At 41.9% G+C, this 67421-nt stretch overlaps 4 protein-coding genes across 4 annotated transcripts; 2 read left to right on the forward strand and 2 right to left on the reverse strand.

The window, feature by feature from the left end:
* Window positions 1–104: 104 nt before the first annotated feature.
* rdh5 (retinol dehydrogenase 5 (11-cis/9-cis)) lies at window positions 105–2134 on the reverse strand. Its single transcript, XM_036531774.1, has 4 exons — window positions 1819–2134; window positions 1269–1527; window positions 754–917; window positions 105–328 (listed from the first exon to the last, which is right to left on the reverse strand). The coding sequence occupies exons 1-4, from the start codon at window positions 2132–2134 to the stop codon at window positions 105–107; spliced, it is 963 nt and encodes a 320-aa protein (XP_036387667.1).
* Window positions 2135–5225: 3091 nt separating this feature from the next.
* bloc1s1 (biogenesis of lysosomal organelles complex-1, subunit 1) lies at window positions 5226–13149 on the reverse strand. The gene is made up of 4 exons (XM_036531349.1): window positions 13077–13149; window positions 12149–12221; window positions 9877–10009; window positions 5226–7601 (listed from the first exon to the last, which is right to left on the reverse strand). Exons 1-4 carry the CDS (start codon window positions 13135–13137, stop codon window positions 7491–7493), a joined length of 378 nt encoding a protein of 125 aa, XP_036387242.1. The 5' UTR covers window positions 13138–13149; the 3' UTR covers window positions 5226–7490.
* Window positions 13150–19634: 6485 nt separating this feature from the next.
* Window positions 19635–51873, forward strand: itga7 (integrin, alpha 7). Its single transcript, XM_036531460.1, has 26 exons — window positions 19635–20170; window positions 36173–36300; window positions 36503–36582; window positions 36796–37051; window positions 38064–38195; window positions 38867–38974; window positions 42175–42382; window positions 42568–42761; window positions 43027–43115; window positions 43221–43348; window positions 43461–43556; window positions 43730–43791; window positions 44191–44360; window positions 44675–44824; window positions 44914–45029; window positions 45318–45501; window positions 45713–45787; window positions 46151–46230; window positions 46591–46668; window positions 46807–46909; window positions 47083–47283; window positions 47930–48046; window positions 48132–48245; window positions 48969–49067; window positions 49285–49410; window positions 51053–51873. The coding sequence occupies exons 1-26, from the start codon at window positions 19935–19937 to the stop codon at window positions 51206–51208; spliced, it is 3486 nt and encodes a 1161-aa protein (XP_036387353.1). The 5' UTR covers window positions 19635–19934; the 3' UTR covers window positions 51209–51873.
* A 6024-nt stretch (window positions 51874–57897) lies between these two features.
* On the forward strand, window positions 57898–60181 carry npffl (neuropeptide FF-amide peptide precursor like). Its single transcript, XM_036531775.1, has 3 exons — window positions 57898–58050; window positions 59238–59395; window positions 59958–60181. Exons 1-3 carry the CDS (start codon window positions 57898–57900, stop codon window positions 60076–60078), a joined length of 432 nt encoding a protein of 143 aa, XP_036387668.1. The 3' UTR covers window positions 60079–60181.
* The last annotated feature ends 7240 nt before the right edge of the window (window positions 60182–67421 follow it).

Consider the following 67421-nt stretch of genomic DNA (forward strand, 5'->3'; position numbering starts at 1 on the left):
CAAAATGTCTGGAGCAGCCAACCAAACACCATAGTCACGGGTGCGTTTTAATGCATTGTCTGATCCCGCACACACTTTTTCACAGTCCATTTTATTCCGCATCACTAAGAGACACTGTGCGCCGGGCGTGGCAGCACAAATTTGAGCATGCTGTCGATGACAAAGGCTGGGGCGTAGGAGAGGGGGATCCAGCCAATCTTGGCGTCCCAGCCAGCGCTATACCGGGTACGAGGGTGGCGGGCTGTCAAGGCGTGCTCCATGCAGTTGGTGACTTTGCTCAGGTCTGAGTCACACACAGTGTTCATTATGAACCGCTGGACCTTGATGTCTGGATTTTCACAGGAAGGAGAGGGAAACAAAATGAAAGGAGCGAGAGAGAGTAGATTTGTGGGAGGGACAGTGTGGAAGAGGTTGAAGGTGGGAGAGAGAGAAAATACTTGTGTTAAAATAACTGTTTTTTTTTTCTATAAATCAATACATTCTCTGCTGCAAAACATCAAATAAAATTATGAGTATCAAACATTTTCTGTGTATCTCTCCCTCAACTTAAGTTAACTTTGTTGCAGAGTGTAAGAAGTCAAAATATAAAAATTTTATGAGTTTCATATATTTGTTATGGTTTATTTGTTATAGCTATGGTTTCATTTTTCCTCAGTCTTTTACTTTAGGGCAGCTCAGGTGTATTATTATTTCAGTGAGGTGCTACAACCATCCAGAGTTAAACTGCAAAAAGGGGCATCAAAATATACTTACATCTATCGAAGTACTTCTCTCCGTAGCTCTCGCGCACCTCAGGGGTGAGCTGGTTCCATAAGCGGTGCAGCTCCCTCTCAATGGGCTCCAGGCTGGTCACCGCTGTCTTGAAGAACCCTGGCTCGATGATGCTCACTTTAATTCCAAAATAGTGGATGTCCCTCCTGGGAAGACACATCATTTTATACACACACACACACACACACACACACACACACACACATATATGCACATCAAAGTGTGATATAAAGTCATGTGTCATGGTTAGCCATTCACCCTAGCTGTTACTTACAGTATCTTAGCCTTAATTATGCTATCCTGTGGTTTAGCTGACAGGTTATTTGTGGTTATACTCTTGCTATTTGTGGTTATATTTTCTGATTGTGACATGCCAGAAGACTGGAGCATAGGTCTGCACTGTTGTACTGCACACATCTACCATGCTCTGGAAATCTTGTAAGACAGGGATACAGGGGACTGTGTGTTCTGTGAGAGTGGCTGGAGCGGGAGTTTACCTGAGACAGTCGGAGAAAGACTCCACCCCGAACTTGGAGATGCAGTACCCACCGCCGTTGGCAGCCACCCTGCCCAGCACGGACGCCACATTGACGACGCGTCCGCGACCCCGCTTCAACAGCGGCAGGAAGGTCAGCGTCATCTCGATCAAACCCATCATGTTGACCCGCAGTGTGCTGTGGAAGTCCTCGATTCTCATCCACTCCGTGGGACCCATGGGCAACGAACGTCCAGCATTGTTCACAAGTCCCCACAGTCCTGGGGACAGGTAGGGGACAGTCATCCTCTTCCTTTTTCACATCTGTTGCTAACATCATCAGTATTAAATGCACATAATCACTTTCCACCAAAAAACACAACTGCAGGAAACAGAGGGAGCCACCCTACATTTACATTTATTCATTTGGCAGATGCTTTTATTCAAAGCGACTTACAGTGAGGCAGAGTACAGCACAAGCAAAAAAACCACATAAGGAGTCACCCTCTCTTTAGTCAATAAATTCAGTTACCATTCCTAGTGCCTGAGGTCTCAATCCTCTGTTCTCTCACCTCTATCCCCGACCTCCTTTTTTGCCCACTCCATGGCCCGCTGGATGCTGGCGCTGTCTGTCACATCCAGCAGCGTGGTCTTCAGCTTCGGGCCCGTGGCTCGCCGTAGGTCGTCGGCACCCTTCTCGGTCAAGCACCCAGCAAGTACGTTGAGGCCACGGCGGTCCAGGCGCTTGCACAGAAGGTTGCCGAAGCCAGAGTCACAGCCGGTCACAAAAACGTACTTCTCACCGATGGCAGGGATTTCCAGGTTGTCCCTCCACAGCCACACCAGCATCCAGAGGACAACCACCGCTGCCAGTCCGTACAGCCACATGTACTCCGTTGGTGTGTTCTTGATGATTTCCATGATGTCTATGCTAAAGAAGGAAGAGCCCAGTGAGTGTGGGTGTACATGTGTGTGTGTGTGTGTGTGTTTTCACTGGGGAGGGCAGAGATTGGGCACTAAGGTAGAGGCTACCATGACAGAATTTGTTGAACAAGTCCAGTGATAATGCCTCACTGCTGTTATTTACAGTTATCAGTTCACATCTGTATGTGTGCAATGAGTTACAGAGCAGCTCACTGAGGATGAAGTTACAGTACCATCTGTGACCACATGAGGGCAAAGGTTTTTGCTCAGAGCACTGTTTGCAAGAAGCACTTATGAACCAACTTTGGTTCAGTTTTGTTTGGTTGGCACCTGATGTCCTTCAGGTGTCACCATGCCCCACAGTAACTTTAAATCATAATGCTCCTCTGGACATAGGCAACTAATTTAAGTCATTTTTTGGGTTAGTTGATTTGAACCGGTGTTTTTCTTGAAGAACACTCCATGCATCAATGGTGCAGATTTTTGTAAATTGTTTTTTTTTTTTTCTTCCCAAACTATTTTTTTTCATTCTGTGTTCAGATCCCTGATCTCTATGACAAAGTCAGTTTTTTTTCCTTGAAAGACATTAAGGGGATCCTAGGAGCAATAAGAAGTCATGAAATAATACCTTGTTTGGTTACAAACAGAAACTATAGTGTAGTGCCCATTTTGGCATATTTTCCATAGTCTCACTGTCTCTCACTATCTCTACAGCCCCAAGTAAAAAAACCCCTAATTTGGTTCAGTGTGGAATGAGACTCAGAATTATCTGTGGCTCATACTCATGCTCACATTTTTAAACATTATTTTACAACATTAATATTTGCAGCTTTGCAATACTCTGAAACACTGGCTACAAACAATGAGCATTTAAATGGAAGATAAACACACACTCAACCTAAAAAGTGAAACAAAATTTGATGGCAACTGATGGCTGATTCAAATGCATTGCTTATTTGCTTATCTGTGCCCTTGTCCAGAGCGAATTACATTCTGTAAGTCATTTATCATCATTTATCATCAGTTTATACATTTGGATATTAACTGAAGAAATGCTGGTTAAGTACCATCCTCGCCACACACCACAATGCTGTGCATTCACTAAGAAGTCGATTAATTACCATGTTGTTTTTTCACCCTAAGTAGCATGAAAAATATTGAGAAAGCCCAACTGAGAGCACTTTAAGGAACATCTGAAAGCACAGAGACCCAAAAAAAAAAATAGTATGGGCACTTTCGAGAATGACACATTCCGTAACATTTTGTTATTTTTATAGCTGTTTTGTTGTTAGTATAAATACTCTCCATTCATAGTAACACGAGCTTGGCAGCGGTTTTATGAGCACATGAGCAATCTTGGGATAAGGCTCTTATGAAACAAACAGAGGCTCTGAAATGAGGATGGGGTTTGAGAGAGAGATGCAGGACAAAAAAATCAGATGGTGAAGTTCAAGTTCTGTAAGCCTCTCGTGGCTCAAAACTTATTAGTCAAAGGGATTATTAGTTTGAGCGACAAACATGTGCATGTGAGTTTTATACCCTGCTTACGTCTACTTGACTTTTCTCAGTTATTTCAAACCGAAAATATTTGTATGTTGCATAAAATGTTATTTGTATTTTTTCCTCGACTTTTTGTCTTTCATTACAAAATGTGTGCTGAAAGCTGAAAAAGTATGCAATGTCACCGTATGTATGTGCAATTTATATTCAATTTACATATTATATATATATAGTACAATATTTAAATTGAATATACGTATACAGGTTGAACACATGAAAAGTACATAACGTAACAAAATAATTATGTTATGTGTAAACTCAGCACTGAAGTGGTCAGAAAATAGTTTATGCTATTTACACATGCAGAAAATTAATGCAAAGACTCAAACTTTATGGTCTTCTAAACATGATTTTTGAAAACATAAAAAGGAACCAACAGCTTTCCTGCAACATTTTACAACTACTTATAAATACCAAAATAGAAAATAAGAGAAAAAAGTCCCTTTTTCATGTCCAGTTGATGTGAAAAAACATTTTGGAAATGATGTACTTTTTCACATCAACTTTTTTCACAGTAGGTGAAGTATAAAGTAATAGAATACATTATTATGTACACTTATTGTACTGTACAACCCACTGAATATTTTAAAATTAAACTAATACAATCCTTTAAAAAAATAAATAGTAATAATAGTAATATTTTTAGTATAAAATCAAATCAGACATCTTTATTTTGTAAATAAAAAAGAAAAATGCATACCTCTTTCCCATTGTGAATGTCTTAGGACTTCAAGGTGTAATGTGCCTGAGTTTCTCTCCCCTTCACTCTCTCTTCTCTCAGTCTCTTTGGTCCCACTTGCTTGTGGCTGCCTGGTAAAGCGCTTTATCCTTTTAGGCAAGTCAACAATTTGTAATCTGCAATCTGCATGAGTGTGTGATTTAGGGAGTAAACGTAGACAGCGGGAGGGGAGGGGGAATTGAGACGAATGAACCAGAATAAGCAAGACTCCTTCTGCTCAAAGAATTTATTCATCAATGGTCAAATTTGTTCATCAGTATCTCATTATGTAATAAAATTTGGAAATGAGTAATAAGACATCTGTTGTATGATACCCCTTGCATGATTCTGTGTGAAATTCAGATTTAAGAATCATAATTTTATTTCACCACTGTGCAATGGAATTCCCCACCAGGGTATGGATGAATTAGACATGTTTGCAAACAAGTCTTATTCACATCCCTTGGCAGAAGACCTATCTGGTTATTTTGGCATAGCAAGGTGAGGCCAATTAGTCTCAGTGGAAGCATACAGTTTCTTGTGTAAAATGACACTTCAGGACCTACATTCTACCACTGAAACACTACTTAAAGAGAACACATAAAATAAACCTCCAGGAAGCAAAGAAATGGTAGATTTCTACTGTATTTTTCATCTTGTTGTTAGCATTGGGTTTAGGTTTGGTTATTACCCAAGAGGTTGAAATACATATAAGAACCAAACAGCATATTCTGTGGATCAGTCAGCTCAAAACAAGAATACATGCAGGGATGAGAACTCTCATCAGATCATCTGGTTTTTGGCACAGCTACAGCTTACGACTTGGGACGCCTGCACATTTACAACACCTTTTTCAATACAGTTGATAGTGACAGTGAGTGATATTGACTACAATAGTGTCCACCCACCCAGTCAGCATTTACTGGACTTAAAAATAAAACCATTCATTTAGGTGTGTTTTTTATTGACAGTTATTTTGCTACTGTAGGCTAAATGCATCAAAGAATTTTTTAAATGACCGATTTAAAGTGACAGTTTATGTATCTCATAGGTGACATAAGAGAATACTTTACAATCATAAGACCTGGTAAAAAAAAAATAATAATTACATTAAAAATACCCATAATTTTTGTGTGTACTGAGCCTGCTGAAGTCACTCCCTTCAATGAGTTTAAGAGGCTTAATTAATATGACCAGAAGCACATGCCCTGCAGTGGTGAAGCTGCATATCTTGTGACACTTTACATTATGTGAACTAAAGTTCCTCTCACAAGGGCACCATTTGTGGGGAAGTCCATCTATAAAAATGTTGGACGCTCCACTATAGTCTGAAATGAAACTCACTGCCTTAAGGTGCCTAGTTTATCCAAGGCTAATTTGTTTTCTTACTATGCAGGCTGGCAGCAGAGAAAGCACAGAACTGTATGGCATGATTTTGTTGATTCAGCAGTGGAAGCTGTCCAAAAATACTTCTCCTCTTGGACTCTGAATTAAGTATGTTGTGTCTTCACAACTTAAAAGTATGGTTCCTTCATAAAGGAATTGTCATCTAACTTAAGTGGCTGAAATAAATAACCAAAAATAAGCACAGACTCATGAGGCAAGCCAAGGAGCCAGAAAAATCCCCACAGAATACAAAAAATTCCTTGATACAACAGGGGATTTACGCACAAGTAGATGTAAAAACTACATTTAGGTCCTCAACTACAACGAAGCAATTGGATCTTGCCTGTGGTTTTATGCTTGTGGTCTTAAGAAAGTTTGCTGGAGATGGACCCGAAATGACCTACAGCTGACATTGCTGTTGGTCCAGCAAGCAAAGAGAGACTAGAGACTGCCCAAGCTGAGCAGTTCACAAATCGGTACGCAAGAAAATAGATTACTTTAGGCCTGGAGGGTTCTGGTGTGTCAGAAGAAACATGTGGCCAATAACTAGCCAATAAATCCTATTGCTCCATGCTGCACTTTTGCTGAAAGCCTCTTTTGTTCCACAACAGGGAGGCTGTACAGACAGCGAGGCTAATCCAAATTTTCAAGTATTCCACATCCTCAGAGGAATTAACTGAAATGCATGTTGATCATTATATGAATCTCAGACACAAATTTTTGTTGAGGAACCCAAAATCACACGCTACTATTTCTTCAGTAACCTTTACCGCTGCCAAAAATCGCATGTACACAACTATAAGATAGTGTCATTTTATTAATTGTACATGAATGATTTTTTTTTTTCCTTTGACAGGACTAGCTCTACAGCAAATTATTTGGACAAAAAAAAATTAGGTAAGCACCATCTTGAGTCTTAATCCATTCAGCTCACTGAAAACACTAACAGAACATGGTTTTTATTAGCTCTAAAGTTACCACACAACACATGTAAACAATATGACAACACTTTACTTGAAAATAAGGCAGTACATAGACCACGTATTGCCTCCCTAACAGTCTAAAAGACTGACATGAGTAGTAATGAATGTAACTTTATTCTGTGGGAACTGCTTATGGCATGACAGTTGTTGCCTATCACAAAGTTTTTCATCAGTGGTAAAATACTTTTAATTGCCTTTGTTAATCATTATGAGGGATTACGGAGGTGACATGAGTGATGAAACGATGATGAAAGTGCTACCAACTAAAAAGGGAAACATTTGTTCAAGGATATGGCATGGTATACATTATTCCATGACTTAATGATAAAACTTTATTCCCAAAAGAGCTTCACAAGTCCACGTGCTGGGATTTTCATTGCTGGAAAAGGTACACACTGTAAGCCTGATAAGAAATGATGAAAAATTTAGCCTGTGACGAAAGGCACGGGTTCTATTACATCACCGTAATAAGCTTACCATTGACCAATGAGCCCTGTTACAACAGCAGCTAATGCAAAGCCATCAAGATCCTTGTACCCGATTTACCAGTGTTGGCAATCAGTCAATCCACAATTCAAAATACCAGAGTTAGCCAGTCAGTGTGAATTTATGCAACTGCAGAGGTTAACTTAAGCAAGGAGTTGGTCGAGTGCTTCTGAGCTTCTCATTGGGCCTAGGAGGAGGCTGCCTGCAGCTGACCCTTGTGCACGTACTCCAGCGCCGTGGCAATGGTTCTCATGTCCATCTCGATGCTGCGAGCCCAGTTCTCCACATCCCCGATCTCCTGCAGAGACAGAGAAATGGGTTACAACTCCAGCATCTCCAAAGCCTCTTTTTTTCCCCCCCAGTCGTTAGTTTGACTCTTGAGTCGAGAAGAGCTATCCTTGATTCTCCATAGTCTGATGCGTCCAATAAGTCACAGACAAAGACTGAGACTACAAAAGGTAACCGCAACACGAACACACGCAAACTGCTTCTACATGCGTTAGTTATCACACAAAATCTCTAGTATATGAAACTAGTAACGGTATCGCTATCCTCACTATCGCTCACACTAGTTTTGTAGTTACAGTTTTCCCACACAAGAGGGCCTCTCAGGACACAGAGTTCACTTCAGCCTGTCAGGCAGGGGGTCCTGACCTTCTGTGGGCGTATCTACGGTCCCAGTTCCTCACTTTTCTGGTAATGTCACCATGAGCTGCGTAACTATCAAAGTGTGCACTCCACGCTTTAATGAGGATAGGGCATGGTAAAGTAAGAAATCCATGCTTCTCAGGTAAACCGAAGGCCAAATCAGCATGGAATAACATAAAAGCATTCAATAAGCAACAAAAGGTATTCACTGACCCAGCTTTGCATTTCAGAATGACTAATTCCTTTATGACAGAGCTCTCAGTGAACTGATACAGCATCTCAGCCTATTGGTCATTGTTCTTCAAAATCTGAAGGGGCTTGGAATCTTTTTGCCTCAGTGACTCAGAGCCGGATTCTATTGACTGTAACAAATCCCTTTTCCCATAAGCTCCCTCTCATCCCGAGCCCCAGGGGCGGTGGTGGTGTCCAGTTCGCATGACACACACACACACACACACACACACACACACACACACACACACACACACAGAGGCTGCCCCATGGCAAACTGAGGGAGGGCAATTTGTTTGATGTAGCCACAACAGGTGCTTAAGAGTCCCTCAAAAGCATAGCTGTTGATGTGCCTCAATCCTGCCTATACCAGTGATGACAAACCGCTTTCGGTCAAGCGGTTACAGCAAGTTATGACAAACTAAGCAGTGATGTATATGCTTTTTTTATACCAAGTCACCCTCTATCCATCAGAACTAATACCCCTTTCAGCCTTAAACTCAAATCTATTCTGTATGACTTGTGCTGGTTATGTGAGGGTGAGTTTTTACACCCATTTCTGTCATTTTTGGCATCATGAGGTCACAGGCATGAGTAATAACAGGGATGGATTCCTGATTCAGAGGCAGTGATTACAATAACTTTATTACGGTATTCCAATTTTCGGGTCACTGCTTTGCTGACCGGCATAAATTTTCTAGATAGTAAGTCTGTTTAAAAACTCAAACTCCCCTTGACTGGTAACTACGCCTTTCGTTGTGTAAAACTCAGTTGAGGCTTCAGTGTCTATCTTCAGTGTTTCTCTTTCCGTGTTACAGAAGGAAAATGAATTTTAATAAACTATATTTGTGATATGTTCTGATCATTAACAGATAACAGATATTAAAGAGCAATTTCAAACCCAAATCAGCTGAGGGTGGCAACAGCTGACAGGAAGTTACCATAATTATCATTATGTTTTCCATCCCCTGCATGTTATCTTTTATTCCATCAGGTTTCTCTTTCATTTAATCATCCGATTAGCCATCTCAAATATATGCTTACAAATGCATGCGTGGAATGTTAAAATATCCATTTGCTTCAAAGTTCCCACTTGCTTGCGACTATCTAGCCACACTGCCAGTTTTAAACTGGCTTTCCTCACCATGGTGATGAACAAGCATTGTTGCTGTTTTTGGAAAAAGTCTATGGTCTTTGGTTAACCAGGAAAAAATCCTCTTATCCAGCATTCTGTTTAAAAATACCAAAAAACCTTATCTAACAGCTGAGACAAGCTGACCAGTCAGGGCTAAACACAGTCTACAGTAAGCAATGAACTTCCACAGTGAACCTTCTGGCAAGTAGCTTTTTATGTTTCAAGCATAATTATGAGCACATGTTTGAGCTGGTTAATCTCAGGACAGATCAAATATACATATACTTCATATAATAAACTATTTATGGTCATAAATTTCTCCAAGAACAACTCTTTTTGCACTCTCTACCAGCAGATTTCCTGCCATCATTTTAAATAAATTTGATATCTATTGATCTCCCCTGACTGCTGTATCCAGGCAGTGGGGGGGGGGGGGGGGGAGTGTCAAAGGAAGCCTTTTGGCTCATGGTGTTGCTTCTCTCTAGCTCAGATTCCAATGAAGAAAAATTGGAAAATGTGGACTGGGGTTGTTTGATTATGGAAGGCCTCTGCCATGTACCTTCAAAGCCTGGTTGAAGCCCTCCACCATGCTGATCCACTGGGCGGTCTGCTTGGCAAACTGGCTTGCCTGCACTTGTAGAGTCTTCACCTCATGGTCCAGCTTACGCTGATTGACATAGGCCTGGGCCACCCTGACATAAAACAGGCAAGAACAAATTTCAGTGGTCTTCGACCTTCGGTATATAGGCATTACTTAATCTTAAAATGCGTCAACAAACAAACATGGACATATACAGTATGAATTGTGATAAATGTTTCATGTTTTAACTCGCATCAGAACACAAGCAAGGCACCAGCCATTGGTCAGGTTTACAATAAGATTACTGAAATGCACTCATCATCAATTGTGGCATTCTTCTGCTGTGTCTAATGCACTAATCAATATACTCTCTTGCTTGAAGGATAAGCAAATGGAAAAAATCCCAGCACTGCTAAACAGCAGATTAAGAGAACAAGCATTACAATTCCTGACAATAGTTAGTGACTGTACTGCAGGTCAACCTGTCACACATTATGACTCGGCTAGTGCAAAACTAGATGTCATCACCTCAGAATTCGACAAACAATCTGGAGTCACGTGTCACCTGCACTCTTCCCCAGTGCTGCTCTTTAATGCTACGGATGCCCCCATATCTGCAAGGCATACAAGGTCATAAACTGTTTATATTAAGTTAACTGGTTATATTCCACTGCTCACGCCTCTGTTCTTTGTAGTGGGTGTTGCAGTCTATCCACAGATTAATAAACTCTGCTTCTTCTGCATGCATTTTCAATTTAGTGATCGCCCTTTTGCATTTTATTCTTTCTTATTCCATAGATTCCTCACAGCTTTTTGCAGTGGTTCCACAGGAAACTCTAAGATCCTACAGAAAATGACAATATTTAACTTAATAGTGTGCTTTCAGCAATTATTTGTGATCATTTGTGATGAGTTCAGATGGAAACAATGTTTATACACCATCTGAAATAAACAGCAAGGCATAACAATGCACAGACAGTTACAATTTCAATATGTCCGGTAAGTGAGAGGTTATTATGGAAGTAATTGAATATATGTTCGGAATGCATTGTTTAAATTGTACTTCAAATGCTTAGCCATCCACTTAACAAAAGATCAGACGCATTAACAGTAAATCCATCCATCCAAGAGAAATTTGATGCAACACACCTATCAAACTGTGTGCATTCAGCGATGTTTTTTCATCACACAAAATGGTCTACTGCATGTAGGTTACTCAAGTCATCCACAGCTGAAGGGCTTTGAGTTTGACAGCCCTTAGAAATACAATATTGCAACAGGGCCAGAGGTCAGACAATATTTCCATTTAGATCTCATGCACATTTTCTTTTAAGACCTACAGGCAATAGGGGCAGAGTTATGTTAAGAGACACATGATGTTTACAGATCCATTAATTATAGTTTCACTGTGCTGGAAGAAATAAGATGAAATATTTTCAATTACAGACCCTAGTGTCCTACTGTCCAACAGCACTCTCTGTTTGCCACTCTGCATTTTCAAGGCAGAAAGCAGGAATGTTTTGGAACACAGCGCCTCCCAAGGACCGGTAAGAAATCTGCAGGGAGGGACCAATTTCTCATCCAGGAAAGTCCCACCCTTAAGGCACCATCACAAAACAGTCGCTTATTTAGGAAGAAACAATTTCTGAAAGACTGCTTTAAACCCCACATGCGTAACAAGCCTGTAAAAATGACAGGATCTTATTGTGTTTGCTTTTTCTTCACTTCTGGATCCTCCATTACTTTGAGTTTGGCCTGGCTGTCGCACATGGTCATGTAACCTTGCATTTCATGAACTCCATAAAAGAAGATGTAGCATGTAATACAAAAATAAACCACAGTATGATTTTTATCTTGACTGTTTGTTCTCCTTGTGATGAATGGACTGTGATGCCATTAAATGCACTGAGCAAGGAGAAAAAGAAGAACTAATCATCACTGTGTTGTGTCAAATACCAAGAGTCACAAATAAAGGGAATGTTGAAATTTCTAGCTGTTATCTGGTACTGCTGTCTGTTTCACTGTTCCACTTTATAAATGATACCGAACATATTGCCTAATCTGGTCTTCTAATGGGAGATGGTGGGTGTTACATGAATCACAGGGAACAGCTGAAGGAATGACCCCCTCATCTCCTCTACACTCACCGTGACATTGATTCACGCTGCATGTAACCACAGAACAACAGGAAGAATCGGTTGTAATGATCAGGCTGGTTTCCCACCTATATCTTTACATCTTAGTGCCTTACCCAACATTAAGGTGGTCCACCAGGGCCTCTGTCAGACAGGTGGCAGCTGCAATCGCCTCTCGCCTGCGTCTCTCTGTGCAAAGCAATTATTTCGGCATGATCAAAGTTAATTTTTTCAAATACCTGTAACATAGGTGAAACAATATCCATGTCTCACACTAAATGAACCTTACAACTGCTTTTAACATGGCTTGATGACTACAATGTAATTATTTTTAAACACCAGCTATATTGATTTTGTTAGTGGTAGTCAAGCTAGATGTAGCCATGTTTCCGCCATCCGTTCCGACCATAACACAGTCACTTGGCTAGATTAGCAAACTCGCTCCGCGCTCTGGCAGCGGCGCACCATTCAGCAACAAAATAGAATGCGTTTAAAACTAGTTGGATCCGTTTAAATGAAAATGAATATCTGGCTAACAACACAAGGTCTTTACTAACAATACATTGAGAATGGTGACAGTAATTTAGACGCTCGCTGACGATAGCTAGCTATGCTAACTGGCAAACTGGATTCACAGTGTCTAGTTGGCATTTCAACTGAATGTTCAAAACGTTTAAAACACAGTGAAGCTACTGCTTTGTTATGACAACATTAGTTATGTAGCTACTTAACTATGTAATTTGTATCCGATTACTTAATATTTGTAGCTAGCTGCCTACTTACTTCCGGCAACACATGTGAGAAAGGATTGGCATGTCCTGTCTACCTATTACAGAATGACTTTAAAAACTACAACCAATCACAACGTGGCTACGCCAAACAGAATACGCTACTAGCCCAACAGCCTAAATTCCAGCGGTACACGCCGAAAGGCAATCCGACGTCCTGTGTTCTGCTGTCCGCGTCGGGAATCACGATAGTGGCGGGTCTTTAGTAAAAATAAGGCCTCACGGCAGAGGACTAAAAAGCAACAATGCACGATACCTTGCAGTTCTTTCCTTTCGTTCTGCTTCGCTTGGTGTTCTTTCAGTAACCGAGAGAGCATTTTTATGTTATCATTCAGTTAATTCAGCTAGCTAGCTACTTAAACCTGACGACAGTGACATGTGATAACGTTCCTGCCCAGTAACCACCGAATGCGAAACTTCAGTTTCTTGAGTAGGACGCTGCCGCTACTGAGTGCTAGGGGGAAGAGCGACCTCTCATGTGACACCCAAACCCTCAGATGGATTCATCTGCATCGCTATCTGCAAGAAACGTAAACACTTTCCTGTTCTCACCTGCTTCTTTTTCTGTGTCAAAACAAACAATTTTTAATTATCTTTTAATTAATTTAGTACTTATTGCAAATGGTCAATCAATGATTGTTTAAGAAATAATAGCCTACTCAGAAATGTTATTTTGCCAACTAACACACAGCGGACGCCATACATACTATAAATATTATACAATGATTATTCCAGCGTTTTCTGTAAGTGAGATCATCTTTCTGCTTGTGTAGTACAACCACAGTATTTTTGTTAACTTTATAATGTCAAATTTTAAACAAATCTCTGAAATAATTAAATAGTGGATTATTGAAGATTAGGATGATCACAGTTTATATTGAGTTGAAAGGTTGATTGATTTGTTACTTTACCACTCTTGCAAAAAAAAATATTTGTCACTTGCAAACTTATAGTCAACTTTCAAACTTGCAGCAAGAGATCTGAGTTATCGGTTAGGATCAAGGATATTATCCAAGTTTTATATCAGAAAAAAAATGATTTAAAGGGCAAAGTTTCTGATTAACAGAAGTACTGTTCTGTCAGCCTGTATCTTGGCTGAAACATATCTCCTTGTACTCTGCAGTTTGTGTGAATACTTAATGAACAGAATCACGTTTTCTTCATTTTGAATTAAAGTTCCTTGTGTTTGTTTCCGCATATTCCCTCTTTTCAGTTTGTGCTGTTTGATAATCTTTGACATTCAACATGTTAAAAGTAGTTGTTAATTTTTAAGTATCACCTATCAGTATAGTCTATCATCAGCATTATCTATTATTAATCATAGTCATTGTGATTCACATATACCACTTTCACAATTACGCAAACAGTCATGTTCATATAGGAACACATTTATTACTGGTACCTGATCAATTAATCATGGAGTCATCAGTTTCAAAGACGTTCATGCTTCAGAATAAAAATGTGTGAATGATAAATGGTAAACATATTATCCATGAATTACATTACTAGTTATTGTGAAGAAGATTGGCATTTGTACTTTTATTTGTGTGAAGTTACACTCAGTTCTGCGATGCGGTAAGTACAGACTTTGTGTAGATGCTTTTTTGCAAAGCCCTCTATCGTGCAAGTTCTAAGGTGTAACCTAATTAATCTAAAAGGCCTGAGAATTAAATTGCTCTCAGTTCCTTGCCCTTCGTAAGAAACACAGAGAAGAAAAATGCCTGCTAAGCAGTTTTTACTCACTACTTAGATACATGCATGTTCACTTTTTCCTTTAGTTTCTTTTCTTCCGTTTTAACTGGGATTAATTTCAATATTTTACAAAGATCTGTCATCCACTGAGAATTAAAAAGCAACTCATACAGGAGGATATAAACATTATTGAGCATTCAGAGCCCATAAAATGCATTAAGGGTGGGATTACCTTACAAAACACACAGGCAGAAATAGATTTATAACTGACTCAATGTCTATCTCTTAAATTAAACTAGTAAAAAAAAAAAAAGAAATCAATTAAACAGGGACACATGGTCTGAAATTCATGATGCCAGAGCGCACATCAGTAAATCTGTAATCTCTAATGTGTTCCACCACCCTCTCTTATAAGCATTAATCAATACAGTAATAGTGCTGACTGCTGCAAGTAGCTGCAGTGGGGGCCGAAGGAGCCAAAGAAAAGGTGGGGAAAAGTGACCCTGTTCAAGCACCGCTGTCTAAAAATAAGCTTTCTCCTTGAAGTGTGGTCTGGACTGCTAATGAGTTCTTGTGTTGGGGGGTGCTGGTGTCAAAGCAGATCTGCCAGGCGCACTGTACACCCAGGCATTTCCATTGTTCTTCCACTCCCAGCCCCCCCGCGCTTTATTCAGCTTTCTGGGCTGCCTGCCCAAGCTGCCATTAAGATATTTTCAACATTTCAAGGGCCCACACTATTTTTCCCCTTTTTTTGGTCCCTCCTAATCCTGGGAGGATTGAGTTCCATTTTTCGTAGGAAGGATGGACTGTTTGTGTTTCATTACTTTTCTCTCTGAGTGTTTAAAGGGAGGTTTTACCTTGATGTTTTAAACATTATCAGGGTGGCGGCTCCATTCTTGTGGTCCAGAAGCCATTAGTACATCACAGATTTTGTGTGTGTGTGTGTGTGTGTGTGTGTGTGTGTGTGTGTGTGTGTGTGTGTGTGTGTGTGTATATATATATATATATATATATATATATATATATATATATATATATATATATACATATATATATAATGACATAATTTGTATTTTGCAGCTGTGCTAATGTTAATATGAGCTCCTACTTGTCCTGCTGACAACTTAAAACTCATGGCAGCCATAGTTATCATTATTCTGGTTCAGTTTGCATGATATGAGCAATTAAGGTTGGCAGTCTTATGAAAATCTTTACAGAAATACCTCCTAATAATGCTTCTTTCTGTTTTCTGTAATAATAATAATACGCTTAAAATAAGTATGTTTGGAATGAAAACACAAAACAGTTTAGTTGTCTTGAGAACTATCAAGTGGATTGTGATTGTATAAATTTATGATGGGGAAGAAACAGTTCTAGGACTGGAGACAGAAAAGAAACATATAGCGTGAGACTGAGTAAGCATGAAATAACAGAGATTGCTGATGGGACATCCTGGATCTGGGGAATTTTCAGAGTGAGAAGACTGGGTGTGGGTGTAGAGAAGATGGAACTGAACTGCAACGTTTGTTATGACTCCCCTGCCTCCCTCTCCAGCCTCATATCTATTCATATCCATTCATTCTTTCTTTCTTTCTTTATCTTTTTCAGTCTGGCTCTCTCTTCAATGGACTACTGCACTCAAACATTCAGATTAGGAGCAGGGTTTTCATCTCCAGAAAACAGAGTTCCTTAAGTACTTTCTCCGGCTTTAAAATCTAATAGTTAACACATGCTTATTTTAGCCGTTTTAATCCATCCAGTAGTAACCAGGGACAAGTGGGAAAAGCTTGTTAAGATCCTTATTTTTTTTTGGTTGAGATCCTTTGTAACATGTATGAATGCCTGTGTAAACCAGGGGTGTCATGGATTAAGAATGTATATTGCAACAATAAGCGTTGCCTTCAAAGGGTTCAAGATTTAATTTATTTTTTGCACTTACAGACAACTGCAGTGTCTAAGATAACTTCCACATTTGGAGACATAATATTGCAGAAGCAACAAAATAAGCATCAGACAAAGCTCAGAGGCTCTTAAACCATGGTAAACTATGGCTTTTTTAACCTATGAAAGTTTAATAAAGGAGGTTTTATCTGTGATATATTTGATGGCTGCCAGAGGCTGAATTGTGATTCAATGACACAGCTGTGGCTGGTGTTGCCAGGTTATGGTAAAAGCTAGTTCACTGGCTATACTTCAGCTTGCTGCATAATTGGTTGTGATCCAAAACAAAATATAGTCTCCATGCTTAAAACAAGCAATGATAATTTTAATGACATTCCAGTATCAGAAAAAAAAATTGAATTGCATCTCATGTTAAATGTTTAATAATTATGGTACACATAGCTGAACTGGTTAAGTACAACATTGCTTTAAGATTAATAGAGCATAGGGTGTAGGGTAAGTTGAAATAACGAAATGACTGGCTAGCTAACCACTATTACTGATGCCAAATTAAGAGGTAAACATTTAGCAGATTTTTCAAACTGATCAAACAGTGCTTTGTTGGCTACTAAACAGACTGTATAACTTCATTCATGAATGTTTTACTAGTATGTGTAATTTTTTAATGACCTCATAAGCCAAACAGTACAAAACTCATTAACAAATCTATACATGGCACATAAGGTCGATACAGAGCTACAAATTTGTGGGGGTTTGCTGTGTGGTGCTGAAGTTATAGGTGGAATACAGTTTTAAGGTATGAAACGTAAAGTGTAAACATTGTGACAGATTTCAATAATCCTGTTATTTACATATGCAGACCAATTGATTGAGAAAAGTTACAATGTGTTGACACAAGGTTGAAGAAAGGAAGCCTTTTAACTCACAGTGGCAATGCAGCATCTTATGAAATTCATTAGAACTGCATGAATTCTAATCATTCTCTTAAAAGGTGTGTTCCATATTGGCTGGAGTATTCTGGAATCCGTTTCTGTTGTTTCTTAGTAGGCTTATGTAAATAGCTCGGCATTTGGGACAAAAACCTCAAGGCGAAGGCTAGCCATTGACAGGAGTGGAGGCGGGTAAATTTCCCAATGTTTCTTATGGCCATATTTGATTTATATCTTCGCTCCCTCCTGATCAGAGACTGGGTTCCCACTGCCTCCTACCCACTGCTCTCCCTGATCTCCCTGATTAAGCAGCAGGCGTGGTGTATCCTTCTAGATTTTTCCAACAACAGATCACTTGCTCTGAATCCTCAAAACAGCATGCTACATGTGTTTGACCATTCCGGATAACAAAACTACCCTAAAGTCCTTCCTATGGATCAGACCCACCCTTAAGAATAACAGCTAAACAAAGTAAGGACTACAGCCATGAGAAGCCCAAAATTTAGAAGTTTTCGAGACAAAATTTTTCAATAGCGCTTATTCTTCATGGTACAGATTAAATGTCAGCATTTGCTAAAATGAAAGATTATAAATTGGCATACAGGGAGGATGAATTTGAGAATAAGCGCATTAACAGGCACCTTCCTTCTTCCGATGGCTATTGTGTGCTGCAGGATATATACTTTGCCCCATTGAACTTTCAGCTTTCCTCCAGAGAAGAGGGGCGTCAGACAGTTTACACAACAGCGGGGCCTTTCGGTGTGTAATTATTTCTCCCTTCTCACCACAACAGGGCAGCAGAGCACAGCACCAGCAGGGCCTCAGCGGTCCCCCAGGGCGCTTTGTTCTGTTTAGTAAACCGAGCCATTAGCACAGGAGAGGTGCCACAGAAATCTCTCGGTGCAGAGCATGACGGTGGGGGCAGGGCAGGTGGGCTGTTGTTGCCCGTAGCAGTGGAGGGAACCTACAGGTAACATGTTGCCACCGGAGTGGGGACCTCGATCCCTGGTTTAGACCAGCGTTTCCCAAACCTCTCCTGGAGTACCCCATTGTCCTGCACATTTTAGATCTCTCCCTGCTCCAACACAGCTGATTCAAATGATCAACTCGTTATGAACTCCTGAAGCTGCTTAATAACAAACTGAACCGTTTATGATCATTTGGGAAATGCTGGTTTAGACCGTTGTGAGGTTTGTTTTTAATGCCGCCAGGCAGGGGGAGGCTGGAGAATGGGTGGCAAGGGTGCCGGAGCAGCAGTGAGTGACAGCCGTGCAGAGTTACGGGGTGAGGGAGAAATCGGGCAGTCCGATCTGAACAGCTGCAGTCCAACTTTCCCACAATGTGAGCGACACAGAGTGTGTATGTTTTGAGTCTTGTTGCTTGGCTCTGGAGCAGTAGCATGTGGGCAGGAAAGAGCCACAGGATGTGGCCCTCCTTCTGTAGCTGGTTAGTCTCAATGTTCTGCAATCTCTTACGCTGGGCTATTTCTGCTGTACATTTGACCTCCCTCTGTAGCGGATTTTGTCTTTTTGGGTGAAACCAGACAGAAATTATTGCATGTAAGGTTGATAACTGATAATCAGTTCAGCAGCATGTTGCACCTTATTTAACTTATACACAATTATAGAAATAAGCTGCACACTTATTATGTCTTTATTATCTTTCATTTTTCATTAAAGTAACTTTAATCCCCTCAGATTTTTTCTCCCCTGTCTCTACCCGAGCACACATTCTCTTCTGTCTGCCTTTGCAGCCAAGAAAGTCAGTCCAAAGCTCCTTCTTTCATGGGTCGCTGTGCACATTACAGCTTTGATTGTCATAAAGGTTAGTTCCAGATCACCAAACATCATCTGGATGTGGGGGTCCCGTCCAGTTTTCAGGCACATAGAAAAGCTCATTCAATATCTCCCCAGTCAACATTACACACTCCTATCTGTCTCTCATTCCCTTCCCTCTCTCTTTCTTTAATTAATTCTCTCTTTTTTTTCACTCGCAACTCTACATCTGTACGGACTGATTTGGACATCACCGTGGGGAGAACTGCATGCTTTCAGCTGGTGGAAAAACTGTTTTCTATACTTTCTCTCATTCAGTTTCTTTTCAAATGCATCCAAGTATCCTGACAACGCTGCCTGGTATTTTGGCAGAGGTCCCTTGAGTGTTGATGTCAGCTGAGAAAGAGAGGGGGGGTGGGGGGTGTGGAGAGGGGAGGAGTGAGTGGGCTATTCGAGGCACTTGTCCTCTGTCTCTCTCAGTCACAGAAGCAGGGAGTGGAGAGGGGGAGATTCACACACACGCACACGCACACATGCGGACACACACACATACACCAGCTCACACACAGACACATTCTCACAGGCTGCTCAGACTGACAGCGGCAAACGGGCAGAGAAAGAAAGAGAGAGAGAGAGAGAGAGGGCAAGAGAAAGAAGAGGGTAGGAATCAGGGATTTATCTAAGAAAGAAGAAGGGGACGGAGGAATCACAGTGCCAGAGGACTTGTTTCTCTCTGTGCACTTTGCTGCACGCTCAGACCCCGGAGCCACACAGGGAGTACGCTCCTGGTTCTTCTGTGCTTGGGCCTCTCTGGGAATGTACCTGCACTTAGCAATGTCGCTCCGTCCGACACCGAGAGGGACAGCTTCCCTTTTACCCGGATCTCCAGGCTGCTGGCTTCTAACTCTCTGCATTGCACTGGCATTCTGTCCCCTGGGTTCAGGGTTCAATCTGGACACTACAGAGATTGTTGCAAAGGAGGGAGAGGAGGGAAGTTTTTTCGGCTTCTCTGTAGCACTTCACAAGCAGCTTACTCCGGAGCCACAGAGCTGGTGAGTCTGTGTATGCTGGATGGATCAGTGAGCATGTGTTCTCACCATGATTGCCTATGCTTAAACAAAGTTATCCCTGGGTTTTAGAAAATGTTCCTCTATCAATGTAGTATTTCAACATTAGATGCATTTTGAAGTACTGTTTGGAGAGGGGCTGTTTTAAAGAAATGTATGTCACATTTCAATCACACAAAATACACACATTGAATGGTTCGCGATAAGTCATGTCAGCATATTTAGTATGGCTCCCAGGGTCCACTTATTGATGTTACTTCATTTGAGATGATTGAAAGTGCTGTGCTGGGTACCGACATTTCATTATGGTTATGCACCATGAAAGCACTGAGAATTCATTTAATAGGCTATGATTTACACCTATCAGGCATGGCAGGAGTGGGTGAGATTTTTGCGCTGATGCAGCGGATTTATCCAAGAGAGTTAAAAGTGGATTTTTTGCACTTACTCTATAGAGCACTTACTGACTGCTGGTATTGGATGTGTAAATACAAAATACAACAACAATGTAGAACCCAAGGGTACATATTCTGTCAAGACTGTAGTTCAGTACTTAAGGTCTCCAATGTGCTTCTCTTTCCTGTATGGTTTAAGCATTTCTTTCCTCATCTGTTATTACCAGTAAAGCACATTGATTGATTCTGGTCTTCCTGGAATATGCATATCCCCACACTTCTCCAGATCATGAATAAATGATAGGTTTTTACTTTTAGTGTACATTTGTAAAAAAAAAAAAAAAAAAAAAAACTCCAAGCTTCTTTACAGCTGACAGTTTACTTTTCTTAAATGTATGAACTACACTGTTCCTCACATGTCTTTATTCTTCTGGAGGATAAGCTTTATTCTAGGAAAACAGTACAATCCTTTAATCCTGACAGCACTGAACAGTGAAGAGTCATAATGGAAACATAAAAACACAATAAATCCTGAAATCACAAGGGTTACACTTATTCACACCCCTGCAGTTAGTATTTTGTATAAATCCTCCTCCACACTGAATTAATGCTTCCTGTAGAGCTCCCCAGTGGCTCAGTTGGCTCCTCTCAAATGCAAGTTGAGCCCTATGGCCTGGGTTCAGCCTGTTTTCTTCTGCCGGGGTAGGGGAGGATGTGCTAGGAGGGTCCACTCGTCTGACCACCCGCAGGTTCCCTGTGGATCATCAGTCGCCTGTGAGTTGCTCAGATGACATAAGTGGAGTGGCACCAAGTCGTACACTGTGGGAAAATATCCCTTGGCTGCCTTAGAGTTCATTGGAGGATTGCATTTGTCTTGCTTCAGCACTGCTTTATGACCACAGAGGCTGGCAACTCCAAAAGAGTTGCACAATGGGAAAAAATCATGAAAAAGATGTTTCCTGTAATGTTCTGGCAATGACCCCACGTGGAAATGACATATATTGTCATATACTGAGAAACATGTTTTACAGCCCAAGAATATATTGGAAATACAATTAAAATAAATCAATACAAATAAGAAATATATTGCAATATGCATAATACTAATAATTTACATTTCTTTGTAGGTTTGCATGAATGATTTGGAGCATCATCATGCTACAATGTACAGTTTTGGCTAAGCTTTCATTTCTTAGCAAAGGGAACCAGATTTTTGACCAAAATGTCCTGGTATGTTTTGAAGTTCATAGCTACCTCTATGTTAACATGGGCTGTAGGACCCATAGATGCAAAGCATCTCCAAAACGTAACAGTGGCCTTGAGTTTTTTCACATCGTATACTTCACCTGATACAACAGTGATAATGCTGATAATCACATCCAAAAAGTTAGATTTTAATATATGTAGTCTGGCAAGTTCAAGTTTGACTTGCTGTTTGCAGAGAAGGCTTCCAGAAGGAGTTTCCAGAAGGGGCTACTTTCTTGCAATCTGGCCCTGGATACCATATTGATAATACGTGGCACTGAGTAGTACTTTCTGGCATTTTGTATTCCGAAGATGTCAGGTTACTGTTGAGATCTTTGCAACTTTGCACTTTGGGCTGCACATTGAATCACTTGTCGCACATCCTGTGGTGGCAAGATATAGTGCAATTATGCTCTCTTACTGGCAAGGCTTCCACAATAGCCTTACATTTCTTAGTAACAGACACTCAAGTGGAATGTGACAGTTTTTAGTGAATTTTTTAGAGCCATCTCCCAACTTGTGCAGGTCAATGACCAGTTGCCTGCAGTCCTAAGAGGGGTCTTTGACCTGAACCATGATGATGCATGCTACTGTGGATGTCCCCTTTTTACATCCTGATGAAACAGGAAACATTTGAAGCTCCAGAAGCTCCAATGAACCTCTGAAAAACAGAATGTTGGAGTAGATTTGTTTTTTTAATTTGTTGTTTGGAAATTAAATTGATTCATTACTGCTTAATTAACAATTAAAATATCAAGTCATTTAAAACTGTACAAGTCATTTAAAATTGTAGGCAATTTTTAGAAAGAGAGAGCAATTTGTGCTCTTGCTCTATCTTTCTGTACTCAGTTGGAGGATTTTTTTCTGCATTAATAGGCAAACAAGTAAATTCCTAGTGTTTTCTCTGAATTCGGTACCATTTGATGTGCTTTTTTGGCTTGACAAATAACATTTGTACATTACTCTCCCTAAGTGGATTGAGCGTACGTTATTTACTGAAAAAAGAAATTTGTTTTAGTTTACTGTGAGTCTTGTTAAGGTGGCTCAGAGTTGACATTTGGCTGTTTTTGTGCCCACTTGGCTGTGCGCCATTGGGGTTGGTCAGTTGCCTGTAAATGAGTGAAGGCTCACGTCAACACCCAGAGTGGCGGGAAGGCTTGAGTCATCCACTTGAATCACTGATCGCTACACTTGCTCTTACCTCATACCCTGATGCTACACCTAACTTTAACACATGAGAACCGCAGTGGGAATGGCTGATGGAGATGCCTGGAAGTCCTTAAGGAATTCACAGCCGTAGTGACTGGGCTTGCCCAGAGCACTTATTCATTTGTCTCTTTATGGCATTCCTAACACACTTGACCCAAAGCAAAAAATAACATTTAAATCACAGCTTTAACAAAGTGTGGACAGTGAATGTATTTTTCTTCACCTGAATGTGCTCAACTATTCATCAAACATGAATCACAGACTGAACAGAGAAATGTGTGAACAAGGGCTCAAGCAGGAAAAAAATGTAATTTATAGGTGTGCTTCCTTGACTTGCAACCGGGTGTTGATCTCAACAGTGAGCTCTTATGTTTTGTATTCCGATTTCATCAGAAGTGCAGCCAGAAATGACTTCTTTACAGCACTTCTGTCGGAAGGACCCTAAAGCAAGGTGCTAGTCATTGGATCTCTGTGATTCTATTGTGCCCAGTGCTTTCTTCTTTGTAACAACAAGGTTTGGGTTTCTATCCCAGTGGGCATGTGCTACACTTTGACTAGATGTGATTGTGTTCTCCCTTGCCATGTTTAGTTGTGTGAATGGCTTACAAAGAAAAAGCGCCGCTCAAACATACTGCACTGACAGCCAGATCTGTTGTTTTGATTATCTGTTATGGATTTCAAATGAACTCATATGGTTAATGTAACTCATATGGTCTGGTATGTTTTGAGGGGATGACACCCTATTAATATAGGCTCCACTTCTAGAATTTTGTTGCAAAAGAAGAGTTTTGCCATGTCAGTTGGCTTTTGGGTGTACCCTATACGCTTATCTCCCTGGTTAATATGGTGTCGTGTCTGACAACACAATCCTGCCTCCTCCCCATCCCAATATACATGTGAACCCTTGTACCCCTTTATCCTCTGCTGACTGGCAGTAAGGTGATCCATGTAGGTAAACTGTCGGAAGGAAGTAGATGTATCCATCTCACAGAGCAGGCACCAGACCACTTTCAGGAAGTGTGTGTGTGGAAGGAATGGGATTTTATTGATTATCACTGTCCCATGATCAAAGCAATGACCTAGTGAGTCGTTTTTCTCCCTAAATGCCAAAGGAAAAGACCAGTGGGGGAGGAGAGTCCCAGGGTTATGTATACAGTTTCTATTTATACTGCCATGAGAGCTGCTGCTCTGAATAGCTATAGAGAAAGGTAATCTCACTGTGCATCTGTTATTTTACAGCATTTTGGGGTTTTTTTTATCAACTGTACTAAATGTCTATGTGGGCATTCATTTTGCTCCTTCTTTGTTTTATTTTTTCACAGATTTCATGCTGTGTTGCATGATATGTCATAAATTATGCTTGTTTAATTTTGTATTTGCCTGGCTAATAGCGAATAGAGCCATCAAATAGCACAGTTTCAGTTATACATTTAAAAATTAATACTTTAGCTCTGTCACAGATGGTTACTGTTCTTTAGTTGTGGCATCTCACACTGCCTGGCAGAAAAAAAATTGAAAAAGTTCCAAATTGGAAAGTCATTAATTAGCTATGCTGAAACTGTGCAACCCGTTGGAGTGAGTTGGCTCCTGAGAATAAATACTTAACCCCACCAACACACACACACACATACACACACGCACACACACACACACACACACACACACACACACACACACACACACACACACAACTACCTAGAAGCCCTTAACAATACAAAATTAGTGGGATCAGAATGAAACAATACTGGCATGATTTTATGGAATAAGCAACTGCTGAGTAGCTGACTATTTCCAAGGTTTAGACCTTCAAGTTTAATGCCCAGCTTTCCTATATGAAGGGTAAATCAAGCTTCTGCCACCTGTTTTAGGCATGGGCCCCTGATCTGCACTTAAACTGATCTACTGAAGCACTGAACTAAGAATACAAGAGCCATGCTTCTATCTTAGCAATATACCAATTATACCTTTTCTACAGCAAAGTGACCAGGGTTGACAGTATGTAAGTTTAGCCCTACCGTGGCAAATGAAACAGAGCAAAGCTTGGTATGTTCATATATCCTTGATTATTTACACACAGAAATAAACATTTTATACACCAGATCCACATGTAATTAGTACAATTTTGCTGTGATCTTTTTGTCGGGGTCTTTCAGAAACAGACGTGTCAAAAGCACAATCATCAGGATTACCCACCTTCATCACAAACTAGACAGTAACACACATATCTGCCAAGCAATTTCAGTCATCTCAGTTCAGACAAAAGTGATGTATGCAGATGTAGCCAACTGAACTCTAAAGAGGTTCTATGGTCTTCAGCACTGAAAAGTTCAAGTACAAACTGCAGCATTTGTTTTCATTACAGTCACACAACACTGCAAAGGCAAGTCTATGGAAACCAGGCTGACAACAGAAAAATAACCCATGTCCAAAGTATCCGCTGTCCAAACAGAGGCAGCTGTACATTAAATATATTGAGTATGACAGACTGATATTTCAGTTCATTTTGTGAACAGAACCCTTTAGGTATGCATATTTAATTTGATCAATCTGGTATATTTTTGCTGAAGTTTTTTTGTTAAAGATTTTATTTTCCATTTTTGGCTTTTGGTCAATGGAAAGCCTCATTTGTATGACACATACATCAATCAATGTTGGTCAAAATAAATTAAGTTGACTGTTTTGTCTCAGAAACCCATTACTCAACAGCTTCATCGATTTCCCATGCATGCTAATGAGGAATACAATTTGCTGTTAGCAGGTATCGGTTCTGATACCCTCTAAATGAGGACTGCAGTGGCTCTGGCCATGCAGGGGTTAAGTGACACTGACCCTATTCAGATGGCATTACCTCACAGTGTTATCTCGTATATATTTAAATGCACTGCAGAGCACACGCAAGGGTATAAATCATTTTTACATCCAGCTGGTTATCTGGAAGGTTGTCTCCTTTTAAAAGAGGTGCCATGCAGAATTTATGGCAACTTTATCCCAGTTTTTCAGGGGCAGACTTTTTTCAGTTTTGCATTTGTGACATGCATCAAGATCTAAATAATTTCACTCGGAGATTGGGTATGTTCAGTATTCACCTGTGTGTATTTCATGCTTTTAGGGGTTACTCAGTTACTCATCCAGTCACCTTGCAGTCTTGGTCAAAATGACTGCTGTTTCTTCGTTAACATCTCAACCATTCATAGCCGTGAACCATAGGTATCACGGTTCCATCAAATACAATTTTAGGATTGGCTGTGTCGCCAGACATGAAATCTCTCCTCTTTAGCCTTGTCAGCCAAGGACCCAGGACCACCCCCTGTTCCCCGAGCTGCACACCCTCTTGGGTGCCTGTTGGTATCAATGGACCTAAAATGCCCTCAGACTCCCTCAGACCCTCCTCTGCCACATCAGAGAGCAGATCGAGTTGCCCAGGGGGTCATGTTTAGAACCCTCTCCAGCCCTAGCTGATTCCATTCTCAGAGGGAATGCTGGCTATTTCCGACTGTCTCCTGGTGCTGGAGCGATCGTGTCAGGTTCGTTACACCACACACTCAGGGCTTGGTTTTACCTCTTCTGATTGCTGTCTGATTGAGTGACAACAAATCGTATGAACAATTAAAGAGTTATTCAAAGAGTTATACGCAGTGCTGTGCATGAAACCGTGACTCCATTTGTCTTGACAGCACATAAATTGCGGTGATTTTGCTGGCATTGGCCTAAAATTGGATATCCAATATGAATGTAGCTACCACTTAAATGGAGGTTAAGAATGAACTGAGACTGACCCTGAACATGGTTGTAGGGATTCGTTTGGATGGTTTTTTTTCTTTTTCCTCTCCGGATTTCCACAATAGGTGGGTACAGTGCACTTGGTAATCATGTTAGTGGTGAAGCCATGGTGACTGATCTTGAGCAGTGGGTGTCCAACTTATCAAGAAAAGCTCCAAAATGAACACTGTGACCACATGCATTCCAAAGGTTTACTGGAATTGAATACAGAATCTGTGACAGAGAACAGTCTAAACAGGACCATGGTAGTTTTGCACATAATCCCCTTTAATCCCTTCAGACTGAGCATATAAAAGAAAATAATTTCACAAGAGTAAGTGAGAAAATACAAGGAGCAGTGTCCAGTTTACAGCTCAGACAAACCAAATTAATCAGAAGCAGCTCAAACAAAACCAAAAACACAGAGTGCTCTGCCTGGACAGTGGACAGGAAAGAATGGTGTACAGTATAGGTGAGTGATGATACAATCAGGACTTGAATTACACACCAATGACTTTCAGATCTAATTGCAACTATAGGTCCAAGGCAGCAGAAATAATCAGATGTCAGGAACAAACACTTCTTAAATTCCTCCAGTTGATTTTGCTTTGGTTTTAAAATATGATTCTCACTTGCTTTGGCACGGATTTTTCCTTGCTCAGGAAAGATCGCTCACAAGTCCTTGAAAAGAGCCAGTGTCTTGCAAGAGGTATGTTGTGGTGAAGGTGTTTATTTAACACACTTTTGTTAATATCTGGCTTTTAAACAAAATCGGGTTAGTTGATTCAGACTTTTTTTCAATTGATTGTTATAGGCCCTTGAACAGTTACTTCAAAAACTATTGAACCTTAATTAACTGAGTTGAGGAGTAATCTGTATTACTGAATTATTTAATGGTCAATGGCCTGAATTAAATTGGATTACTTGTATCTTCTACAAACTCAGCAACCTCCCAACACACTTCTGTCGTGAAAGACTCACAGAACATACCTGTGAAGCAATGCACAACTCAGATCAGTAGTTATTTAACATCTCAATTTAACCTTACCTAATAAAGAGTTTGATTTGTGCCCGCAGGACCTTTGGGAAACAGTGTTGTAAATCTCAGTACTAGAGGGTAAGAAAACTATGGGGATCTTACAGTAGTGGCCTTCAGACAGTGCAAATTTCTGAATCCGTTTGCAAAGGGCACAGTATAACTCCTTCACACATTCCAAGCGCATTGAACAATTTCAAGGAGCTGATTTGCATTAAAATGGATAAAAAAAAATCCCCTTTTGAAAAACGGCTTAAGAGCTGACAATGACCCTGCCCGTTTTCGCTCCCTAAATCAATTAATTATTTTTTTCTACTTTCGTCCTGTTGGTAGGTTGCATAGTTGCTCTTGTTGCTGAATCTCTCAGGCTCACTCTTGTGTTGCTCGTAAATGTCCAGTGTTTAGCATTGTAATGGCCTGCACTTTATTTATCTGTGAAAGATCAGAGGGAGAGGGGCTGGAGTAGTATCTACCACACTGCAGCATGCACTCAGACACACACACACACACACAAACACACACACACAGAGCAGCTGCTTTTTTTCTTTTCTTCACCCTGTTCTTTCCTTTTAATGTTGCACTCCCCCCACCCCCACCCCCACTCCCTTCTTGAATAAAGGCACTATGGGAATTGGAGCAAGAGCTTTCATAAATATTACACTGCAGACAACAGTAGGGACAGAAACAATCTGCAGAGTCGGCGGGGGGGGATCACCCCGATCCAATGGTTGTGCAGTGCCCGGCTCATTTTTAATCCGTAACTACTTTCTGACACCAGTGAGACCAACATTACCATTAAGCAGTGTCAGACTTGTGTAATGTCTGTAAATTGTAGTGCAGTATTAGGCCAGAAACAAAGCATTTATTTTATGTAGTATTTCATTATGTGACCTCAAAATATAGGAGTAATTGTAGCCACTGTTCTGGGCTGTGGGTACAATTTGAGAGTATAGTTAAATTACAATAAATAATCTTTGACTGATGGGAGGGTGAACAATATTGGAGAGTTAACGCCATCCTTCTGTGCTTATGAAATGTTCTGCTCACATAGGTCCTTCATTAGCATTAGCTGTGACTTTAACGCTCAAATGTGTGAGGGTTGTGAATCCTCCCCGCCCTTCCCTGAAGGCAGACAGATTAATAAATCACGACACGGCACCCTGCATTGATAAAGACACAATTTCATCTATTTCTTGCACGGAGAGAGCCGGGATCAGATAATGAGCAGAGATTGGAAAGGGGCCATTACTGGAAGGGGGAACATTGCAGGGAAGCTGGAAGCTGGAGGCTCCTTTTTGTCAGTGAGTATAGTAAATTACCCCAGGTGGCTTTGGTCCATAAGGCACACAGCCCTCGGTGTGCTCCATTGCCCAGGCAACTCACAGCCTGCAGCAGGAAACTGCTTGAAAAGTCCTGTTGTCTCTGTCACTCATTGCGAACCAAAGAGGAGCCATCCTTGTCATTGTGAACCTATTTATATTACATCATCGTAACTGCCACATGGACAGCATTACCTCAATGGTTAATTGCTTGGATTAGGTTGCCGAGTGCAGGTAAGAAGGCCACCCACTTTGATGTGTGCTCTTTCGAAGGGTGTGAAAAATATGCAATCTCCAGTAATCTTAGAAACATTAACAGTGCTCTGCATTCTTGAGTAATGTGCAATTTAAGTCAGGAAACCTTGTTTTCAATGTTGGCTACAAAATCGTATAAGTCTTCTAATGATAATCAAAGGTGCAGGTTATTAATCTTAGCGCCAAACCCCTCTTTGAGACCACAGGTCTGTAGTCACACTCAAAGGGATGTGTATGCCATATCCAGGTTTTATTTATACAGGGATATGTGTTTTAATCCATAGATATCTGTCTTTGTGTAAAATGGGACTCAGCTACTACCCGATCCAATCAATTTGGAACCTCATCACATAATCTCAGCATTAACTGAAAGCAAAGGGATGATGTTGAGGTAAATATGAGAATAAATGATAGGCAGTCAGCCTCAGCAGCCTAACTAAATGCAAACAATTTGAGGGTTTGCCAGGTCACTGATGCAGAGCGGAGTGGGAAGAGACTGGTGTGATTAGAATGTAAAAGACCTGCGAGTCGCCGGTACCAATTTTTAAGACAACAATTAAGATGGAAACGTAGTGGGTCTGTTTGTGGACTGGGTACTGATAAAGCAATTAGACTTTTAATCCCTCAGCAAACTGAAGAGGGCTCCTCTGGGACCTTGGAAAGTGTGTGTGTGTGTGTGTGTGTGTGTGTGTGTGTGTGTGTGTGTGCGCATATGTTTGGTTGTTATATATAATGTTTCCATGTATACATAATTGTATATGTATAAACAAGTGTATCCAGTATTTTGCATATGTTACATGAATAAATATGCATGTATGTAAATATTATACTTTAAATGCTTTTGCTTGTGTATCATGGGCAAAAAAAATTGTATAATAATGATGTTATACAAATAATAGTAATCTGACTTTATGATCAATTATGTAATTATGTATCAGTTATGTAATTCACAAATTAGAGCCAAACTGAGCCTTATTGTGGACATTAATCACACTCTTATTGCCTGTGCTAACTGTTCTGTGTGTATGCACATATGTGTTTTGTATGTGGTATGTGTGAGTGTGGGAGAGAGAGAGAGAGAGAGAGAGAGAGAGAGAGAGAGAGAGAGAGCGAGAGAGACTGGGAGCCATGGGCATGTGTGTATGTTTATTGGTTTAGTAGACAGGAGTCCCAAGGGGAAAGGGTCACACCATCTGTTCATGGAGATGGCCTTTTACCTATTGATTCCACAGAGAATGGTGGTAGGAGTGTGGAGAAGATGCTACAGACACACATCACGTCTTATTGGTCCTGGAGTTACTTTGATGTTCTCTGTATTTCACACTTTTGCACCAACAAAAGCGTTGGAAGTGACAGTTTGCATAATCATCATTTAATTTCAGTAGCTCTGCTTTAGCAATGAAAATGATCAAAAGATTTCTAGTCCTCTAGTCTGACATAAAGCACCTCAGAGTTTTAATATTTTTGTCCTGTTCGATTGAAATAAAATGATGCATCCTGTGTGATATAACCCAATCAAGTCCACAGTTCACACTGCGGTTGTCCTTAAGAGGTATTTGAATATTGGCTTTCAGAGTAGGGCACTAGGATAAGGTGACACTACCAGCAGCACTTTACCATCAGTAGATTAGGGAAATAAAAACAGTAATGAAATTGTGTCATTATGACCGGGGTCTCGTTCTGGAGAGTTCCACTCTTTGGGAGTCTCGTGCAGCTGTCTCCATCTCTCTTTTCGACGATCTGTTCAGCCCTGGCCAGGCTGAGCATTCCGGTGGACACATGGAAAAAAGAGGCTGGTGAATCACACCAGAGATATTTCAGCTGTTGTTGTTCTCAAACCTAGACAACAGAAAAAAACGGGGATAATGAGACTGTATTCTGGTTGATCAGTGTTAGGCATTTTGCCCTTTCAGTCAGAAATGTTCAACTGCAGCAACGTGAAAGTGGCATGCTTTTTTGGTGTGGTAGTCTGATGGGATTTTCAGTACCTTCTTCGTTTACTGACTTTTCCTTTCATGGGTCAGACTGTGCCTTAGATCTTGCCCCAGGGTAACATAGATTAGTGCACGGTGATCGGGCCTCTTACAAGGCCCTCTGGGATGGTGGTGGTTTTATGTAAACAAGTTATTCCTAGCATGTAGGCAATGGGGGGTACAAGGATAGTGAGATAGTATGGGAGATGCATTTTAGGCCACAAAAGAAATGGATGGAGTGTGAATGAGAGAGAAACAGTGTTGGAGGGAGAGAGGACAATTGTCCTTTCCTGCATTTAGTTCTGCCCTCTTTCAGATGTTTTTTATATAAAAATCTGAATTATTACTTGAGTAAAGTCCATATCCCATATGTACAAAAAGACTTACAAAGGATTGGAATTTAGAGTGGGCAAACCATGACATGTGATTCCACAGCATGACTGAATGCTCCTCTACCCATACTTAATCATGTATGTGAAAGAAAACACCTTTCAAAATCTGGAATATCTGGTATATCATTTACTACATACTATAATCCACTACTGAGTCACCATGCTCAGGCAAGAGAGGATCAAGGTTCAGAATGCTTTCTATGTTTCAGTGCAAACTGAGACCCAGCAGAATGTGTGCATGCTCTTTTTGCTTTGATGTAACCATGAAAGTGATGGTTAGAGGGAATGTCGTCTTTTAGTGTGAGAAATATGGGCAAGGCTCATTTCAATTGATTCAATTGTTTGGAGATCACTGTACACTGAAATCAGTCCTAAACCGTCAAGTCTCTGATATATAGTGTACAGTATAACACAGCATATTGAATGCATAATATATAGCATTCTGAACTGTTTCCTCTCCATAGACACAATATAACCTATTCATTTTGCTTTGTTTTGCCGGGTTATTTTATTTGGCAGGCTTTCTATTCGTTTTCTGAATGTTGATGTTGCAGATCCATGACTGAAGAAAATGGATCTTATGTTTAAATGCACCAATAAGTTATGGTATAAATCGATCTTTGCAGTTCCCCTCTACTGTCCTCATGTTTGTTGCACTGATACAGATGGATTTATGTAGGCTTTTCCATCAGAGATCCCAAAGACCTTTTCATATAACGGGAAATTTGTCCCATCTGTAGCATTAGCCTGGGCTGTGCACAGAAGCCAGTTCACGTGAGTTAATAGTTAAGGACAAGGTGTTGAACATCTTTTGTGTTGTTGAACTAGTTCATGTTTGTATGTTGAACATACACAACATGCTATTTTGCCTTTTCAACCTTGTCGTAGATGGATGTTATCTGAATTCACATTATTTCATTATCAGTATTATTTTACCATTTTACCTTTCTGTATGAAAGCACTATATGATTTTACTTTTTACTTTCAACATTTTTTCATCCAATCTGTGGCAGAAATACAGAATCTATTTTAATAAATCATTTGCTTAAGGCTCCACATTAGTTCCAGTGATATCTTTTTAATAGTGGAAAAAAAAAATTGTTTTTAAAATTTAACTTGATCAGACTTTTTATGAGACCAGCTGTGTCCTATCTGGATCTGAAGTTTGATTTGTAGAATCTGACATGCAAGAAGGTGTTGAGAGTAACAGCCAAAAAAAATATTCCAAGAATGCCCTCTGCATTTGTCTTTTTTAGCCCAAACTTCACTATCATCTTTCCTTAAAGCGAATGCAAGCTTGAATGTCGCAAAAACTCAGTGGGATATCACTTACTCTCTCTCCAACCCCCTTCTTTGACCCTGTCATTAATGTCACTGCAATCAATACTGCTGGGAGATTTATACTGTGCCTTGGAGCCTTGAGTTCAATATGTTTCTTTTTAGTTCAGATTTGGCTCGGCTTCGAGATGGTGTCCTCTTAAGATAAGTTGATTTTCTTGATTTTGTCCGGAACGGCCTCGGCTTTTGCCTTTGACTTGAATGTTTTTCAAAGACAATGGAGGATGTGATTCCTTCTCTAGGACAGGACTATCGGGGCTTTGGCAGATATGCTCCATATAAAGTGAGGCGATAAGCCCATTAGCGGGGCTTCCGTATTCAGGCGTGAGTCAAAACACTAGTAACTTAAGATCGGGGAAGCTCTTGAGTCACACTAGGAGTGGCGTCTCGGCTGAGAGAGAGAAAGAGAGAGAGAGAGAGAGGTGAGGGCCGAGTCGCACTCATGGAGGGGGCAGGGGGACACCAGAGAGCAGAGCTGAGATTGAGTGTGTGTTAGGGTCGTTAAGCACTGAGTGACAGAAGTAATGACACCCCCTTAGCTGTGGCCAGTAAACATGGGAAAATCCGGCCAAAAAAGGCAGGGGACCCCATGTGTGACAGAAATGGGTTTGTGAGGGTGGATTGGGTTTGTGATTAGTGTGACAGAATAGGGGGACTATTTGTTCCTGATGGTCAGGGTGCATTTGAAGATTAACTGCAGGAGGTAGTGAATTGTTGACTGCATATTATAGACCTCAGATATAGACCTCAGCTCCAACATATACTATATAACTATACAGTTATATAGTATAATAAATAAAGTATATAATATTGATTCAAAAAATATCACAGTACAAACAGCTCTCACTTTAATTATGCTTTGGAAAGAACAAGGTGTTAAATAAGTGAAGCTGAACACAGAGTTGGCTTCTGGAAGCCACTCAGAGAGACTTTAAATGGATATCAGAAAGTCTGGGGCTCATGCCCAGCACACACAGGTCTCTGTGCCCATTCACACTTCCTCACGCTGGCATGGATTCTGGGGAGCTGGCTTCACATGGGAATTCCGATGGGCTGTGTCACCTTCACACTCAACACCCATATATCCTGTCCAGAACTTGTGTGTGTGTGTGTGTTTTTTGGGGGGGGGGTGCTGGCGTGTCAAATGTGGGTTATGGACAAGGGGAGGGAGGAATGGAAAGGCGCTGTAGAATTTTCTGAAGTGCAAAGAGCACAGGGATACAGAACAGAATCTGGGGATACATTGTCTGCTTTATCTGTCAATCAGGGGGGACCCCAACAGTAGACATAGCATTATGGTGGACCAATCCACTGAAGTGAGCCAAGAGAACGAATGCATATACAGTCGCTGTAACATAACACCACAGAGCCTGAAAGGGCAAATGGAGTGGGCGCCATGTGTGTGTGTGCGTGTGTATGTGTGGTGTGTGTGTGTGTGTGTGTGTGTGTGTGTGCGCGCGTGCGCATATGGGAGCATGTGCATTCGTGTGTGGGTGTTTGTTGCGTCTGTTGAATCTGACATTTGTTAGCGTTGCTGGCAGAATGTTATGGCTGCACTTGTTTTGCAAATGGCAGTTTGGAGTCGCCATGCTAGCACAGCCTCTACCTCCCTGTGTTAAATACCAGAGCTTAGGACCCCACACGCGACCAAACACCTGTCCCTTGGTACAAATATATGGGGGTATTTGAATTTAAACATAAATCCAAACCGACATGCCTTGTTAACCCTGTTGTAATAGGTTCATATTTATTCAGTCATTAAATAATATGCTGTCTCTTTTATAGTTATATTCTAATCAATGTCCAGAAAGAATTAGTTTTATCTTATAAGCAGGATTGTACATGGTCATTGATGTTACACGGTAAATTTCTTGGCTGTGTTGTAATGCTTTAAATTATGGAATAACCTGCAGAATAACCTGCATTAAAACACTTAAGGTGTAAGCAGGAGCAGACAGTGAATGGGAAGGAGGATTTGAAAAGTAACAGCTGTACTGTACAACTGGGCCTTGGGTGGTAGTAGTAGGAGGTCGTGAGAGGTAGCTCAGGGAGGGGGGAAGGGAATGGGGGGGGACACAGCTGTCCCGTCTCCCCTACCACCCCGCACCACCCCCGTACTCCTTTGACTCACAGCCTGGCTGGCAGCAAAGGCTGAGACAATAAGGAGACTGCAACAGCTGCTGTCAGGTTGTCTAAGAGGGAGGGCAGCCTTCGGCGGTCATGAGACCGCCTGCGAGCTTCTGTGCTCAGTCATGTGCAGGGAGACCGGGTGTGATAATATGCGTGCTACCTGCTGGGGGCTCATGGTGTGATGTTGATTAACTCCAGGGTACTCCTCGCTGCTGTCCCTCTTATGTGTCACCTCTGGTCATCTGGCATCTTTCGCACTGTCAGTCTGCAAACATTTATAGCCAGTGGTTGTGATAGGAGGGAGGGACTCTAATTTAAGTGTGCAGCGTCTAGCAACCATGACAGCTCTGGAAGTGGATGACTGATATTGCTTTAAGATAAACCCCCTTTGTGTCATATTCCCCCACCTTTGATGACTTTTTCTTCCCCTCCTTTTCCTCCCTATCTCTCCCTTTCCCTCTGTTTCTCTCCCTCTATCCTTCTCTCTCCCCTGACGCTGCCATGGCTGACAGTACTGGTTGGAATGTGGTTCAACGATGTGTTTTTAAATAGCCTGTTTGACCAGCCAGCCCAAATAAGGCAGAGACTAGTGACGGGACCCAAAATATCAGCAGCCATGGCACTGAAAATAAAACTTTTCAGGGTCTGTCAAAAAGAACAAGGTTGAAGGAATGAGGGTGTGAAGGGAGTGAAAGTCAGCACCACCACTGAGCACATCGATTTTTCCGTGTTAAAAACATACTCTTTTGTGGAATGCAGCAGATGTTTGACCTTGGTGGCAAATACCACTGGCCATACAAAAACATAAAACAGCTCACTCATGACAAAAATGAGCTGATCCAACATTCAGATGAGATAAACATACCCTTTCTGATGGATCTGTGTCTGTGTGTATGTGTGTGTGTGTGTGTGTGTGTGTGTTTGTAATTCCTGCAGGATCCTGGTGGGGGCACCTCAGGCCCGTAGCCTCAAAGGCCAGCGAGTCAGCCGTCCCGGTGCTCTATTCCGTTGTCCAATCAGTTCTGAGGAGCACGACTGTATGCGAGTGGACATTGATGGCGACGGTGAGGACAGAGTATTCCTACATGGTCTCAGAGTATTGTAAAGAAACCGCTACTGAATGTGGCCGTAATTGCTGCCTGGTTTCAGAGGGAATGTGATTGTTTCACTATTAAGATGACACTGATGTACCCCTTAGAGTTTGTGTGGTAGATATCGCTCTCGAATAGACTGGTCGGTATTTAAACTTGGTCCTGTCGTCCACAGTGAAGACTGACCGTGAGAACAAAGACAACCAGTGGCTGGGTGTGACCGTCAAGAGTCAGGGGGTTGGAGGAAAAGTAGTGGTGAGTATGTGCAGGAACCCATTGACAAAGAGTATTAGAATCCTATGGGTTCCATTGGCCATTATTTCCATCTTCTCTGTATAACAGCGAGCACAAGTCACCATTTTTAAATGGTCTTCAGTGGTTCACATCAGTGGTGTGACACGCAACATTGGTATAGTCACCCAAGATGACACCTCTGAGCTCAGATCTTATTTCCCCCGTTTCCCCCAGACCTGCGCCCATTTGTACGAGCTCCGGCAACGTGTCCACCAGCCCTCTGAGACCCGAGACCCCATTGGCCGCTGCTACGTGCTGAGTGAGGACCTGACAGAACGGGACGACCTGGATGGGGGCGAGTGGAAGTTCTGTGAGGGGAGGCCGCAGGGCCACGAGCAGTTTGGCTTCTGCCAGCAGGGCCTGGCTGCCAGCTTCACCCCTGACAAAAACTTCATCCTCTTTGGGGCTCCTGGCACTTATAACTGGAAAGGTGAGGCTGAGAGCTCAGGGTTAGATATGGGCAAAGAACATTTCACACAATCTTCACTTCATTGTTTCATGATCAGTCTTGTAAAGCGTCAACACTGGCCTTTCCCCAGAAACTGGAAAGAAGTGTTACAAAAAGAAACAGATGAAAATAAAATTATATTCTTATGCCCTACAGTCCACTGATAATTTCATCTGCTGATAAGTGTCATCAAAAGCTCAGGCAACAAGGTTCAACAATTAATTTCTTAAAGAAAAAATTAATTTCTTAATTTCTTAAAGTCATGACTAAAATAATCTGTCCTTGACATAACATTCTTAAGTGCTTACTAGCTAATGAAACCAATATGCAATGATTAGTGGCAGTGCCAAGTCCAGAAACTTGAGATAAACATAAATCATGTTATATAGATGATTGAGTGACCACAATTTTTCATGTTGAAGTACTGGCCAGTATAGTTTACCAAAAAGTGTTTAATACCTAAATGAAATCAATAAAGATTTACAGCAGTGATCTTTAATTTTAGGTAATAACTTATGTCATACTAATTTTAATAAAACTAAAACGTTGTGTAAGTTATAACAACAAAAACTATTTTTTTCATTATTGATTCATTATTATGTATGTCTTAACACTTCGTTATAGAATCAGTCCCTCTGTGAATGTTAATGAGACATAAGCCAATGCTAGTGTTTTAGTGTGAGAGTTGCTGTGTATTTAAACAAAAGCCCCTCGCTGGTAAGTGTCAGTGCAGTTGTGAACATGCTGCTGTATGTTGGTTACTGTGTTTTTGTGTGAACTGTGCATGTGTAATTCTGTCTGTATATGTGTGTGCATTTATATGTTTGTGTGTCCATGTGGGTGTACATATATGAGCACAAGAGATTGTGTTTACATGTCTGTGTGTGTGTGTATGTGTGTATACATGGATCGGTGTGTGTGTGTGTGTGTGTGTGTGTGTGTGTGTATGTGTGTGTGTGTGCTTTGCCGTGCCTCTTACCCTTGTGCGTTCCAGGAGAGCTGCGTGTCCAGCTCCTCAATCAGTCACTGCTGGATCTGGGTTACTACGACGACGGGCCCTATGAGGTGGCGGGCGAGAAAGAGCAGAATGCACAGCTGATCCCAGTGCCCTACCACAGCTACCTGGGTATGGCCTGCCCTGCTCCCTGCACCCTGACCCCGCTGTGGGAGTGCCAGAGAGAGGGCTGGAGGAAGGACGAGAACTGGCTCAGACCAGCCCAAACGCGCACCACGCCTACGCTGTCCCAAACTGCCTCTGAATACTTCTCGAATAGTCTCCCCTCAATACTCGAGGGCCATCGATGACTGCTCTCCCATGACTCATCAAGAATGGAACTGACCCCACCTATTTTATCCCTGCCCTGCATCATTACTCCTGTGTCTCCCGTACTAACGCTTCCATTTCAGAGGAACATAAATACCCTTGGAGAGTTCTATGGGCTTTGTGCCTTCCAGTTATTACCTTGCAAGGGCAGAAATTACAGTAACAATCATTAAGTAAGTGAAAACAAGCTGGACCATCCATATTCATAAACGGCAGTTTGTGGATTTTAGCATTCCTCGTGGGCACTTGTTTGGTCTCAGTCTGGGTTCCATTTCTCGTCCTTCTGCAAGTCACCGGCGGTAGGCTAAAGGGACCACTGCGATGCCGGCTTGAAGTCACAAAACTGCACAGTCTTTCTCACCTGCACCTTCCCTCTCTCTCTATCTCTCTCTGTCTTTCCTGTCTCCCTCACTCCCCCCCCACCCCCCACACCCCTCCTCTCGCTCTCTCTACCCCTGTCTCTGGGGCCGCAGGGCTCTTGTTCATGGCTAGCCCAGTCGAGGATGCACTGGTGTACAAAACTCTGGAGCCGTCCAACCGTCCTACCATCTTTGAGGATGTAGCTCAGAATAGCTACTTAGGTTTGTAGGCGTCAGAAGGCGTTGTGTCAACCGGGAACCCCTTTGTAGTGGTAGAGCACCCCCCATTGTCTTCCCTAGACCTCAACTCCCTCCTCCTCGTGCTCATACTAGCTCTTGTCTGGAAGCTGTGTAGAATTTGTGTAGAAATTTGAAAAGACTCAGTTACATCTTCTCCATGGCAGAGAGACAATCACCTATACCACTGTAGGACTGAATAAAAGTAGACTTAGACACAATACATGCATTTATTCAGCATTATTAATCCTTCATTTGATTTTGGAAAATGTCTCTTTAATAGAACAGTTACAAGGGCAGCGTTAGTGAACTGCCTGTCTCTCTGGCAGTGGAGAAGTGGGGGTCTCTGATCTCAGCAGTAGAGCGATAGTCTGTGTCGTTGTCAGTGTTGTCAGACCACTGTCTGCATGTCTGTGTTGGGTCTGCGTGGAGCTGTCCAGGGTTCCTTGGTGGTGGTTTTTAACTAATGAAGTTGAATGCTAATCTCAGAGGACGGATCTTTTGGTGAAACTCGATAGGGCAACAATAACCAGGTTTTTACATGGACTGTGTCTGTCGATCAGTCGGGTGTTTATCCATTTTGATTTACGTTGATATTGTCTCAAAGGAAGAAGCCTCTCTAATGAACATAATATAGAGAGAATAGTTAAAACAAATAAATAGTTAACTGGTGCACAAATAGCCTTTTCATTAGACTAAAAGAGGAAAAGGAAGGTTTCATTAGGATGACCTAATGTGCATATTAGTCTTCTGTATATTAACCAATAACCCTTCTGTTTGGTGAACAGTGTTTTTTGGTCTGTTATTTATCATAGAGGTTGCTGGAGTTCTCTCTTTACCCACACACAACTCCTTGAATATGTTCAATATTGACTTCACTCCTCTGTACCCCACGTCCTTCTCCAATCCCACATCACAGTCTCACAATCACCTGTAGCTCGCATGACTGTATTAATCCTTCACAATTACATCACTACCATAAGCACGCCTACACAAAGCGCAGATGGTATGACATGCTCCTGCTGGTTACTTCATGAGACCATGTTTAAATATGGAGGAATGATACTACTGCAGTTCATTTTCATCAAAATCACTGAGACGTGTTTGGTTTGCACTAATTTATATCCATAATATAAACATCTAAACTAGCATGCATGGAGTGCAAGTTTCATAGATACGGAATAAAAATAGCACAAAGAGAAAAAAAAAACTCCCTAGTAACTCACAGATATCTGATCTGGAAGGGAAACTGTTCCACTCAAGTAAGGATGTGTTTGGAGAGGTTGTTTATCCCTAATGCTGTCTATTGAGAGGGTCCACTCAAAAGATTCAGAGCAAATGTATCACATCTAAAAGACAAAAATGGCAAGGAACAGATCAACAGTGGTTAAAGGCGATCCATTAAGCAGGGGAAGAGATTGGTAGTAATTGTACTTTACACAATTAGCTAATGCTACATTATTGTTTTATAGAGCGTGTATAGCTATTGTCCTATTGTTCCAACTGGGAAATGGACAAATAATGGAATGGTTAAAAAATACATGCTAGAAAATAAGCAATGCAGAGTTGCATATTCATATTGTTCTAACAACTAAACTATTAAAGGATATAACCTATTAGTTTCTGATTTAGGGTTAATACTTGTCAAAATGCATTTTTGATGGTTTTTAAATCCATTGTAGCTAAAACCAACTAAAGCTTTTTTCCTCTAGTGTCAAGATAGCTTGAAGAGCTTGATGAGTGTGAAGAGATACTTTCAGCACACAAGTATTAATACAGATGACTTTGTCCCAATTTGAGGTTGTATATCCAGGCCTAAATCCTCAGCGATGTGAATAAACATGTTTATAGTGCCTTTATAAATCTTCCTTTATCCAATACAATTATCAATACCAAGTTTCTTTAGATCACAGACCTACGGTAACCCATGAAAACAAAGCCCAAGAGCCCTAATGGATCAAACTGCTTTGTGTTAAAAACCTCTTATGTATGACTTTTCACTGTGGAATGTTTTATTAGGGTTTTCCAGGAGAAAATCTTACATTCCACACCTGCCACCCTGGAATTGCTCAGTAACTGTATGTCCGTCTGTCCGGCTGTCTGTCAGCGGCTTCTGCATGTTGACCCTAAACTTCCATTGTCTTATTCTTGTCACCACCTCCCCTCCCCCACCCCCTCAAGCACCTTTCTGCACGTTTGGATGTTACCGTTGGATGTTGTATAATTTGCCTGTTGTTTTCCCCTACTGTCAGCCCCGAGAAAATGAACTAACCAAATCCATTATTCTTCACAGCTTGCTGAACCCAACACCACCACACACATCACATCAGCCACAGCTCTGCAACTTCCACATGCCCCGTGTACAGGCCGGCTCTCCCATGCAAAGCACACAGAACACTGGGGGACTACAGTATTAGGGATCATTATTAACTCAGAGTCACATGGCTGGAGTAACAGTGTGGCGTCATTGAAAGGAATCTGGGCTTATGACTGAGGCTGTAGGTTCAGTTCTTAGGTAAAGCTCTGCTGTTGCCCTGTTGAGCAAAGCACTTACTCTGAATTGCCTCAGTAAATTCCCAGCTGTATAAATTCATAATAAATCGAATGTGAGGTAAGTTAGTCATGCTGGATGAGGGCGTCTGCTGAGCAAATGAATGATAGCAGTTATGTTTTCAGGAGAGTCTGTTGGTGGTTTTCTTTTATTTTGTGATTTATCGCCATCTAGTGTTATATAATCTTAAATACAATTAACCTACAGTCTGGGAACTTGAGGGTAATTCCTATCCCGTAGACAATTTTTCTACAATTCAAATGTGAAAATAATGTGGAAACTGTATCAATGAGTATAAGGTTCTGGTAAGGACAGAATAGGAGCAGAAAGAGAACATGATACATGAAAGAAATACAAGGAGAACAATTCAGCAAAGCAGTGCATGTTACCCACTTTGTTAGTACCACACTTAATGTCACATCTTCTCTTATAAGCACCCCACCACCTTGCTTCCTCTCTGACCACACCTCTTTCACAGGGATGCAATGGAGAGCACAGATACATTTACAGAGCGAGCATATTCTCCACAACACAGCACTCACAATGAGTTTTCTACAATCACTATTCCCCACACAGCCCTTCCTTAACTGTAACCCTAGATGCATAATTGTCTCTCTCCACTCTCCTGGTGCAGGGTTCTCTGTAGACTCTGCTAAAGGGGTGATGACTCATGAGGAGTTGACCTTTGTGGCGGGGGCTCCGCGAGCCAATCACACTGGGGCAGTGGTGCTGCTCCGCAAGGACAATGTGTACCGCCTGGTGCCCCAGTACATCCTGTGGGGCGAGGAGCTGGCGTCCTCTTTCGGCTACTCTGTGGCCACCGCTGACATCGACCATGATGGGTGAGATCTGCTCTTCTGTTGCTTGTTCTGTCTGGTGATTGCCACCATGTTGTGTGCATTCATAGCCGCCCTTCCTTCCCTCTGTAGCGCCCCCTCTCTTGCTGAAAGAGCAGAGCCAACTGCTATATAAACTGTAGAGCCTATAACACAAATTATTGTGATCTGGGCCTTCTTCCCTCTTTCAGCTGGACAGATCTGATTATTGGAGCCCCCAACTTCTTTGATCGTAAGGCAGAGATAGGGGGAGCAGTATATGTGTACCTGAACCCATCGGGTCACTGGGGACAGGCCAGACCCATTCGGCTGAATGGCTCATATGACTCCATGTTCGGAGTGACTGTCAATAGCCTGGGTGACCTGGATCAGGATGGCTTCGAAGGTGAGCTCTGGATTGATGGCTATTAAGTTTACATCTTCTCTGATCTGCTCTCCATATTGTTCAGCACCCAGGCAGTCACGCACTAAACATACGGTATACATACTATATGGGTATGTACATGATAAGAGTTTGAAATGTGATCAGCTGCATTCTTTAAAGATTTTTGTATTGCAATCTGTACCTGCAGGCTGATGAAGAATGTGTTAGTAAATGCAGGATAGGCATGCACTCTTTCTAATGTTTGTCCCTATGTGTTCCTTCTCAGACATTGCTGTTGGAGCACCATTTGATGGTGACGGCAAAGTGTTCATCTATCGTGGCTCCTCTTCTGGCATTGTTACCAAGCCTTCCCAGGTGAGAAGGCTGCAGTTGTGATAGATTTGGTATGGAGGGTTAATCGTAATCATATCCGTTTACTTTCGCATGCGTTCTTCCTTTCTGATTCTTTCTCCCTTCCAGGTTCTGGATGGCGTAAGTGTAGGTGTGAAGCGATTCGGCTACTCGATTTCAGGGGGTCTGGACATAGACGGAAACTCCTACCCTGACGTTGCAGTGGGGTCCCTGAATGATCAGGTGATTCTTTTCAGGTGAGAGCAAGTGCTGAGGTCTCGGCCCTGCAAGGCTGATTTAAACAGCGGAGCATCTGATCGTGTTCACTCCTTCCTTACTGCCCTCTAACGCCTGACCTCTGCCTCCCAGGGCTCGCCCCGTCATTCATGTGAAATGCAACATCATAATTGAGCCCCACAACATTGACCTGGAGCAACAGAACTGCAAAGGCAGAGATGGGGTGTGGTAAGTGATAGCACAGACTAAAATAAAATGTGTGGGGAAGAGACAGTTCACTGACCTTGCTTTCTTTCTGTATGTTGCCGATCTCAGTTCAGTTCTGCCTGTTCCTTTAGGACCTACTTGAACCAATCAAACTATTCTGTACTGAAGCTGGTGTTTTTGTGTCTCTTTCTCAGTGTGGAAATAAACGTGTGCTTCACGTACACTGCACACCCGAAGTCATACTCACCACACATCAGTGAGTACAGCAGACCCTCCATCAGAGGGAGTCCTCTACTTTCTCCTCCTTTTTGTCTCTTCTTTCTCCCCCTCTTCCTGCTCTGTCCTCTGTTATCTGTCTGTTTTCCTTCTTGGTATATCATGTCTGCCTCTGCCCAACAGCTGTGCCTTTTCACACGGTTAAGCCACTAATGTCATTCTGTTACTATGACAACCATGACACGTTTAAAATTGGCAATGTAAACCTCTTCAGAATGGTTTGTTCTCTGTGTACCCTGCTGCTCACCTTTAATCTTTTCCACCAAATGAAGACAAATGGTATTACTACCGTAGTTTGCCTCCGGTCATTTTGTTATGTTTTTCTGAGTGTTATCCTGTCCTTTACCTGCTCCCCTATTACACCCTCCCTAACCTCCAGCACTGGGTGTGCACTTTGAGGCTGATGCGGAGCTCAGGAAGTTGAACCTGCCCCATCGCGTCAACTTCCTGGGCCGTAGTTCAACAGAGGTCGAGTACATGCATTTTCTGGAGGTGGTGCTCCGTGGCCAGGACCGCCCGGCTTGCCAGGTTGCTACCTTCCAGCTGCAGGTAGGGGGCAGCAGTTGTGCTGTGGTTGGAATAGCAGTGTGTTGTAGTGAATAGGAGCAGGGTTTGTTTCTCAAAGTTGCTGGGTTGATTCTGAGGCAGGGCACTGCTGTCATACCCTTTAGCAAGGTATCTGTACCCAAACTGTGCCCACCCATATGTATGGATGATTTGTATACTGTGTTAGGCATTCTGCATTACAGTATCTACTGAAGAAAATGTGATGTTTCTTACTAAGTAATCATGATTTGTTAAACTTCAGTCAAGGTATTAATGCAGCCTCTTTTCTAAGCATTTTCTCAAACTCTTTGTCTTAGGAGAACCTTCGAGACAAGCTGCGTCCTATCTCTCTGACCATCACGCACACCATCAAACGAACACAGCACCACAGACACGCTACTGCCCCGGAGCTGGTGGAGCTGTCTCCCGTGCTGAGCCCTGCAATCTCCAACATTCTGCACACTGAGGTCAGTAACTAAACGGTGGATGGGGCCTGTGAATAACTTTAATGTAGGTGATGTCAAAACTATTATTTGATATCCCTCTGTTTTTGCAGGTTAATTTCCTGAGGGAGGGATGTGGGGATGACAAAATCTGTCAGAGCAACCTACAGCTGAGCTACCAGTTTGGCACTCGTCCCCCAGCGTCTGGCCTTTTCATCCCTCTGCCCACGTGAGTGCACCCACGCTTGGTCACCAGCAGGTTTCTGCTTTCCTCCTTTCTGTAAATGCCTCTACAAAAGTAGAAATCCAAATATAGGTGGACAGAACATCCCGGCTATAAGGAGGATTCATCCATGCGGGTTTTTCCCCTGTCTCCATGCCTGCCTGTGTATTCCTGTCTCTGTCTCTGATGCCTATTAATTACCCCGTGACTGTCCCCGTGCACCTGTTCTTGCCTGTCTCTTGCATTATGCCTCTCTGACGTACTCTGTGTGTTTTCCCCCGCATCACTGTGCAGAGATGAGGACGGAGTGCCGGTGTTCTTACTGTCTGACCGGATGCCATTAGCCCTGGAGGTGACAGTCACCAACATGCCGTCCGACCCCCTGGAGCCTGAGAAAGATGGAGATGATGCCCACACTGCCCAGCTACTGGTGTCCCTTCCAGAGACTCTGTCATACTCTGGAATTAGACCAGAACAGGTATACATGTCTGCAACACACATGCACACCCGCACACATACACACGCACGTGCATGCACCAACACACGCACAAACACACACACACACACAAACTTGATATAGTAGATATGAGATCATGCACAAATTTCTACGGATACACACGTTGTCTGATTCACAGACTGTCACAGGGAGTATAACATGTTTTACTGATGTGTTCTGCCAATAATTGTAGGTGGTGTGTCAGACCAATCAGAATGGCTCACAAGTAGACTGTGAGCTGGGAAACCCCTTGAAGAGAGATGCCAAGGTAATTCAACACAGAACAAAAAAACACAAATGAAACACACACGGACTCAATGCATATCCAAACAACGAAAGTATTAGGAAAATTCCATGCTATTCCCGTCACATCTTCTGGTGAGGATGTTGGCTCATGTAACTTTACTATGATCTGATTCAATCCATGAAAAGCAAAAATACTAATATTCAGACATGAAAATGTTTTTTCATAAAAATGTTAAAACAGGATGCACATTTGAACACTCACTGAGGCTATATGATATGAATATGATATATTCACCTCAGTGGGATTCAGTGAATATCTCCTGTTTTCTTTCATTCAAATTTCTGCTTCTCTTTTCTCTTTGATCACACCCCCTCCCTCCCCCAGCTAAAACTCTACATTATCTTCAGCACCTCTGGAATCACCATAGAAACCACTGACTTGTCTGTTGATCTCCTACTGGCAACGTAAGTCCTTACAATTCTCAAATGTCAGATGTGATTATTGTGAGCCCTTATTTTGTGATCCTCCAATTTAATATCGGTGTTGTGGCAATTTTTGATTTATGCAATTGAACAAGCAGTATCTTTTGTGTGTGTGTGTGTGTGTGTGTATGTGTGTATGTGTGTGTGTGTGCATTTGTGTGTGTGCGCATATGCATGTGTTTGTGTGTGTATATGTGTGTGTTTATGTGTGTGTGTGTGTGTGTGTGTGTGTGTGTGTGTGTGTGTGTGTGTGTGTGTGTGTGTGTGTACATGCATTATGTGCCTGTTTGCATATGTAAATATGTAACATTAACATGTACATATGGGATTTTGTCTCGCCAGTATCAGTGAGCAGCCCGATTTGGCCCCAGTCACAGCCCATGCTAAAGTAGTGATAGAGCTCCCTCTGTCTGTCAGTGGGTAAGTTTCATTTTAGCGTATGAACTCATGCCAGGTAATTTTATCTTTCCCCGACAGCAATCATAGTGTCCATGTTTTGGTTTAAGTGATGCAGCATATCTGGGGTGAACATGTTCTCTTTCTTTCTGCCCTCCTCAGGCTGGCGCGCCCACACCAGTTGTTTTTCAGCGGGACGGTGAAGGGTGAGAGCGCCATGGAAACTGTGGCAGATGTTGGGAGTGCGGTGGAGTTTGAGTTCACGGTAGGGGGTAGGGGAAAAGGGGCAGTTTTAGGGATGGTACAACATGCACATTCGCTGTTTCTCTCACTAGCTTTGTAAATTAAAAGAGAACATCTATTTTAATTATACCTCAGAAACCTGGGTAAATGTAAATGCTAACCTGTTTTTGTTGACCCCACCTTTCTTCTCATCAGGTGAACAACCCTGGGAAGCCCCTGCAGACATTTGGCTCTGCCTTTTTGAACATCATGTGGCCCCATGAACTGGACAATGGGAAGTGGCTCCTGTATGCCACAGGGCTGCACTTTGAAGGTCACCCAAAAACACATTGCCACGCCTCGATTAACCCATTGGGACTCACTCCCAACAATCATCCCCAGGCTGCACATCTTGTGGTAAGATCTTTACACATACACAGCTGAAACACTATTTACATTTACACTATTTACTATTCACAATAATGCTGAGCATTAATGCATTTAAGTTAATGGCTGCCTTTGTTTTGAATGCTATGTCGATATTACAGAAGTCGATATTATAGAAGTCATTTGTGATCAACCTTAAACCTGCTGCTAATTTTTGGTAATGGCACTCATAGCAATGGTCCACAGAATGCCCGCACCTCAATTGTATGGTATTGCAGAACCGGGGAATTTGAAGCAGAGTGGGACAGAGAGGAGCATTGTGAAGTTTTTGTAGTATGTTAATTCTACATGTGTATAGAGGAGGGAGAGTCAGAGGTCTACACTGAAATAACTGTGTGTGGATAAAATGCTGAATTCCATGTTTAATACAAGAAATATCAGCCAGTGATGGATATGACTTATGCAGAGAATGTTGGGCTCGATACACTAGTCTCAAACTGAGGCAAATAGGGCCCTGTCTCTAATAACGGATGAGAATGTGTAGAAAGCAGGGGGAGAGCAGAAAAGTCAATAGACAAAAATGAAACAACAGTAATGAAAGTGTTTCTCCTTCTCCGTGTACACATACACTTTGCTGTTGAAACGAAACACTTGTTTTTCACTCCATTGAAACCAGGCCCGAAGGAAGGGACGGTCCCACCCGGAGAAAGAAGGGCAGCCGGTGACGAAGAGCAGCGTGGATAGGACCGCGCCTGCGGTGGCTGCCTCAGAGAGGAGGAAGTCCCTGAAGCTGGTGAGAGGGATCTGCGGATGTCGCGCGTGATTCTGGAGATTGTGGTGTGCGGGGATAAGTGAAGAGCACCTCTCTCCCTTTTCAGGACTGCCTCCTGGGCTCAGCGCGCTGCATGCTCATCCAGTGTCCGCTGCACAGCTTCTCTGGCTTTGCCGTCCTCAAAATCCAGGCCCGACTGTGGAACAGCACCTTTCTTGAGGTGAAACTCTATCTCCTTTATGCCACTGCAGTGCTAGCAAATGTTCGTTATGTATTTGCCTGGCAGATCTCCCACACATCTGCCTAATGTAAGTGTGCAATAATTACAGCATATATCCAACCAAACAAGTCAGAGCTAGGAACAGCAAAACAAAGAACTTGAAGGCAGCAATTACCTGATGACTACAATTACTACAATGGGGCTGCTCAACTTTGGTCTTAGATGGCACCAATCCAGGACATTTCCCTGTTCTCTTTAAACCTCTAACAGTCTCAGAAATTGGAAGGAAAGTGTGTTCAAGTAATGCCATGATGAGCTGTATCAGGTTGTAACAAATCCATAGATGTACAGTAAGCTGGGATGAGTGGTCCCACAGTGGAATGTCAGAATAGAACACACTCATTACACAATAATAATCTGACCAATGGTAGAACTTTTTTTGGTGAATACAGGCCTTCTCTTTGCTATAGTTTTGCAGCTCCCAAAGAAGAAGTTGGATTAAAAATCTAAATTATGTTTTCTCCTATGTACTGTTTCATAACCTTGCATGCATGATTTAGCATTCTACACCAGTCAACAGCATATGTATAAAATATGAACTGACTTTTGAATGTATAGATGACGTTAATAGATACATTATACATTCATTTTTCACTTCACTTCCTTTTTAATTATGCACATCCCGGTGGGTGGACCCTGGTTCTCTCTGTCTCTTTCTCTCAGGAGTTCTCCTCAGTCAGTGCTCTGGAGATGCTGGTGAGAGCCAACATTACAGTCAAATCCACCATCAAGCACCTGGCACTGAGAGATGCAGCATCGCAGGTACTCAAATGTACACACCGAGACACACAGAGCCACGAAAAAACAAACAAATATGTTTGAAATACAATAAATAAGCAGTAGGCTTTTCAAAGAAAAATCTCTGACTGCTTGGAACCCATCATGTCAACTGCAAAAGTGTGCATGTATGTATATATATATTGTATATGGTTTTACAGACATATTGAGCAGTGCTAATGACTGATTTGTGTGTTACCAGGTTACTGTGATGGTCTACCCAGAGCATGGGCTTGCAGATCAATACTGGATCCCTTGGTGGATCATCCTTATCGCCATCCTGGCTGGTATTTTTGTCCTGGCACTGCTGGTCTGCATACTGTGGAAGGTAAGGGTTAAAACTCTTTTCCTCTGTGTCAGTGATATGTGTTATTCATGGTTGTGCCTTAAGCTATTGTAAATCGACCTGCGCCTGTGTTATTATTTATTTACAAATTCAAGATGCTGAAATATTTCAAGAGGCATTGTAATAATCTTCTGCCATCCTCAAAGCCGTGGCCGCAATGCCATGGAAATTATCTACAAAGCTCTAAGGCCCTGAGAGAGTAAGGTGGGCTGGGCGTTAACCTGTCAGCTGGTGCCGAACCAGACCTTTTTATTTCATTTGCACTGCTCTGCCATTCCAGTTCTTTCATGTCTGCCATCTCTCTGCTGTAATTTCTTTCTTCCTTCTTTTTTTTCCATTCATCTGTCACATCTCCATCACAGTGCATTAATTGTTCTGCTTATTCAGTTTGTTCTGTTTTCTCTCATTTGATAACCACACCCTCTCCCTTTTCACCTCCTGCCTCTCTGTCTCTCGCTGTGCCTATCCTCCTTCGTACCCCTTTATCATTCCCCCTCCCCCCCTCTCTCCCGCCTGCCAGTGTGGGTTCTTCCGGCGCACGGAGCGGCGTGCGCATTACGAGACGGAGTATTACCGGGCCCACCTGCAGGTCCAGCCCTCGGAGGCGGAGAAGCAGGCATCTGACCTACAATAGGTCCCTCAAACTCAGCCCCGCCCTCCCCTCCCTGTTTCCCCAAGCGGTAAACCAGCCTCCAGCCCGCCTGCCCGTCACCACCTGCCCCAGAAAATGGGGGTGTGGCTTGCTGTGCTGTGTTGTGGCTCCTCCCACCTGCCTGAAAAGTTCATCCTGGCTGGAATTTGCAAGGGCTGCACAAGCAATATCCATTTCAAATTCCATCATTCTCATGATGTGTATTTCAAATTCTAAATTCATTTCCTTTGCTTGTGTCTTAATCATGGGTTATGTACCAGAATGAACTCTTCTAAAGGTTGCCGGTGTGTGTTTCACAAGTGATCCGTTAAATGTGTCGCACTTCATAGCTAGAATGTACCTCTGTGACTCCAAAGGCATCTGCAGCACAGTGGTATATTTACTGCACAAGTAATTTTTTTTTACCTTTTTGAATTGAAGCAGAGGGTGGATTCTCTTTTCTGTGTGAGCTTCACAAAGTGAAAGTGTGTTTTTGTGTGGCACATGTGCACATGTATCTTTGGTGGTTTCCATGGGCAGAACAATCAAATCCTGTTTTGATTGAATGCTTGGTAGTTTCATTCAGATCTAGGTCCTTGGTCTAAAATTAGTAGCGACAAGGAAGAGCCATTGCATAGTTACCAGAAGTGGTTTCTGGTTTATTACATTACTATATACAGCCTATTGTCAATTATGTTGTAAGTTCAAATTCCGAACACTGCCATACCTGATATAAGAAGTGCAAATACATAAATATATGTTGCCATTCCTTTTGAGTGCCAAGGAATATTCATGGTATAATTCAGTCTCTGTGTATACATAGATATCTGACCTCACAATGTTCTACCCACGGTCCCTTCACATTTAACAGCATTCCTTCTGTTGGAGCACTGAGTGGCCTGCATGAATGAACAGTATGTGCACACATGTATGATCTCTCATCCCTCTCTCCCCCTCTCTCTCTCCCTTTCTCTCCCCTGCGTGCACGCACAGTGTGGGTTTTTCCGAAGGGCTCAGTACAAAGACACCGTGCCCCAGTACCACGCTGTGAAGATTCCCCGCCAGGATCGCCCACAGTTCCAGGATGAGAAGACAGGAACATTACACAAGAAGGAGTGGGCCACCCACTGGAGTGACGGCACATCATGAATGTATACACACATACATACACACACACACTCCACACTGACTCACTCATTTAACAGAGTACACACCAACAGACTCGAAAATGGGAAAATGACTGCACAAGGCATACCAACTGCACTAGCACCATGTCCTGTACATACACAGCATTGATGTGTCCAGAACACTCTCTGTGATGTACCTGCTGACTACAGTAAGTGACATACTGGGCATGTTGCAGCCATTGTTTTTTTGTGAACTGTCACTAGTTCTTCTACTCACATAGACCACTATGTATCAAACTGCAATGTATCTATACATCTATACACTGATGGACTGATGTAAAAAGCGCACTGAAACCCTAACTAACATGCACTGATACTCGCCGTATGCTTCGTATTCCTACTGTATAGACTGACTGATTCACTGACCGATGGAGACTGGTGGCCACCACAGTCATAGACTGAGAAGGAGCCGGCCTCCTGCCCCACACACACTGACTCCCCCAATCACATGTACACAGATCAACCTACAGGGAGAAAAAGGGAAGGAATGGCATACACTGCTGAGACACAGAAAGACGATGTCAATATCTGCCAAGCCAAATCACAGACCAAAATGCCTTTCCAGATATACACACAAACATAAACACACACACACACACACACAGATGCAAACATGCACACATATACTCTCACACAAACATAAACACACACACATACACATACAGACACACACATATGCACTTATGTACATACACACACAATCGGATAATGGAACAAACACACTCTTTCTTCCTAGGTTATTTTGCCTCAAGCTTGGACTGGTTCTTTCTAATAATGTCAAGAGATAAGGGCAAATATTATTTAGTTTTGTATTTCATTGGTTTCATTCAATTTTGTTTATGCTTGGGATGTGATAGCTCAAAGACACCTGTGCTCTTCTGGAGAATATGGGCCTGGCACAGATTGCGTTATTATACTTTTTGCTTTGGTCGTGGACTCAAACTGGCCTTGTTTCAGGACCCCTGTGGTCACACAAGAGCTTGACATACGGGGGTTGAAATGATGAGTCATGTGTGAGGAGGTCCATACATGCTTTGTCCTCGGCACATGATGGAGTGCTCTGTGAATCACACTCAAGGGCTCGAGACGGCCATGGAGAAGAAAAAGAGCCATTTCCTTGAGCAAGTTGCAAAAGACCAAAAAAAAAAAGGAAAACAGAATTTGTCAAATGTGCTGTTTTTGACAGCAGTGGCATAGAAAACGAAAGAAAACTGAAAAAAGACAACTGTGTTGAGTATGAAGATCCTTTTCACAGTAATCGGCTGGCCCCTTGAACTGAACTCTTTTTGGTGACTTTGAATGTAATATGTGTGTTCACTTTTTATTTATATTATGACATAGTCTGTCCTTTCAAAGGGTGACACGGAGGATGGGAATATGTAACATAGTTTTCAAAATATATTTAGAGTAATAGTAACAATGGTTCTAATTCACTGTTTTACTTGTATTGTTTCTTGTAAGTGCCTTATCATAGAGCTAGCTAAATCTGACATCCAAAAAACTAAATAGAAATTTGGAGTCATATCTGGTTGCTTGTCAATTATACTGGGGTTTTGCTGGCGGTGGGGTGGGGGAGGGATATATGTCCTATCTGCGTGAATAAAAAAGGTAACAGAATTGTCACGCTGGGAGTGATTCGGGCGTGGGCGATTCCGAATATCAGCGAGACAGGTAAAGTCTAATCCGCGCATAGACATTGCTGGACAATCTTGTTTTTTCTGCATGAACAGACTTTGTTGTACACACTTGTTTGATTGTCATGCGCAAATGTGTATTTATTTCTGACTGACTGTACCATTGTACCGTTGTAAATAAAATAAACAAGAAAAATGAATTCAACATATCATGCCAGACAGAAAGAGGGAGGAGAGTGCATTAGAGGGAATTCTGAGTTGTGCTTATTGTTATGACAGAGGACAAGACCCTGTCTGCTCAGCTTGGTTGGTCTGGGATTTGCCAGTACAAAGGGGTGAAACTGACCTGCAGTATTACTGCTATCCACAAGGTGGAAACTAGATACTGCTAAAGCATACACTAGAGGTAGACCTCTGTGCCTCATGCAGTAAACGGTTAAGTGTGGAACAGAAGATCCATTTAGCCTCCTCATACTCATACCGAGTTGTTAGAGCGACTGATAGATATTGCTCACACACGTTGAATTATGTCAAAAATATTTGACGTTACGTGGCATGACCTTCATGATAAAAATTAATGAAATTTTTATAACACTTTTCATGAGATTTCAAAGCACTTTAGAGGTGTGGAACCTGTCTCTAACATCACTGGCACCATAAATCACAGGAATGAACTGGAACACTCGCAAAACAACAGCTGAGGCGGAGAAGCAAGGATTCATTGGACCAATTAAACTGAGGGATGTCTCACAGGATCACTTGGTTTAGAGTGCCTCCTACTGGCCTGCTAACAATATCTAGAGGTAACCTGGGGCTCCTTTGTCTGATACAGGTCCTTCTCAAAAAATTAGCATATTGTGATAAAGTTCACTATTTTCCATAATGTAATGATAAAAATTAAACTTTCATATATTTTAGATTCATTGCACACCAACTGAAATATTTCAGGTGTTTTATTGTTTTAATACTGATGATTTTGGCATACAGCTCATGAAAACCCAAAATCCCTATCTCAAAAAATTAGCATATGTCATCCGACCAATAAAAAAAAAGTGTTTTTAATACAAAAAAAGTCAACCTTCAAATAATTATGTTCAGTTATGCACTCAATACTTGGTCGGGAATCCTTTTGCAGAAATGACTGCTTCAATGCGGCGTGGCATGGAGGCAATCAGCCGGTGGCACTGCTGAGGTGTTATGGAGGCCCAGGATGCTTCGATAGCGGCCTTAAGCTCATCCACAGTGTTGGGTCTGGTGTCTCTCAACTTCCTCTTCACAATATCCCACAGATTCTCGATGGGGTTCAGGTCAGGAGAGTTGGCAGGCCAGTTGAGCACAGTAATACCATGGTCAGTAAACCATTTACCAGTGGTTTTGGCACTGTGAGCAGGTGCCAGGTCGTGCTGAAAAATGAAATCTTCATCTCCATAAAGCTTTTCAGCAGATGGAAGCATGAAGTGCTCCAAAATCTCCTGATAACTAGCTGCATTGACCCTGCCCTTGATAAAACACAGTGGACCAACACCAGCAGCTGACATGGCACCCCAGAGCATCACTGACTGTGGGTACTTGACACTGGACTTCAGGCATTTTGGCATTTCCTTCTCACCAGTCTTCCTCCAGACTCTGGCACCTTGATTTCCGAATGACATGCAAAATTTGCTTTCATCCGAAAAAAGTACTTTGGACCACTGAGCAACAGTCCAGTGCTGCTTCTCTGTAGCCCAGGTCAGGCGCTTCTGCCGCTGTTTCTAGTTCAAAAGTGGCTTGACCTGGGGAATGCGGCACCTGTAGCCCATTTCCTGCACACGCCTGTGCACGGTGGCTCTGGATGTTTCTACTCCAGACTCAGTCCACTGCTTCCACAGCTCCCCCAAGGTCTGGAATCGGCCCTTCTCCACAATCTTCCTCAGGGTCCGGTCACCTCTTCTGGTTGTGCAGCGTTTTCTGCCACACTTTTTCCTTCCCACAGACGTCCCACTGAGGTGCCTTGATACAGCACTCTGGGAACAGCCTATTCGATCAGAGATTTCTTTCTGTGTCTTACCCTCTTGCTTGAGGGTGTCAATGATGGCCTTCTGGACAGCAGTCAGGTCGGCAGTCTTACCCATGATTGCAGTTTTGAGTAATGAATCAGGCTGGGAGTCTTTAAAAGCCTCAGGAATCTTTTGCAGGTGTTTAGAGTTAATTCGTTGATTGAGATGATTAGGTTAATAGCGTGTTTAGAGTACCTTTTCATGATATGCTAATTTTCTGAGATAGGAATTTTGGGTTTTCATGAGCTGTATGCCAAAATCATCAGTATTAAAACAATAAAACACCTGAAATATTTCAGTTGGTGTGCAATGAATCTAAAATATATGAAAGTTTAATTTTTATCATTACATTATGGAAAATAGTGAACTTTATCACAATATGCTAATTTTTTGAGAAGGACCTGTACATGTCATCAGCTCACATTATGAACAGAAGGTGCTTTAGCAACATTGTTATAAAGACAAAAGAAAAAGCTGAAAAGGTAAATAACTTCAATACAAGCATGAAGAAAACCAGTTACATTATGGAAAGTGTTGCTTCAAACATTTTCTGTTCAGTAAATGCCATTATTGATACTCTCATGACAATAAAATGTGATATATTCATGGTTAATTAGTGTGTCCTGTTCTGTCTCTTAATGTTCCACTTTGATACATTAATGGCCTCTTGGGCACTTACAATTGCTTAATTAACTATAAATGTAAACAAAAGCTTATATGTGATATACCACAGAAAAGTCGTATGGCAATTAATTAGGGATGCCATGAGATCTGAAACAATGATGCTTACAGAAATAAGGAAACATTGGGCAGACCTTGGCAGTAGGATCAAAGACAATGAGTCTTAGCAAAGACAAGAACTGAGAAATAATGGAGGAGATAAAGTGGAAAAGATGTCTAAGGAACAGAAGATGGTCCTGACCGTAATCTTCGAGGCTGACATTTCGCATATCCCAACAGACAGTGTTGTCAGTGGGTGGACTCTTAAAGAGGTAGCATCAGATGATGATTATGCATCCATATCCATCCACCAATATCTAGCCTAACTCGTATCTTAGTATAGATGTGTTTCTGAATCTTGCATTTGAAGCATTGGCATCAAGACAAAGGCAACACATTTTTTTTTTTTTTTATAAAAATCACAGAACTTGTGCAAATTCTTCCGTATTACTGGATTTACATATTACATGAAAAGATTACATGAATGTCCATCTTAAGGTTAACTAAAGTGTTGGGATAGATTGACATTCTTTAATAATGGACATTACAATTAAGAAGAGTCATGGTGGTGAATTTCACATACGCTACACAATTACCAAATTATACTTGGCCAGAGGGCAAAGTCACCATCGCATGTAATTTGTTGCATATGGGCATTGAGTGAGTCCTCATATATACCCATTCTCTTAACTCACTGAGCATCCTAATGAGTCAATTTTCCAGTCCAGATATTAATTCCTTGATAATCAATATACATATTGATTATACATGAACATGCAAGCGTTTGTCACCTTTTATTATAAACAAACAGATCAGAGTGAGTTTGTCCATATGGCCAGATGAACTCTACATATGATTGCACAGAAGTTACAGGGACAAATTTCTACTCTCGCTGGAGCAACATATAGATAGGGTTAGGGATGGGGTCAATGGTTTCTCTTCAGGTTTAGGAGTGTCTGATGTAAATTTGTGGCTTACTGAAAATAAACATACAGGTCAGCGTTTCACATGCACATATACACACACATTTATGAGCATGTAAATATGCCTCATGACTGAAGAGGGGACAGAGGTTTGTCCTCAAAGGATGACACCACCATGAGAGACATCTTCCTACAGACCAAAGCACAAATTAACACAATTAGCCCAAGCACATCTGAGTCAAAGTCTCTCAGGCCTGTTTTAATCATACCAGTATGACTAGGGCCACTCTGTTTTCCTTGCCAGTGTAATCCTACTGGTTGTCATGGTGAGTAATGGCACGAGAGACAGGTTTGAGGGGGTGGGTCAACATCAGTAAGAAGATTGTCAGATGTTGTTGGATATTAGGTATCCCTGGTGGACTTCTTGGGGTGAGGTACATTGAGTGTCACGGCTATGCAGGCCCAGCACACAAGATTCTTTCTGGCTCCTTAGGCGGAAAGAACAGAGCCTCATGAGTAATGCTGTCACATCAGAGGAAAATTTTTCCATTAAGGTCCGACAACTGCCTTTTGAAGCACAGGCATTGTTCTGTGATCTTTACAGAAACAAATATAATAAGTACATCGCAGCAATCAAATTTTTAATATCTCTCCTGGAAGTAAATTCAAGCAAACAGTTGTAGGAAAGCATTACCCCTTGCTCCATACACAAACAGTAACTCTGAAAAATCAAACTTACACTGCACTACATTACATGCAGAAATCAAACCAGAATGCATTTACATGTGAGAAAGAACAAGTGTGTGCATATACATGTGTGCCTACAAACCAGAAAAGAGATTGCGCTTAATTATCAAACATGTAAGGAGTGATCATTTTCTCATATGTTTTTAAAGCTGAGAAACAGGACCTTTGATGGAAATAAGAGTCCATTTGCAAGGATTTATTGGTTTAATAACACTAGGGGTGTTTTGTCCTGGTAGCCCTTAGGGGGACATAATGCACTGTTCCTCACAGTCACACTGAATCCCCAGATTGCGCTAAATGGGCTGGGAGCTTACTTTTATTATAATCTGCATTTCATCCCCTTCCTGCCTTTAACTTGCCTTTATTCATCTACATTCGTCTAGTCTCCATGGACCCGAAAAAGTGGAATCGAGGGGTGTATATAAAGGCAGCCATGAAGCACCGAACACTGCGTTTGAACTGGACTGGACAGAAGGAAGACCTTACGAGATCCTCCCAAGCACGTTGATCAACACCACTGTGGGCACCACACGTCCAGCACCAGAACCCAACAGGCACGATCCATTCAGAGTCCTCCCTTCAGCCCAGACCATGGAAACGGGAGCGTGGTTCACTCTTCTGGGGTTGGTTCTGGCCATGGCCGGAGTGGGCCGCTCTCTCCAGGAGGAAGGGGGGTTGGAGCCCAGCGAAGACCTGCGGAGTGACTCTGAAGAGACCCTCACAGAGCAGCTATCTCATGCACTGGTAAGACCCATCAACTTTCTACTGACATCACCGTGCTCGCAGCAAACAACTCTAAATAGATGTTCCTCCAAAGAGCCCTTAGAATGCTCTGATCTTGGAGAGAAATTGTGTATTGTGTAGAGAATTGTGTGCCGATATGTTGCTGTATATGTGAACAGCCTGCCTGGGCAGCTTCTCCTGGTCTCATATTCTGACCATAATCCCATCAGCCAATATTGCTGCAGCACTTCCACTATATGAAATGCCTCCTGCTCACCTTTCACTCTTCACAGAATGTCAGCATTTCACTATTCATCTAGGTCTAAACCTGCCTCGCTTGCATCAAATAAATCACTAAGGTGAAGGGTGCTGCCCCATAGCTTGAGGCAATATATGAAAGTGCACTTCTGAGTTCAAGTTCTAAGTTTAATCAGGTACCAGCTGGCCTTCATAGGATGAGTAGCAATCACTCGTTTTTTTCAAAATTCCATATCTGCATCCCTTCATAACCCCACTGGTTGGTGAAAAAATGTTGCTGAAAGAGGGGGTCAGCTCAGGAAGATATCTAACATTAAAAATGTTGATGGAATGTTTTTTTATATAGAGACACTTTCAGTGACACCACTGAGACTGCTTCAATTGCTGATATATACTTTGTGGCCGCTCATTGATTCGCATGTTGAATATTAACCAAATCTCTCTGAGCCACAGTGAATCACGGCACTGACAGCTGATGACCATCTGAAAGTCAGTTATTTTGTAGGCCATTTGAAAAGAACAGCAGCAGGAGTCTCTCGGGAGAGGAAGGTGTCCTGATTCTGGCATTGCCTGTAAAGGGCTTCCCAAGAGGAATAGGATCACAGGCAGGGGGCAACACATGAAAAGCCCCTCTCATCCCTGCTGCCCCAGGTGGGACTGCCTGGGCTGGGGTGGGTATTGATCAGCACGCGGAGGGGGTTGTAATCCACCCCCCCGGTCCCTCTCCTGTCTGACAGCTTAGCTGCAGGATTTGGGTCCCGCTGAGCTCCAAAGCTGAGTTCAAGGTTTCAGGTGCAATTGAACCCCTCCAAAAAAAAAAAAAATGAGGCAGGGAGAGGTTGTGACTTGAAGGCAGGCGTAACAGAGGGGGCTCTAATTTTGCACGTGTTGTTCTGTTCTGTTTTTCTGTTTCGTCATGACAGTGTTTCAACATGTCTTTCTGAGAGTAATATGTCAACACGGTCAGGTGTCTGTCTGTGTTTCAGGAGGTAGAGGAACAAGGGGGGCATGAGTTGGACGACCGTCTCCTGAACACTGTTCTTCACGCCCTCTTCCAAGGTACAAAGAGGTATGGCCGCAACCCCTCAATTCTCCACCAGCCACAGAGGTGAGTAGAATGTCAGACATTATTCTGTCTTCTTTGCTATTTATCATCTTCTATGTTCTAATAATGCTAACCAAAATAAAAATTTAAAATGGGTCCTTATACAACCTAAACCAAATCCCAGTGAGGGGATGGTTAAAAATGTTAAATGCACATATTTTGCACAGTTTACTGATTCACAACAATTATTATAATGCAAATATAATTAGTCTTGTTTTTTTGCAACAGAAGCATAACAAGTTTGTCTCTAAGATGTTATGCCTTTCTTCTACACTGTTGAAAATGTCTATCTTTCTTTTTCATGACAATTTCCTCCTGTTGGTGTGGACACTTGCAAATCCCTGATGCACAAGAAATGCTAAAAATGGCATTGAGGGCCAGTAAGCTGTATATGAGAAAGAATAAGGATTAGTTTGATTGTTAGTTGAGAGGTGAGAATGAAGTCTGAGTGAAGGAACAATAGAAGGCATGTTGAAGCTAGTAAGAAATAACTGTCCTTGTAATTACTGATCATGTGTCTGAGTCCCTGATTGTCCATTGTGGTGCTAATGAACTCTCTTTCCAGGTTTGGCCGCGGGACCAGGGGGAGTTTCAGTACAGATGCACGGATACAGTCCCGCGACTGGGAGACAGTCCCTGGCCAGATCTGGAGCATGGCTGTGCCACAGAGATTCGGCAGAAAGTGAACATCGGATGGCAGAGACATTAAAACAGGCAGAAGACCAGAAGAAACCAAATCACTAATGAATAAAACATACATGACTCCGGTTTTTAAAAACCTATCCACCCCCCCCCCCTCCCCACTCCAATCAGTTCCAACCCATTTGGCCCCACGCCCCTCGGGCCCCCTCCCACCTGCAACATCCCACCTTTACTGTACCCAATCACGGCCCTCCACTGCATCCAGGCTGCCTTTTAAGTGAGCTGATTGGTGAGAGCTCCAGGTTTTGGGGGAAAAAAAAGGCAAACAGTGCATTTCACAGAATGAGAGCAAAATGTGTGCACTGTAAACAGACTGCTGACACTTTCAATAGCCACCAAACCTATTGCTTTGTTTGTTCAATAAAAGCTTCTTATATGTAGATGTGTTGCACTTCATTACCAAAAGCTTTGCTGTCTGTGTGTTGTATCACAACAATGACCAAACTGTGGATCTGAAATGGAAAGAAAACAACTGGCCTGACGATTAAAATCTCTGCTGTGTGTTTTACTGTATATTCTCTTGTGTTTATTGAAACAGAACATTTTGGTATCCCAGAGGAGAGGGCGCTCTGGTGCCCCTGCTTCTCCTCCATGGCTCCTCAACAGAATAAGACACGCTGTGTATGGTAGCAGTGCTGGCAAGAGGGGTGAATAATGAAATTGTTTCTTAAATAAATCAGAGATGCCTGATTATCTCTGCCACTCCCCTCCCAGCTCATATCACTCTAACCGCACTGCTGGTAACTTCCTAAACCTTATTCATATGTCCTTAATCTACCCCTTTCATTTAGAATTCAGACTTCTCTATTTTTAACTACTTTCCGCAAATGAGTGTTCTTGAGAAGACAGCAAACTCCGTATGCTGCCGGCTTTCTCTTGCATTCTCTCTTTCTCTCCCTGTGGATTGGAGCAAATGATGTGTGAAATACTGCAGGAAGTGTCTGCCATCTCATCTGTTTCGTAGATATAATTGTGAGACATGCCGTCCTTCCATTTTTTCCCCCCATTTTTTCATTGATAACAGATTCATTCTGAGACTCAGTGTAGCCTAGACCTTAATTTCACATCAAATTAATATTTTAAAAATATTTTGACCTCATAGCTGAATAGAGTGACCTAATAATTTCACATGGGTGATGTTAAGGGTTGCCAGTTCTTTTCTTCCTGAATTGCATTGTCAGAATTACGCTGAAGTCAGTCCATGCTTTACAGTAAAATGGATGTATTATTTTTAAATTTGTACACAGTACTATCTGAATTGCATTAAATAAAAAATGTACTATGTAATATGGTGTCAAAAATAAATGTAAAACTACGTAACATGACGACCATTTCTTCAGCTATAAAAAGCAGTGCAGTCATTTACATTCATACATTTACATTTGTTTAATGCTTCAACTTCTGTGACCGGAGACACAATGGAAGTGGTCCACACAGTCTGCTTCCTGGTCAATAAGCTAACAACACAGAAACGGAAATGGTGGCTCTGCGTCTGCAAGAGTCAGACGCTGAAAAGACTGATGCAGTTGTTGAGCGAGATGAGGCCAATTAGGGGTAATTCCACCTCTGACATGTGCACGGTTGTTATGGTGACAGCTGATGCAATGATTATTCATCTATTGAAAAGGAATGAGGAGTGGGGGGGGGGGGGGGTGTCAGTGATGACTTATTTAATAGATACCAATGGATGGCGGGATGGTGACGGAGCTGCTAAAATGATTACGTTTATAAATAAATTGAGAGAAAATGCAAATCCCTGCGGTAATGCTGTGATGCTGCCCGTCTGTTCTGATGGCACTATTATTCACTGTGGCGCTAATTAAAACAGGCCAAATTAAACCAAATAATGCTTGTCTGTCACTATGAATCTGGATAAATCGTGGAACTTAGCATGCTATGTCAGAGAGATGGCGATCTCATAAGCACCCGCCTCTCTTTTGTATGGCTTCTCTTTGCCTGTCAAGTCCTTTGTGTTCTCTCTTAGCTACAGCTAATATATGGGTTCAGTTGCCAATAGAGGACGGAGTCGTTGGATAGATAAAGGAGGCCAAAACAAATTCGGCTTCTGAACCCTTTTCACAGTGTGCATTTTGTTCATTGTGACTGCGGTGATTGGAGTTGTCAGATTGCAATCTGCTCCTGATTCCAAATGGGAATGGTTTTATTCCGCCTTTGAGATCTTAAGAGATATCAGCGCACGGATCATCACGTCCTTTCAAAGAGTGGCCACATCAAGCTCCCCCACATTCCTTCCCCTTGTGTTATTGAGGAAAATCTGTCCAGGAGACGAATCACAGGTGGGGCAGGGAGGCAGCGAGGTTATACGCCTCCCTGGGAGCCGGTTGGTAATAGCTCCGTTGCTAATTAAACGATGCCAGCATGCAATTACTCTACTGCACGCACTCTGTATTTAAGCAGCCAATTACCACATGGCAGGCACATCAACATCACGTAGAAGGAGGGCTTTATTGGGCTAACCGTTCCCCTTCCACAAGTGCTTTTGAGACATGAGAAGTTGACGGACAGAGGCAGGGTCAATACAGCCCTGCCATCCTCCGCAGCTCACTCCTCTGCCCACCCCTATGGTGTCTCCTTTCCTGCTGGAGCAGGATCCAGTCTGCTCAGCTCCATTCTGGTTCTAGGTGTTTCTATTAGGGTCTGTTTTTTTTTTTTGTATTATGAAATGTTGCTAATCTGATTCAGTGATGAGGTTTAATCAAGTAAAATTTGACACTGATTAAATGATGGGAGTCTGTTTAATTTGCTGAAATGTATGTATGTCTCAAATAAGGTTTATTGACCTTGAAAAGTGCAATAAACATACTACAGAGGAAAAAAAAAAAAAACTGTGAAAATCTGTGTGTTATCCTTGTATTTGGCGCAGTGTATACTGTGGAATGAAATTCCAGGTGGGTGGTATTGCCTGGTACTGAATAGGAACATCAGAGTGTTGCACTGTGAGTATACACAGGTGTAAGGTTACCCTGTTATTTTTTTTAATTAAATTGGATATTTATATAAATCTGTAGCGTAAAAATGTTAAAATTATGCACTACAAACAAGCATATTGTTTATATGTATATAAAAAGGTATATGTGTGAATGAGTTTGTGTGTTTCTGCATGTAGGTTGAGTGGGGGGGGTAGTTCTCTTTATTGCAGATCAATAGTAAATAACTGACAGAGATGCTGGACAAATTGTAGAGAGCGCCATGATGGAGAAGTCAATATTCCTTCTAAGTGTATACATATACATTTTCAACAAGCCACCAAATCAGTAATCAGATACTAAACTTGAAAAAGTCCCTTAGCCTGAAGGGAACATTGTGGAAGGAAAAAAGTTGGCAGATTTGAAGATTGAATCAAAGGGCTATGCACATAGGTTTAGTCATGACCTCATTCTGAAGTGAGATTTTGTCACTCAATACATATTGAAGTTCAGTGCCTTTCAGATCAATTGCATGGGGTGATTTGCTCTGGTGTGTTTGCGTGTCGTCTGCAACGACGCCTGGAATACTGTTGGGGATGGCAAAAAAGGCCTTATTTTGATATTCGCCCGCATGCAGCTGTGGCCCCTAATCAGCACAGCTGGAGACAAAGGCAAGCACAGCTCATCTGAATTTCATGAATCCAGAGAGCAGGCAACGGGAGAGAGAATGATGCACACTTTGTGTGTGAGTGTGTGTGTGTGAGTGTGTGTGTGGTTGAGTGCATGTGTGTGCACATATGGGTTGTGTGTGTGTATGTGTGTGTGTGTGTGTGTGTGTGGGTGTATGCGTGTGTGTGTGTGTGGTTGTGCGTGGGTGTGTGTGTGATGCGTACGTGTTGTGTATGCATGCACACGTGCTGACTATTTTGCAAAGCCTTTGCGAAATCAGAAGGAGTTTTTCCCTCTGGTCGGGTTCAGTTTGTAGCCGGTTTCGTCTCGCCCAGCAGAAATCCCGTGTGTGCTCCTCCTCTCGCCTTCCCACACAGATCCAATTCGCCCCCCGCGCTGTGCGCATGGTGGGGACACAGTGTAATCGCCTGCTTACATAGGAGATTGATGGCACAGCGTCTGTCTCCCTGGGGTAGTTATGTAATGGAAAAAAAAAAAAAACACACGATGCAACTGACAAGCCTGATGTAGTGGGTTATGCTCAGGTCTGATCTGAAATCAGCCACCTGAGCACCTGATTTTACTGCAGTGCCAGTCTCCACAATGATAGCAGCCACAGTAAGAGTCATAAAAAGGAGAGATGAAACCCAGTGGGAGCAGCTGACACAGATCTTTTACCATGCAGACAATTTTAGCTGCAGTTCTGACTGACTGAAGGAGGAAGGGAGCATTTTGTGTCAACAACAAGAATGACATACAATTTTAGCTAAATTTTAGAGATTTCATTTATTACAGTTCCAAATACATGCCCAACTAGATTACATATATACAAGCTCTGTTTGATTTTATATTTTATCCTATATTCTGATTTCAGCACATATCCATGGCATGACTCTGGCTCTTAATGTAGCTCAATAGGGATTGAATGCAAACCTATATAAAGTAGTCACAAATAAACAAATGTTGTTCAACAAGCACCTTTTTCTGTTTTGTGTTAGAATAGATGTTAAAGCCCAACAGAAGAAACGTCATGTCATGTTTTCCCAGATTCCCAGGTAATGGCCGGTATTTTTTGTAATATTTAGGCTACATCATATTCCCTCAGAGCTCTTGTTCCCTCTCTTTGCATGGTACCCTGAATAAATCATTTTATACATATCTCTAGATAATCAACAATCTGGGAAAGAAACCTAGGAAAATCAAATCAATTATTACATTTGATTAAGTATTTATTACCTTAGCATAGATGGGCTAAGGTAATAAAACGATTTCTCTGATCCACTTGGGAAATCAGTTGGAGAAATGTAAACATTCCTATGATTTTTTTTTGTTTCAATAAAAATATTTTATAAATTGTATTGTATTTACAATACAATACAATTTTACAATTACAATAGCTGAGAGCAAATTGGCAATCATTATACCAGGGAAAAAAACTAAACAAAAATAACACAGAACCACCCCCACACTTCTACTGAGAGTAATGGGAAAATGTGACATCTTCTTGACGAGCAGTAATAACCTGGCCTTCATTAAACTAATGAGGGTTTTAGAGAACTGAGAGAGGAGAGTTATTTAAGGACCTGCTGTACCACAGAGCCAAAGGTAAAAGTATTGTCTTGTACTGATCGCATGACTTGTTGACAAAATCTCTCACAACATTGTGGAAGTATAAGATGTATACATCTGAATTTTGTGGCAGATATTCAAACTCTGATGTGCAGTGCTTTTTTCATAGTTCAGGGTTCGCCTACATAGCTTTCTGACCGCGACACCTGTGCCATCTAATTACTGCCTTGACAGCCTGCCAAAATTTATAACACTCCACATGACCCCCAGTGAACCCAGTTCTGAATGTGTCAGTGGTCTGAAATTAGCTGTGAAACAAGGAGTTTGATCAATCCTATAAAGCCATGTTTTAACTGCATCCACATTGTAATATTAAACGTTCTTACAGCATCAGTCAAAATAATTTAAACATAAAAAAGAGCAAAAGCTTCACACTTAATGGAAATATACACAATTAATACAAGATGTCTGGGCAATAGAAGCACCCTTTTTATGATATAAGTTAAAAGGTGTAAGCATTTGCATTACTACGTAAGTGCCACCACTGACAGAAAAAAAATTAAATTGTCTTTATTGCAATTTCAGCTTGCCCCTATTTTGAAATGGCATGTTGTTCACTGAAATAAAATGTTGTTCAAGAAAGCAATGTATGCCTGTTATCTACCATCAAAGCATCCTTTCAAAGAAAACATCTTCCAGTTTAAACTCTCCACTGCCACAAATAAGAGCTATTACTGCTACATTCTCTTCAAAAAAAGGATAGAATCAAACATACTGTGTGATGGAAGGCCAGTCTTTTTGAATGACATACAGATACAGTCCGCACGCTTTAAAGTAGTGGAGTAATAAATCAGAGCCACTCATATAAGTTTTGATTTTGTTTCTGTTGTCAATTAGGGCACTGAGAGTTTCCTGCCCAACTGACAAGTTCATTTATGCAAGGCACTTTCAAGATGTTTGTGGTTTGTTACAGCTTACCTCTCACTTGTAATCTATAATGATGCTGTATAATGCATTATTCTGCCCCTTTCATGAGACGGTCCCTGGAGGTATTTAGCAGGAACTCTTCTTTCACAGCAATGTCAGCCTCTTTGTTGTTTATTGGTGACAGCACTTTTTTTTTTTTCTTAAGGAACTCAATGCACGCTTACTCTTCAAATGGAAGGGTAGGCAGTCAAGCATGAACTAATAAGGCACAACACCCTTCTCAGTGAGAGGACCTGCCCAGTTTTTTTGGCTAAGGTTTTATTGTCCATTTGAAATAAAGCCAGTCATTACTGCTTCATTTTTCTTTACTTATGTACTCAGGCTTCATAAGAATTCATTTTCACAGGACCCATGACCCGCTTGAAAATTCATTTTCACAGGACCCATGACCCGCTTGAAAAAAAAAAATACAGACAAATTATTAATTACTGGCATTGTTTGCCCCTATCTTGCCTATAACATTTACTAAAGTTATCATTCATAAACCGACTGTTGTATCTGTTGTACTGGTGTACGTCTTGTGAAAATGACAAACAAAGGATACAGGAGACTACAGGAGAATGGAGTGATTGTGTTTTGTTTGCTCCACAGATCATGGTATGCTCTGTTCTGAGTTGCTGAGGCATGTTTTTTTTTCTCCATACGCACAGCTGCATTCTTTGATGAAACAGAAACTTTCTTCCCTGCTCTTCTGCACCCGTTGGTAGGGGTAGGAGCTTTTCTCTTACCATATCCCGCACTTGATGGGAATGGAAGATGCCTACAGCTCAAGTGACAGCAAAACGTCATTCTTCATCGTTCCTATTGGTGCTCTCTTGTTGAGGAAAGACGCCGGGTAGAACAATGTTTTGTCTTTCACTTTGTACAGTGGCTTTGCCGCATGGCTTTCTCCACTGCTGTGTTTTCATCATAGGATCTTCCATTGAACTATGAAATGTAGACTTTGTCATTGTACATTCTTACAATATTGCAGTTCCTGAGCTGCTGTTTGTTTTCACTTTCCAAGGTTGTGCTTACTGAAGACTGACAATTTGGTTCTGGTGGTGGCATCCCTCCAGGTTGTACTATACTGTTTAAACGTCAGCCTCCCCGGAGCATTATGAAATAGCAGTCAGCCACACTAATAAGTTCATGTCAGGAGATTGTCCCAGTTCACTGCAAATAATTTAATCATG

Source organism: Megalops cyprinoides, chromosome 6 (genome assembly GCF_013368585.1).
Source record: "Megalops cyprinoides isolate fMegCyp1 chromosome 6, fMegCyp1.pri, whole genome shotgun sequence".
In the NCBI taxonomy this organism is placed as follows: Eukaryota; Metazoa; Chordata; class Actinopteri; order Elopiformes; family Megalopidae; genus Megalops; species Megalops cyprinoides.

Coding starts and splice junctions, on each gene's coding strand:
- rdh5 (XM_036531774.1), bottom strand. CDS start 2,134: ATGTGGCTGTACGGACTGGCAGCGGTGGTTGTCCTCTGGATGCTGGTG. Junction 1,528..1,818: donor AAAGGAGGTCGGGGATAGAG/GTGAGAGAACAG, acceptor ACCTGTCCCCAG/GACTGTGGGGACTTGTGAAC. Junction 329..753: donor AGAGAAGTACTTCGATAGAT/GTAAGTATATTT, acceptor GTGAAAATCCAG/ACATCAAGGTCCAGCGGTTC.
- bloc1s1 (XM_036531349.1), bottom strand. CDS start 13,137: ATGCTCTCTCGGTTACTGAAAGAACACCAAGCGAAGCAGAACGAAAGG. Junction 10,010..12,148: donor GTGGACCACCTTAATGTTGG/GTAAGGCACTAA, acceptor GTTTTATGTCAG/GGTGGCCCAGGCCTATGTCA. Junction 7,602..9,876: donor GCTTCAACCAGGCTTTGAAG/GTACATGGCAGA, acceptor CTGTCTCTGCAG/GAGATCGGGGATGTGGAGAA.
- itga7 (XM_036531460.1), top strand. CDS start 19,935: ATGTACCTGCACTTAGCAATGTCGCTCCGTCCGACACCGAGAGGGACA. Junction 42,762..43,026: donor GGATCAGGATGGCTTCGAAG/GTGAGCTCTGGA, acceptor GTTCCTTCTCAG/ACATTGCTGTTGGAGCACCA. Junction 43,349..43,460: donor GATCAGGTGATTCTTTTCAG/GTGAGAGCAAGT, acceptor TCTGCCTCCCAG/GGCTCGCCCCGTCATTCATG.
- npffl (XM_036531775.1), top strand. CDS start 57,898: ATGGAAACGGGAGCGTGGTTCACTCTTCTGGGGTTGGTTCTGGCCATG. Junction 58,051..59,237: donor AGCAGCTATCTCATGCACTG/GTAAGACCCATC, acceptor TTCTGAGAGTAA/TATGTCAACACGGTCAGGTG. Junction 59,396..59,957: donor ATTCTCCACCAGCCACAGAG/GTGAGTAGAATG, acceptor CTCTCTTTCCAG/GTTTGGCCGCGGGACCAGGG.